This window comes from Cucumis melo, chromosome 11 (genome assembly GCF_025177605.1).
Source record: "Cucumis melo cultivar AY chromosome 11, USDA_Cmelo_AY_1.0, whole genome shotgun sequence".
NCBI classification, from domain to species: domain Eukaryota; kingdom Viridiplantae; phylum Streptophyta; class Magnoliopsida; order Cucurbitales; family Cucurbitaceae; genus Cucumis; species Cucumis melo.
In genome coordinates, this window is record NC_066867.1 from 20,795,204 (window position 1) to 20,866,087 (window position 70,884).

General features: G+C 31.8%; 8 protein-coding genes across 17 annotated transcripts in view; 4 read left to right on the forward strand and 4 right to left on the reverse strand.

Moving 5' to 3' along the window:
• Positions 1 to 834, reverse strand: part of LOC103502054 (ras-related protein Rab11C) — a 2,439-nt gene extending 1,605 nt beyond the window's left edge. Inside the window, exons 1-2 of the mRNA XM_008465858.3 lie at positions 607 to 834; positions 275 to 471 (exon numbers count right to left, since the gene is read on the reverse strand). Of these exons, the coding sequence (XP_008464080.1) occupies positions 275 to 439 (165 nt within the window). The 5' untranslated portion in view covers positions 440 to 471; positions 607 to 834. The remainder of the gene's footprint in view (positions 1 to 274; positions 472 to 606) is intronic.
• Positions 835 to 23,253: 22,419 nt separating this feature from the next.
• LOC103502051 (uncharacterized) lies at positions 23,254 to 26,307 on the forward strand. The gene is made up of 2 exons (XM_008465857.3): positions 23,254 to 25,626; positions 25,726 to 26,307. Exons 1-2 carry the CDS (start codon positions 23,254 to 23,256, stop codon positions 26,020 to 26,022), a joined length of 2,670 nt encoding a protein of 889 aa, XP_008464079.2. The 3' UTR covers positions 26,023 to 26,307.
• Positions 26,308 to 33,708: 7,401 nt separating this feature from the next.
• Positions 33,709 to 38,120, forward strand: LOC103502050 (serine/threonine-protein kinase BSK5). Its single transcript, XM_008465853.3, has 10 exons — positions 33,709 to 34,143; positions 34,257 to 34,462; positions 34,608 to 34,743; positions 35,123 to 35,256; positions 35,373 to 35,478; positions 35,815 to 35,900; positions 36,173 to 36,361; positions 36,562 to 36,723; positions 37,120 to 37,233; positions 37,604 to 38,120. Exons 1-10 carry the CDS (start codon positions 34,062 to 34,064, stop codon positions 37,844 to 37,846), a joined length of 1,458 nt encoding a protein of 485 aa, XP_008464075.2. The 5' UTR covers positions 33,709 to 34,061; the 3' UTR covers positions 37,847 to 38,120.
• A 1,481-nt stretch (positions 38,121 to 39,601) lies between these two features.
• On the reverse strand, positions 39,602 to 41,620 carry LOC103502049 (uncharacterized). The gene is made up of 3 exons (XM_008465852.3): positions 41,164 to 41,620; positions 40,850 to 40,892; positions 39,602 to 39,943 (listed from the first exon to the last, which is right to left on the reverse strand). The coding sequence occupies exons 1-3, from the start codon at positions 41,434 to 41,436 to the stop codon at positions 39,822 to 39,824; spliced, it is 438 nt and encodes a 145-aa protein (XP_008464074.1). The 5' UTR covers positions 41,437 to 41,620; the 3' UTR covers positions 39,602 to 39,821.
• Positions 41,621 to 44,098: 2,478 nt separating this feature from the next.
• On the forward strand, positions 44,099 to 50,880 carry LOC103502048 (neutral ceramidase 1). Of its 3 annotated transcripts, none has more exons than XM_008465850.3 (9): positions 44,099 to 44,728; positions 44,924 to 45,132; positions 45,409 to 45,753; positions 47,872 to 48,136; positions 48,212 to 48,479; positions 48,549 to 48,674; positions 48,847 to 48,910; positions 49,393 to 49,562; positions 50,135 to 50,880. In XM_008465850.3, the coding sequence occupies exons 1-9, from the start codon at positions 44,385 to 44,387 to the stop codon at positions 50,681 to 50,683; spliced, it is 2,340 nt and encodes a 779-aa protein (XP_008464072.1). In that variant the 5' UTR covers positions 44,099 to 44,384; the 3' UTR covers positions 50,684 to 50,880. The 3 variants fall into 3 exon arrangements, with proteins under 3 accessions (XP_008464072.1, XP_008464073.1, XP_008464071.1); XM_008465851.3 differs by having other exon boundaries at positions 50,183 to 50,880; XM_008465849.3 differs by having other exon boundaries at positions 48,212 to 48,674.
• Positions 50,881 to 52,276: 1,396 nt separating this feature from the next.
• LOC103502047 (proliferating cell nuclear antigen) lies at positions 52,277 to 54,193 on the reverse strand. Its single transcript, XM_008465847.3, has 4 exons — positions 53,779 to 54,193; positions 53,124 to 53,276; positions 52,931 to 53,028; positions 52,277 to 52,828 (listed from the first exon to the last, which is right to left on the reverse strand). The coding sequence occupies exons 1-4, from the start codon at positions 54,095 to 54,097 to the stop codon at positions 52,598 to 52,600; spliced, it is 801 nt and encodes a 266-aa protein (XP_008464069.1). The 5' UTR covers positions 54,098 to 54,193; the 3' UTR covers positions 52,277 to 52,597.
• Positions 54,194 to 64,851: 10,658 nt separating this feature from the next.
• LOC103502044 (mitochondrial uncoupling protein 2) lies at positions 64,852 to 70,789 on the forward strand. Of its 8 annotated transcripts, none has more exons than XM_051079494.1 (11): positions 64,927 to 65,162; positions 65,228 to 65,309; positions 65,469 to 65,542; positions 65,703 to 65,921; positions 66,012 to 66,090; positions 66,773 to 66,906; positions 66,978 to 67,076; positions 67,180 to 67,284; positions 68,842 to 68,916; positions 69,610 to 69,696; positions 70,508 to 70,789. In XM_051079494.1, the coding sequence occupies exons 2-11, from the start codon at positions 65,291 to 65,293 to the stop codon at positions 70,529 to 70,531; spliced, it is 915 nt and encodes a 304-aa protein (XP_050935451.1). In that variant the 5' UTR covers positions 64,927 to 65,162; positions 65,228 to 65,290; the 3' UTR covers positions 70,532 to 70,789. The 8 variants fall into 8 exon arrangements, 5 of the variants coding, with proteins under 5 accessions (XP_008464066.2, XP_050935451.1, XP_050935449.1 ...); XM_051079492.1 differs by having other exon boundaries at positions 65,245 to 65,309; XM_051079495.1 differs by having other exon boundaries at positions 64,928 to 65,162; positions 65,245 to 65,309; positions 65,447 to 65,542.
• The window catches only part of LOC103502046 (protein GRAVITROPIC IN THE LIGHT 1), a 10,141-nt gene continuing 5,358 nt past the window's right edge, over positions 66,102 to 70,884 (reverse strand). Inside the window, exon 5 of the mRNA XM_008465846.3 lies at positions 66,102 to 66,436. The gene's annotated coding sequence lies outside the window, so the exon portion shown is untranslated. The remainder of the gene's footprint in view (positions 66,437 to 70,884) is intronic.

Sequence of the window (70,884 nt, forward strand, 5' to 3'; positions counted from 1 at the left end):
ACTTCAAGCAATAACGCAACTACTTCAAGCCTTTACTCAAACCTACATGCAATAAATCCACTGTACTTTAACGATCGAAAGTAAAAAAAAGAAATAAAAAAAAAAAAAAAAAAAAAAAAAAAAACTAAAGACCAAGGCGGAACCCACAATTTCAAAACCATCGGAACCTAGATTCATGAAGTTCATCAATCACAGACGGCAAATAACACGATCAATCAATAGAATGAAAAATACTAATTTAATCGCGGAGAGTTCAAACGATTAAGCTATCTACCTGGAGAGTCTTGGTCGAGAACTCAACACCAATGGTGGATTTGGACTCCAAGCAGAACTCGTTTCTAGTAAATCTCGAAAGAATGTTGGACTTCCCAACGCCGGAATCCCCAATCAGAACAATCTTGAACAAATAGTCATACTCGTGGTCTACCTTATGAGCCATAGCAGTCTCCGCCCCAGATTTCTCGAACAAACCTGATCCAAAAACATCAAATTCAGCAATTCAGTAAACAAAAATGAAAGAATCGGAATCATCTACAGTAGCTGAACGGAAACGATTGAGGAGGAATGGAATCCCCAAATTGAAAAATGAGAAAGGAGAATTGAGACCTGTAGGCGAAGGAATGGAGGATGAGTTTGAGATTGGATTGGTGGGGAAAGAAAGTTGAGTACGGCGGCGGCGACGGCGGCGGAAGAATCGAAGGAATGAATTGAGCAGAGAGAATTAAAGAGGGAAGTTAGGGACAGAACAGAGAGAAGATTGGTGGAGTTGTCGTCTGAGGCGAGTTTGACGTTGCTTGTTTACACGGCTGAATGGAAAGTGCGAGCGAAAAAGGTGGTGGAGGAGAAAAAAATAAAAATTAATTGGAATTTTTAATAAATACGGAGATTCTTTTTTTCTTCTTTTCTTGTGAAATTACAGCTTAGTCCTTACGCTTTTTAGATCTTTTTCATTTTTCCTTTTAAGGAACCTTTCTAAATGATGTTTTAAATAAATTCTGGGGTAACTTACAAAAACTAGCCGCTGGTGGTTACAAACCCACACTCAAACTTTAATGGGTAAATTTTACCTTTTTCAAATATTGCAATATTTACAGAATCTATAAAATTAAGTCCATTTAAGAATTCAATTTTGAATTTTTTTAATTATTTTAAAATTAAGTCTTCAAATTTATACAATTTTTACGATTTCTATCATTAAATAAATACGAGACTCTAAGTTTTTTTTTTGTACATCTATAAATTTGAGTGTTCGACTTTTACAAATAAAATTTACTAGATTTGATTTTCATCTCATTTACTATAAAAAGAAAAAAAAGGATGAGGCTATGCACTCACAAAGGACTATAAATTTAAAACTTATGAATTTATTACACAAATGTTGGTTGCAATATGATTGTGGCACTTTTATACTTCTAAATGCATAAATAAATGTACTTTATATGTTTTCATTCAATATTTTAGAAAAGTTAACCATATGGGTATAAAATAAGTGATTCAATTTGTATCTTTAAATATGTAGTTAGAATTCTCATTCTCGTATTATAGAAAAAAAGAGTTTGACTGATTTTTAAAAATAACAATCTATTTTACTCATTCTTTAATAACTTTTAAGAATACGTTTGTATTTTATTTTTGCTATTTATTCAAATGTTCAAATATGTTACTAAGAAAAGATTGGAAACATTTTATACATTGTGTCATTAGATTAAAATGTTCACTCAATCATTACATATTTTTTAAAACTTCGTAAATTTAGATTAGTTTTTCGATAATTGAGATAACCTTCCATAGAATGTTGGAAGTCTAAAAAAATTTATAAATTGATTACATAATAATAAATTTAAAATTGCATAAAACACCCACACAATTTTTCTGTCAAAATTACATTCAATGGTTTAGAATCTACAACATTAGCCTTACCCTCGGTGGAAAATAAACTTTTTAGAATTTTAGATAAAACCATTGCAATTGAAAAACAAAATGTTAAATTTAAATTTCGTACCTCGAAACTGCAGTAAAAAAAGTTAATGATGGAAAATTTAACCATTTATTTAACCTACAAAAGCAAACTTATTTATTTATATCAGGTTGTGTCATTGTCATTGTTATTGTTATGAATATTGGAGATTAAATATTGGATGGGAAACGACGACGTGGTGAGGGGCTGGAGGAATCTTTTATGTTGTTGTGAGTGGAAGGGAGTTGAGATTTCGCGCTTGGAGAAGCCAACGCATTTGGGCTGCCTCCTCCGCTAATGCTTCTGTGAACCCTTGGCGTCGACATCCAACCGACGCCGTTTCGGATTTCATATTCATTTCCACCACCAATAATTCCATTCAACTTCAGACCACGAAATTATGTATATGTGTGTTAGAAGAGCATGACCTAAAATTTCACTCAAATCTCTTTATTTCAATATTTTAAAGGCTCCAAATTTTTAATTAGGAAAATTTTCGTTTTTTCTTTTTAATTTTGATTCTCTCTTTTAGAAATTTCCACACTTTGAGAAATTTCTATTGTATTAATAATTATTGTTACATGCTTATTGCTTTATTCTTAAACTATAGTTTAAGTTTAATAAATACGGGTAATTTTTGGATATACGTTCATTAAAAAATAATTATGACATAAGTATTTAATTAGAATTCCGAAGTTTAATTCCAGAATTCTTTTATGAACTTTCAAAACTAAATATCGGATATTTGAGCTTTTGATTTTTCCTTTTTAATTGCTGACATAAAAGACATATAATTAAAAAAATTTAATGTTATTAAAACACAAAATTTATATTTACATTTAATAAATATTTAGATTTTTTTTTTCAAATAAAATGTAAAGTGGAAATTTTTGTTGGTGTATGGATCTCGTCGGAGGACCCTCGTAAGCTTGACCTCCGATACTTCACTTTTAGTCTATTCTTGCCTTTTGAGTTGACTTGCACGAAAGATTCTTATATTGATGTAGTATGCTAAGTTTACTACACTATTGTTAATACATTTAGTGTATAGTTCGTCAAGCCTGTAAGAAAATAATGTCAAATCTGCTATTTGAAGATTACTCACTATTCCTTTTTAAATCGTTGAATGAGATTATCTGTGATGCAACTCCTTCTTGTGGTCGCTCGTAGTTAGTGTAACTCTAGCAATATTAGAATAATTTACGACGCTTGAGATTACATGATGTCATATTAGGCACAACTCGATTATTTTCCAGTTAGTATATATTTATCTACTTAGTCGATTAACCCATAATTCAAGACATATGACTCTTACCATTTGAGATGCACATTTTTCCATCTCACATTCCAAAAATTCATAGATTTGAATTAGGATTTGTCTGGGGTAACTCTCGCTAGGATCACCTCTCCAACGTTAAAGTTTATGTATAAATTTTGTTGATATTACATTTTGGCCAAAGAAAAAACACCTGAAGTTCAATATAAAAATTATAAAATAGAAAATCAAAAGATGTTAGATACCTCATATAAATTAACCATAAAGAAGTGTATTTTATAAGAAAGTTGGGCTAGAACTCTACTAGATTAGGATATGAATTTACTATAAAATTTAATATTATCTTATATTATTTTATCTTTATTTTTTTTGGCTTTATTATGTTGGGCAAAAATTAATTCATGAACAAATTTGATGTAAAATAAACTATAATTTTACTTTTAAAAAAGAAAAGAAAAGAAAAGAAAAGAAAAGAAATTGTTAGACATTTTAAGAAGTTGAAACCAAATAAACATTTAGGGTTTATAAATGAATGAAATAATAGAAGATGTAATATATGTATTACCACGGCGGTGGGGAATGAGAAGAGAAGGATGGGTAATATGGGGATTTTGCATGTTTGGTTTACTAATCTAATATATATATATATATATATATATATATATATAACATAAATGGGGATGCTGAGTTGAAATTGAAAGGAGAATATTATTAGAAAAGTAGGAGAAAACGACAGGTCGTTCGGGAGACCATTTCAACGAAGCATTTCTTGATTGCCAGCCGACGACGACACAGCTTCCAATCATGGATTGCCACTACCGTCAATCTTTCTTTTATTTTCTATTTGCTATTTTCTTTACGTACATAAATGGCCGTTCAACTGCAAAAGTCAGTAATTAAAAACAAACTGTAAAATTAGCCAATAGTTATTTGTAGTTATATCTTTAAACTTTTTAAAATTAAAATTAAGTCATCCAGCTTATCTGATTCGTTTGGATTCTTAATATATATATATATATATATATATATTTTTTAAGAAATTTATGTTTGTAGAAACGATTTAAGTCTACTTAAAAAACTATTTTAAATTACTTTATTTTTTTCTATTGACATAATCAGAGTATTTTTTAGAAATATTATTCTAAGAAAATATTATATTATTCTTGTATATTCTTTCTATTGTGTTTTAATATGGTTATATATAGGGTTGTAATCTTTGATTATAATGAATGAATCATCAATTAAATACCGATATTTCATACAATCTAACATGGTATGAGAGCTTTAAGTTTTAGTCGATCCCTACTTTCGTGTTCAATCTCTGCCTCCGTCTATCGTCAATGATTAGCCATAGACGGAGGTAGACCCAACCAAACCCAAGTGTAAATCTATAGCTTCCCACTATTTGTTTCCACTTAATTAGAAAAAAAAAACCACTTGGTTTTCAACTCAAACTACTACGCCCCAAACCCACGTCATCTGCAACACACCATGCCCCGAACTCCCTTCCTTTAGATCTGCCATTCCTTTGCAAACCACGTTTGCCGCCGGTTCCTTTGCAGCCTTCATCCGCCATTTCTGCCATCGATCGCCGCCCTTAGCCCACTGCGGCCATCACCGCGAGAAACCCTTCCTTCTACCGCTGTCATTTAAACATCATTCAATGACCCATTGTTTACTGATCGCCACAAGTCTCCCGTCATTCTAGCCCTATCCATCGCCGTAATACCCATGTTCACCGGCACTGCCTTCAGATCTACAACTCTGTCGCATCCGTCCGTCGTCAGCGAAACCCGTCCGCCGTCCCTGAAATCAATCTGCCGACTATCTGCATCAGCTCCGTCCATTCTCCGTTCATGTGAAAACAGTAAAACCCCCTTTCTCAGCCGCTCTCGGGTTTCCGTGAAATCCAGTCTCTTGTTCTACTCTCTGCCTCTCCGCTTGCTTTAAGACGAAGCTCTCTGTCCTCCGTTTTTTTTGTTCAGCCCTGTGATTCAGTTCGTAAATTACTTAAAAAAAAAGAAAAAAAATCTTTATTCTGTTTTCAAATCAGTAGTTATTGGATTCCGTTAAGATCTCTCCGACCCAGAAGTTCGATACGTTCTTCGTATGTTCTGTTTAGATCTTATACGAGGATCTATGTCTCCATCCCAGAAGTTCTTCCTTTTGTTCTTCGTGGGATCTGTCTCCATCCCATAAGTTTTTCGTTTTGTTCTTTGTGGGATATGTCTCCAGCCTAGAAGTTCTTTGTGTTTTGTTCTTTGTGGGATATGTCTCCAGCCTAGAAGTTCCTTGTGTTTTTGTTCTTCGTGGGTTCCTAATATCCTAGATTTATTGATCTGCTTAGTAAGTTTTTCTAACAAACTCAAGTTTGTGATAACCTTGAGTTTAAACTTGAGTTTGAGGGAGGGTATTGACATAATTAGAGTATTTTTTTTATTGACATAATTAGATTATTTTTTTTATTGACATAATTAGAGTATTTTTTATTGACATAATTAGAGTATTTTTGAGAAATATTAGTCTTAGGAAATATTATATTATTCTTGTATATTCTTTCTTTTATTGTGTTTTAATATGGTTATATATAGGGTTGTAATCGTTGATTATGATGAATGAATCATCAATAAAATACCGATATTCTATACAATCTAACATTTTCAAAAATAACTTATGTTTAAATTAAATAATTGATAATGTAATCCAAATAGATTATTGATCTATTTAATTCTATTAAAAAAAAAGTTTTTAAAACGGTTGTTTTTATTTATTTAAACTTTTTTTATAAAAATTGTTTGAAATAGGTTTAGAGAAGTGTTTTAAAATTGATTTTGTATATTTGTTAATCACTTCCGGTTCTTTTTTGAATTACTTATTTTTAAAACTAAGGGCTTCAAAAGTTTATCAAACAGACTTTTAAGTAATAGTTGAAATGATAGTAATTGTAAAAGTTAGATTTTTCAGTTTTTTATCAATTGAGTTTTAATTTATGCAACTATAATATTTTTAAGGCTTAAATTTGTATAATGATTGTAAATATAAAGGTCCATTTTCAACATTTGATTAATCTTTATGGATTAATTTTTGCAATGAAAAATTTGGGAATATAATGTAAGCATGATTACATAATAAAACTCTAACATTATATAAAACAATAAATGACAAAATCTTTAAACTATATAATTTTTACAAATTAAATTTAGTTAAAGAATAACATTGTATAAAACATACACTGATCATACACTGATCCATGAATCGTCTTATAAGGGATTGTGTTTCCCTCATCTAACCTAATTTCTATAGAACTAAATTAGGTTCTTGATGGAGAACAGTGTGTTAGATTTTTTTTTGACAAATATGAAATTAGTTTCTTTTTATTTAAAAATAAAAAATAAAAGATCTTCCTTACCTTTAGGAATATTTATTTTCCTTTTATTAAAAAAAAAAAAAAGACAAAAGATCTTCTTTTATCTTTAGGATATTTTCTAAATATCTTTTATCTTTTAAGAAGACTTCTTCTGTGCATCTTCGAGAAGAAAGTTTCAAATCTATTGATTATTTTTCTCCTCATTATAAAAGGATAAGGTATTTGCAATTCTATGTATTCTTTGCAAAGGTAAGTTATTACCTTTTCAGATATTATATGAAGATTGTCAACTCAAGATGTATGTGGGATAAGAGATTTAAAAAAGACTTTTTTACAGGGGAGACTGACCACCTTCATTAGATTTAAATACAATTTAGGAGGAGTCCGATTATTTTTAGTTTATGTTTATAACTAAAAATAGTACTAGATTTAGGAGGAGTGTCTTCTAGATTGTTAAAGTGTTATACTCATTCGAATCTTAATAAAATCTATTTATCTGAGCTAGAAAAACTCTCCAGACGTAAGTGGGTTCACCAAGCTGAGTTAACAAAGCTTCTTGTGTTCTCTACGTTATTTCACTTTTTCATTATGAACTACTTGAGGTAGTAAGAGGACCAATCTAGGATTCTTTATAGACACTACCTATCATGATGTTTAATTAGGGTATTATGTTTTTACCTAGTAGGTGTAATAAAATAAAGAACATGAAAAAGAGATAAAATAACGTTTAATATACTGGGTCATAATATTATATTTAAAATAAATCAAACATCTAATTGCAAGTTTACAATTGCCTTTGTTTTTCATGCAATTTTCTCTAAAAAGTATAATTTAATTATACTTTTGGTAGTTCATCAATTGGCATACATTAAAGAATACTTTCTTTAAAGATGAAAGTTACAAATTCTCCATTTCATTTGTTGTATTAAAGAAACAAATGGACTTTACAAATTATTCGATACTTGATACGTTGTCATGGTTCATATGTAATTTTTCCAAAAAAGAAAAAGATAGATTTATAATACGACATTATCAAATATAGCAAAATGAACAAAAAAAATTATAAAATATAAAAAAATAGGTTTATCATCGATAGATTTCCATCAATATATGTCCATCATTGATTAACAATATTTTCATCAATCTTGTCATTTACAAATAATTCTTTGTTTATAGTAAGCAATTGGACTAAATTGGTAGTTATGTTATTTGTTTGTTTGAACTAAATATATGGATTTTTTCTAAATTAAAAAAAAAAACAAAAGAATGTACACTTTTTCTTGGTTGTTTGGAATCCAATTTAGTTTCTATGGTTAATAATATTTTTACAATTTAATTACCTAATTTTAAAAATAAATTGATTGGTGAAAGAACTTAATTATAATTTGGTTGGATTTATCGGAGCAATATAATTGAGATAGAGTAAGGTGAATTGTTGATTTCTAGGATTCAAAATCTTAAAATTTGAAAAAAACAATATGATCACTAATTTGTTGTTACGATTAAATACCATGTTATGTCAACTTATTATCGGATGTAACTCAACTTTGTAATATCATTGAGATTGTCAACAAAATAAAAAAGTAATATATCTGCGCTACGAATATGAACACTATTGAGAGATTACTTTTTCACTTTCTCAATACTCATGCACTTGCCTTTCCTCACTCTTCCTCATTTTCTCTAACACCATTCTTAACGTCTTCTTTATTATCATACGTAAGGGAACATTATTGATCATATTTAATAGGCATGACGTCATTGAAGCTTAAACAAAATGATCTTTGTAGGTCGTTCTTGAATTTCAGAAGTACTGCCCTAAATGTTTTTATGGATAGTCATTATTTAAATGAATTCTAGATTTTTTGGAGCTTAAACAGAATCTATACATAGGTTGAGATTCTTGAAGCGATTAACGATTTAGAATGTTAGACCAAATCCTTCTTCAGAATTTGATTGTTTAGATGCGATAAACTTGTTAATTTCAAATAATATCATTGAGGTCTCCTTCTTTATTTACAAGGCAAAAGACTCAAGGTGGTTTATAGGGTTATCTTTTTCTCTTGTATATATAGCTTCATAGGAACATGCATTTTACTTTTTTACTACTCTCTACTTGGAGTGCTTTTTGTAGTTTTGTAGTTTGTTTGTTTTTGTTGTGTTTACTAGTCAATAAATTATTAAAGACTCATACCTACTTTGTTCAAATATATAATAAAAGGTGGCTAATTGTGATATTAAGACTTTCTTTTATTTTATTAAGTCTGTTTTATCTTTCGTTCTTTCTTTCTCTCTTTTTTTTTGTTAAAATATATTTTGAAATTATATGATGACTTTGGCATGGAGAGAATCTAATGGGCCAGTCCACAAACATCATGGATCCAATATTGCAACGGCCCAAAAACGTGCTTTTAGCCTCCCTTCACAATAATATCAAACACCCAAACCTAAGCATTTTCAATGAAATTTGATTTTTGTTTAACGTTGGTCCCGTTAAATTTTAATTATTATTCTTTTAATAAATCTTAAATTTGAGAACTATATTTGTATTAACTTCTAAATTTAATACCGAAGCTTATTAAATAATAATCATAATTTTTATGTAAGAAAAGACAACAACTTTAACATTTATTTAATATTAGATTGGCCGATTGAAATTATATTAGAGTAGCCTAAATGTTATTAACCTTTAATTTGGAAAAAGTGGCGCTGTGATATGTAATTATTTCTCTGTGAACATGTTTTTAATGTCTTTGTCCACTAACGACCAACTCCAACAACTACTACGGCTAGCTACTATCGTCATCTTACTTCTATGACAATCATCAATATCAACATATTTTGGCGACCAACTCTAACAAGAAGCTTAGGTGATCAACTTTAGCCTCCACCTTTTGCGACCAACTCCGATGATCAATGACAATGAGATCTCCAATGCTTAACCTTTTCTAAGTCATAAAACTCTTTACCAACAATTGAAAGTGGAAGTTAATGACTCTAAAGAAAATTATAGAGAGAATTTAGAAAGCAAAACACTTCAAACTCTTAAGATTAGACCACAAACCAACATTTTTGAACAACATGTAAAGTCTTTGGACAAATCAACCTCGAGACACTAGTTGTAAAGCCCTCGGGACAAATCACCATTGAGAACAAGTTGCAAAACCATAAAGACAAGTTTACTTTTCAAGGAAAAATATCAAACAACCAATTTATTACATATTACACCACTACAAGAAATTGGGTCTACTATGACAGTTCATACCATCCAAAATTAAAAGGAAATTAGAAAAAACTGTCATAAAAGGTCAAAATGCGCTTTTTTGGCGGGAAAAGGTGGAATTTTTCGGATTTGAAGAATTTATGACAGTTTTTAACTGTCATAAATCTATGACAAATTTTAACTGTCATTGAATATAAATAATAAAATAATTTTTTAATTATATATTTTCTTATCTTGTTTACTTTGAGTGTTGAAAAGAAGAAAGAAGGGTGAAAAGTGAATTCAATGGGAATTGAAGGGCATTTTGGTCATTTTATAATTATTATTATTAAGTTTATAAAAAAAAAAGATGGAGAATAATATTTTTTTTCCTTTCTTCTTCTTCTTCATTTCTTCTGGAGAACGACACACCCCCCTCTCTTTGATAATTTCTTCCGCCGACTCCTTCTCTCGTCATCGTCTTTCCTTACCTCTCCATCGCTCTCCTCCGCTCACCGTCTCCCTCTTCTGACGATCAGCAACCCACCGGTTATCCCTCGCGCTCACCGTCTCCCTATCTCCTCCAGCCGACGCCATCACCTGGCGACCAAACTCATCGGAGACAACCATCTCGTCCCTCTTCTGACAATCAGCAACCCACTGTGATTCGTAACCCCCTCCGTCTTCTTCTTCATCCGGCGAGTATTCGACATTAGGCGAGACTTCGACGTCCAGCCACTGTTCGACTTTTGCCCAGGTTCGAGTTCGGCGCACGTTCGACTTTCGCCCAGGTACGACTTTCGCTCTGATTCAACTTCCGCCTACGGTTCCGACGCATACATATGTAGTAATTATTGTATTTTGATGGGTTGCAGGTCTTAAACGGTACCTTTAATTTGCTTTTCCGGCTTTGATGGTAACTATCACATCGCTTCGTATGGTTAATCGGAATATGTTATATTAACATTGGGGGATTTGGGGTGTGGAGGCAATTTTACTTTGAAATTCCTATCTGATTTAATTCCTGGAATAAAAAAATACCTCAGATTACATTAGGGTACCATCAAATTCTTACTAAAATGAACTCTTGTGCTTCTACTTGAGATTTCCAAAATCAAGTTCATTGGGATGGAACAACAAATGTTAAGGAATCTCTTGGCCTTTTTAAGATGAAAATTAATGTCTGATGTTTTTACATGGTAAGGCTGTTGATATTTCAGCCATTCACTATCTTATGGTGGCGCTAATGGAGGTAAGGAGTTTCAACATTATGATTTTATAACTTGTTATTTGGAAACCTGTTCTTATCTTCGTGTGAATTTTATGGTAAAATGCTTGCTTCTTCTGCCATATTCGAACTGAATTACACTAACATGAGTGTTTCCTTCATCTCTTTATACTTTAGGTTCGAGTTGCACCTCTTCTTGCTAGATCTAATTTGCTCATTACCAGGGATATAGAGTGGGCAAATCTGGTTTTTGGGCTTGAGCAGGTAACTCTTTTTCATCACTTGTTTTCTCCTGGTTAGTTATTCATGTGCAGATTTTTATGTCATGCTGTTTAGTGTGTCAACTTATTTAGTATACCTTGAAAATTTTTGTGGAAGTGTTAAGAACTTAACTGCTTCTTGTGATGTTTGAAGAAAGAAACCTTCAATAAGTAGTACCTAACACTTCAATAGCACTGCGGTGAGTCCAAGTGGTGGTGTTCTTATGGAACCACCTTCTTCCTAATATTTCAACGTGTTTTGAAGCTTTCGTTGTTAGCTATGTTTTGTTTCTGTGATTTTCAGTCTCTCTCTTTTCCTGCTTTTATTTTCTTTTCATGGTCTACACTCTGTAGTCAATGGTTGGCTGTGTTTTGTTTCTCCTTTTATTTTCTTAATGAATTATGGATCCTTGTTCCAGAAACAAAGTGATTGAGCATGTGCTCTCTTTTGTGCTGAAAATGGTGGAATTCTCTTATTGACATGTAATTTTAAAATGTTAATTAGGTTAATTACTATGGTGTGGATTTCATCTTGTTTGTTGTATTTGGTTAAATAACCGAAATGAATTTCTCAAAGTTAGAGTGTTTATACTGTTTTGAATCTCTTATGAATTATGCTTATCTGGAAGTTGAGCATTTAGAACTAGTTTTTTTTAACCCCATTTTATTTTTCAATAATGAGGAACAAAGAGTTTATGTATCTAGAATGGGATTGGTCGGCATGGGCAGTAGAGAGGTTACTGAAGATTAGCCTGTGAACCGAACATTGGAAAAGGGATTGTTGCTGGAGTTTAAGAAGGATTCGGAGAGGGTATTACTGGCAATTGCTCAGAAACCTGATGGAAAAAAAAATTGATGGTGTTCGATCAGGTACTAGTAAAAACAACTACCGCACCATTTTGAATAGACTACTAGGTTGATTCATGGCTTATTATTATAATTTTTTAAAAGTTGAATCAAAGTATTCAATCCATAGCTCTAATTTTCTCTTGGTCTATCACTTTTCTTTAGCAGAATGGTGTTACATCGTCTATTAAGCCACAACAAATTACATACTGATTGGTGGTGATTTGAACCAATAATTATGAGTGCAGGACCCGACATTGCTGGAATTTGCATGGCTTGAACTTCTTGAACAAAATAAGGTAGTGACTACCGAAGAATTAGCTGAGGTTATGCGCTCTCTGGTGTTTTAGATAATTTTGCGATCTTGTTCTATCACTAACTATAGCTCTTTCTACATATGATTTTTGGGAGTACAGAACCTATGAAAAGCTATTGTACGCATCTGTTATTATCAAAAGATGAATTATACTTCACTGTTCTGCAGACAAAAGGTTGCGATCTTTTTATGGTCCATGACCTACTGACCAAGTATGCATTATATTTTAATTCAAAAACTTCCTTTTATTTAACGATTAGATCCCAGCTACTAGATTATTCTATGGTGGTGCTTTCTGGAATTTACGTACACTAAAAAGGATTGTAAACTGATAATTTCTGCTTTCAAAAGATGTGAATGTTCAGCTACAAGTTGTTGGGTAATAATTTGGTAAATGTATTTAAAGCTTTCTGGAGTTCATATAATTTTATGTGGTGGCAATTTATTAATCCTAAATAATTAAATATTATCAAATCAATTCCATGTCCATCTCCTCTAGCCATTAAAAAGATGTTTTTCTTCACCAAAACTCATAAATTGTTCTAATAAAACCACATATTGACTTTTTGGGGGTTCTATTTTCAAAAATGTAGTTGGATGTGATTCTTTTATATGAACTAATTTAAAGAATTCAAATCTTGTTGAAGATATATGTCTTTCATTTGTTTTAGTTGTTTTGTACTTTGTGCTAGTGCATTGTTCGATCAATTTTCTTACTTTTAGCCATTGATATGCTTGTAGGTGTTTTAGCTTTGAGTTTTGTTAAGTATGTAGGTTGAATTTGGTGTTTGCGATTATGTATTCTTCAAGTGTGTATGTAATTTAGGTAAGTTTGTAGGCTGAATTTGGTGTTTGCGCTTATGTGTTGTTGAAGTGTGTATGTAATTTAGTTAAGTATGTGCTCTATGTTGTTGAAGTGTGTTATTGATGTGTGTTGTTGATCATGAAATGTTGTTGAAGTGTGTTGTTGATAAAAAAATGTTGTTGAAGTGTGTTGTTGATCATGAAGTGTTGTTGAAGTGTGTCATTGATTATGAAGTGTTGTTGGAGTGTGTTGTTGATTATGAAGTGTTGTTAAAGTGTGTTGTTGATCATGAAGTGTTGTTGAAGTGTGTTGTTTATCATGAAGTGAATGTAATGTGTTTATGTGGGTGAATGTGTTGTCTTATTGAATCATTTTTTTCCTTTTCTTATCTTATTAGGTTTTGTCACAATCCATTGGAGCAATGAAGCCATATTTACGCCAATTCGTTGATGTATAGGTTTTTTTGTAGGTTTGGTAGGAAATTTTTTTGTTTAAATGTAGTTATTTAAATAGTTTGTTCGTACCAAAACACATTTGTACCAACAATTAAAGCAATATTACAAAATGTGTTGGGCCTATAAAAGCGTTCACTGTTTTTCCATATGTGATTGTATTAGTCTGTAATGGTATGTGTAATGGCAGGGCGACAAGAAATACAAGATTCAATAAGAAAGAGGGCTGTAAAATGATGACAGTAAAAAAGTGTCATAAATGGTAAATAATGACATTTAATATTAGTCATAGAATATTAACAATGACAGTTATCCTCTGTCATAAAAAGTAAACTATGACAGTTATAAGCTGTCATAAAATGTAAACAATGATAATTATTAACTGTCATCGAAAATAAATAATGACAGTTACACTCTGTCATAAAATGTAAATTGTGATAGTTATTAACCGTCATCGTAACTAAATAATGACAGTTATAATCTGTCATAAAATGTTTCATTCGTGACATTTATTCTATGTCATGAAAAACCACTTTTCGTGACAGTTTTTGCAACTGTCATGAAATACTTTCCATGACTGCCGCATCAATGACTCTAAAAAACTGTCACGAAAGCTTTTGATGACAGCATTTAACTGTCATCGTAGGCCATTTTTCTACTAGTGCACTCAGTACTATACTTAAAACAATATAAATACAATACTCATTTAACAAGTTAAAATTTTAAAAAATGTGGTCAAAATATATTAAGAAAAGTAGTGTATCTAATTAAGTCCATTACACTTCATAACTTCATGTTAAATAAATTAGCACCAACCATAAATATAAATTCTTCAACTCAGCTTCACATGCTAATATAATCTCACATACCAACATATTAGTATGGACTATTACAACTAATTCTTCACTCCAATGAGCCCTAGAAGAATTAAAGAAGACATACTTTTCCTAAAAAAGAGAACAACACATCTTCAAATTTAAAAGGAGGAGCGTTAAACAAGGAAGTGAGGGATGGGTTGTCTTGTCTGGTAGCTAAAAAGAACTTTTTCTTTCTTTTTGTTTGTTTGTTTTTTTTTTTTTTTTAGATTTCATTTTGAAAAGAAATATAAATAGATCCTTTTTATTTATTTATTTAATGATTATAGAATTTAATTTGCAACAAAGTGTAGAGATTTGTTAGTCAATTAGCCTATGATTCTGCACCACGTGGATCCCCATGTTTAATGCACAAATGCTACATCACTAAATCATTACATCTCTCCATCTACAACTATTGTTATGAAAAAGAAATGTATCCGTTTTCTAGGGACTAATTCAGATTCCTTCGAGAGAGTAATAGTAATGAAGTGATAGCTACATTCTAAAATTTACTTCTTTTATGTTTTAACATTACTTTCCAATCCGGATATTATCATAAATGATAAAATCATTGAAACTATTTATAAAGTATAGTGTAATTTCAAATTATATCGATGATTAATATTGTTAATCTATCGATATATATCATTGATGGAATTATAACATTTGATATATTATCTAAATTTTTTGGTTCATCATTTAAAAACGGCTTTAAAACTATTAGAGAACATTACAAAGTACGATCCTTTCCATAATCATCTCCTCCATTTTTGTCCTTTAATTTTACTTAAAATTGTATATTTGATTACATTGAAGAAGGATGAGATAAATCTATACATAAGTTAAATAAAAAGGAACAAATCCATACCAATTCTACAGCAAAGAGAGTAACACAAGTACTTTGCTTCAGTACTAGGCTTGAAAATAGTAGATTGTTTCTTGGAACCCCATGAAAAACCAAGTTATCTCTATGATAAACACAAAAGTCAGGAGTAGGTTTTCTATCGTTGGAATCAGACACTCAAATTTGCACCAGCAAAACCATATAAAGATAAATTGTTAGAACACTTCAACAATAATATATGAGATAAGACACCTTTGAGATATCTTAATATGTGCTTTACAAGCTGCCAATATATAAGCTTTGGAGAGTGCATATTAAGATTATGGATTATTGTTGAAGCGTTCTAACAATTTTTTTTCAATATCTATTATTGTGACCAAAATATTTTAGATTAAATCTACTGTAACAATTTAAGATTTAAAGATCGGCCAGATCAAAACAAACTCAAACTTGATATATAAAGATAAAATTAAATTTATATATATATATATATATATATATATATATATATATATATGTGTAACTTTTTAGGGTTGATAATGAGAAAATGTAATGAAGAAGGGGGGGGGGGGGTTATTGGAAATGATTTCATATTATATAATAATAATGAAATATATGAAAAAGAAAAGATATGGCAATTATGGGATTGCTTGATGCTATGGGATCTACAAGGTTATCATGCTGTTTTTCACCTTTATTATATTCCGACTCACTCCTATTTTTCTTTTTTCCTCTTCTCTATTATTTCTTTTTCATATTACTTTTTCGTTCATATTCAACTAATTAAACTTTATGGTAATGCTAATATCCATTAAATTTTATGAGTATTACTTAAAAAAGTGTTGTTAAGGAGGAAGGGATACCATTCAAAGTTTTGAAAATATAAGTTTGACGGTATATGATCAAAACTCAAGTCTTGTTTAGTATAATATAAATAATGAGTATGAAGATTTAAATATTCGATCTCAAGAAAAAACATACGTATGTCAATTAGTATTAAGAAACCGAAAAGAAAAAAACATAAAAAATGTATAAAGCGTAAAGAAATCAACACAAAAATTATTAACAATACAAGGTTGTATGTGGGAGATAACACTTTACTATCGGAGAGGAAAAAACATCATATTACATATTTGAAGGTCATAGAAAAGTTCAAATTGTAAAAAACATCAATAACATTTATATGAATACAAATTCAGTTTTGGGAGCATTGTTTCTGAACCTATCAAGATGTGTTCCCCAGCTTTAGTCGTTCGAAGATAACAAATTTAAGACATTTTAGAAATTATCATCAACTTATTTGCTTATAAATTAGAAAACAATACAAATATGAAGTATATAAATTAAATCCAAACGTTCGGACCATGAGAGAGAGAGAGTTACATACAACAATTGTTTCATTCTCATATTGGCCGACCTCAACTTTATAGCATTCACAATCTAGGGTTTAAATTTTAGGTATTCATAGTCTTTTGTAGAATGGAGAATATGAAGGACTTTAAGCAAATATGTAATGGAGTGTGTTTTTGTTCAAAGTTCTTTTGATTGCTGCGGTTGCCTTCCTTTCTCTTATTATTTATTTTCTTTCTTTTCTTTCTCCTTATTATTATTATTATTATTTCTTTTGGAGAAAAATGTGAATATTCAAATCAATAAGTAATTAAAATTTTTAATTCATTAATTTTTTGTTGGAGTGTAGTATTTTAGATGTAATACAATAAATTGAGTCAACATTTTTTTAAATCATACTAATTACAACCCTCTTATTAGATTAGGTAGGATGTATATGAACCTAAGCTATGCTAGTGTGGTCAATACAAAATGAAGGAGTAATTATTTTTAAATATAACAAATAGTAATTCTTTTTATTTATAAATTTCTTATATGTTCTAGTAAAACAAAAATGTCAAAACATTTGTTCATGATTCATTATTCTATAAATGTATTTATAGTTAAGTTATGTTTGTTGCCATAAATTTGTTACAAATACAAATCTTTACCTCTTTAATAAAAAAATTACTTTTACAACACTTTTTGCAAAAGTTTTTATTATTATTATTTTTAAATATAGTTCACAATGCCAAAGTGTAACAATTACAATATGAGCAAAATCATATAAAAATTTTGGTGTAAAATTATTAAATAATGTGAGTCCACCCATGACCCAACGATTCTTAAAGAATATATTAGGACCATATTGAGATACATTAGTGGTCAACATAAAGGAGTGGTTTTGCCTTGAATTCCTCAACCTATGCCTACTATAGGTTGCATTCACATTTCTAATCAATATTATTTAAAACGTAGTTTTCAATAATTATTATAAACTTAATAATGTTTAATGCTTCTAAATGGTACAATTCATTAGTTCGTATGGTAATAAATTAATATTATTTGTCATACTTGAAAATGAGACTTTAAAAAAAGTGTGGAAAAATTATTGATGAGTTTTAATAAAAGAGGTAAACAATTAATTGAAAGACTAATGCAAATATTCATTTCTGAATTGAATCAAGCTATTTGGGAAAGAAAAGTAAAAGTAAGAACTTTAATTTAGACCCCTACCTTTTAAATTTATTCAAGAGCTAAAAAAAGTTGGAAACTTTGATGTAAAAAGTGTATCTCAAAAAGGTGTATATTCCATCCTCTTTTTGTAAGGTTTTGCATAATTACAAAATTACAATATTATCATAAAATTAACAAAACCACTTTGTACATTTTTATTTTGATAAATGCATCATAATTGAAATTCGGGTAGTTTTTTTTTTTTTTTTATTTTTATTATTATTTTATTTTAAATGAACTCCATGAGCTTGTTTATTTTTCTTTTTGTTTCTTGATAGGTTATTTGATTTCATACAAAAATTGATTGGAAGGGTAAACCTTTGTTTTTTAAAACTCTCCCCTTTTTTTTAATGTATACAATGTTTTATTTATTTATTAAAGAGAGCGAATAATTTTGTGTTGTTTTGAAATATAACAAAATAAATTAGTTTATTTACGAATACATTAAATTTTGTATTTTGAATATGTGGCAAACAATGATAGACATATATCACTTTAGTAATAGATACTGATAAATATCTATTTGGTTTATGTAGTCTATCGGTGATAAACAAATACATGGTTGCTATACTTGTAAATTCTTTTCAACAAATTTGAAATTTTAAAACAAGTTTGTTATGATGTTTAAGATACCAGACAATTCAGAGGATGACTCATACCTATATGGCTTCTTTAATATTTATATAAAAATTATTTTTCCTATTTATGTCATCAAAATTATTTATAAATTATTGGCATGGCATATTACATAATACAAAAATAGTTATCCACCCAAGAACTAACAATCATAACAATTGCTAAAAAAGAAAAAAAAAAACAATAAAAATCATAACAATTCAAAACATAAAAGAACATTAATTATTTTAATTAAAATAGGAGTCATGTGCAAAGATAAATGAAAACAAAACTCCTTTTCAAAAACGGACAAAATAAAAGATGATAGCCCTTTTCTTCTTTCTTTGTTTTTTATTTTTTATTTTCCAAAATATAATTGAAAATTATTACAAAATATCATGTTTAATCAATTCTCAGCCAACGTTGTCCTATGATGTCTCCGTTTTTATTTTATTGTCATTTACTTTCTTTTTAAAATATCATAATTCTATCACATAATCTTTAAGATTTTATTTATAAAAAAAAAAAAAAATTATATCATTAATACTACAATGAAGCTTTGTTATCCCCTAACTTTTCGGACATTATAAGTGTCTAATTTAACTAGTACAATTAAACTAACATCTAAGCTATTTTTATTTATTTTTGTATATTATAACAAATTCATAAATATGAGTATACAATTAATAAAATTTGCAAATTCGAACATGATGTAATAATTTATTACCATACCAAAAGTTCTTCATTACAATATTTTTACCCCTTTAATGTGTATATTAGGGTGAGTTTGAATTTTTATTTTTTTCATCAAGATATGCAAAATAAATTATTTAACACTTTTTAGTACATGTATAGAACAATTGAGGTAGATGGATTCAAATTTCTAATATTACTTGTTCAAAATTACATATTTGAGAAAAAGGAAATAAAATTAAGAAAACTAGATTAACAAAAAGGGTGATTGTAACATTCCTTTATATTACAGTTTAATTTTTTCCTAAAACTATTATTTGTATCTCTCACGACAAATATAATAATCGTCTATTTTTCTACATTTTATAAAGAATTTGGTTATTTTTTATATTTAAAAATAGTCATAATAATAATAATAATAATAATAACAATGGTGGTAACAACAGTAATAATAGACGGTGGCATTATATATATTTGAAATAAATTGAAAGTGACATTGTTTTGGTTATATATTTTCGAAACGACATGTTCCAGAAAGAGGAAATTATGATAGGGTGTGTGACTCTGGACAGTAGTAATCGGTTAAAGAAGAGACACGTCAGCTCACAGATAGATGCCACGTCACTGATGAAGCTTACTTGTCACGAAGCTAGAGAATCACAACGATTAGGCTAAAAACGTAGACAGAAGCAAAGGAGCACCACATGACCTTGACCGTAGTTAGAAATTTCTCTTTCTGGTGGGTCCGACTCAATTAAAAAGAGAGATAATTGTAAAAAAGTTTGATGAATGATTACGGTCAGTCAATACATCCAATTCGATCGTCATTTATTAATGATTTTCTTTAGTTTGTGTGTGTGTGTGTGTGTGTGTGTGACACTGTCATTACATTCTTATGTTTTAATAAAATAATTATAAAAATAATAATGAGACATTGTTGTATTTTTCAATTTTGCAAAAAAAGTTAAAAGGAAAAGGAAAAGAATAAAGTTCTTTGCCAAAAAAATAAAAGAAAAAGAATTTATATATTACTTTGCTTTTTGCCAATCCAGGTCAGATAACGTACATGTGATTTTCAATCTCTTTCTTATTTTTTCATTTAAAAGTGAGATTTCCAGATTTTGACTTCCAATCTTTACAAAAATACATATATAGGTAGAAATTACATGTAAATCACTGGAGCAATTAATAAAAGATATAGTGATTGAAAAGAACAATAATGGAGGAAAACGAGAGATTAGCTCACAATGATTTTAGGTGGAAAACATCGAACAAATTACCGTAAAAATTAGGATCGAATAATAAACAAACTTTATTCCATACCAAGAAATAACAAACTGTCTTGTAAGAATATACTTTATTATATATATATATATATATATATATATATATATATTTTAGGTTTGAAACTTGGGATGGTTTGACAATCCATGACTTTCCACCTCTTTATAGTTCGAATTTTAATGGCCACAAATTGATCTTGAAAAATGTTGAAAAATCTAATGACTACTAATGAATCTTAGACAATGTATGAAGATCCAATGGCCCAAACCAATAAACTTCTTGAAAATAATAAAATTGTAATTTAATTCAATAACAAAATAGGTTTATAAGTTTACTTTAAAATACCAACTACTATATGTATTCCAATTTGCAATGGTGGAAACTACAAAACAGAAGAGAATTTATGGGAAACAGAGGAAGTGAAAGGAAAAAAAAAAAAGAAAGTGAAAAAAGTGGGACCCACAACCACAGCTCTTAAGTCTTAGGCTTAGAGAGAGAGAGAGAGAGAGATGTGACCCCAAAATGATCTCATTTTCTTTGCAACCGTCAGATTGAAAACGATGCAACCTCTTCTTTCATTTCGCTCTCACTCACAAACCACTCTATTATTATTACCTTATTACCCTTCCCTTCACCATTTTCCTCCCCCTCAAGAACAACTCCCCTTCTCTCCCTCCTGGATTCTTGCGCCTTCAGAATCTTTTCCCCCATTATTCTCTCTGCTTCTTTCCTCAACTCTTCTTCCTCATTACCAAAGCCATTGGGATCCTCGCGAGATAGATAGATTCTTTCTTCACCAACTTCCAAACTCTCACACCTACTGCCGCTACTTCTTGCTAAATGCTGGAGTCGATGACCACCGACACGCCTTTTCTTCCCTTTGGCATTTTCAGGTTTTTGGACTTCTACTTGGTGTCTACTCCTCCTGCATGAGCTGTTTCATTTTGAGCTTCTCGTGATTTTATTCAAGGTTTGGCTTATACCTTTTTGCATTTGCTATTTTTATTTTGACAGTGGTTTGGAGCTTGATTTGTAATGTTTTAGATTCTGTTTTGTTTTTGGAGCTTGAGGAAGATGAAGGAAGAGGATAGGGAGAAATTTGTTTGGATTTTGTTATTTACAGATTTTTTTCCCCTTCTTTTTCTTTCCAATCTATAATCATTCATGTGGAGAGGTATTGATAAACTGAGTATTTGCTCTGCCTATTTTGGTAGCTGGGGACCTTTGTCTCTTCTAAGCGACTGAGACTGCTCAGTTTATCATCTTATCTTTAGCGTCTCGAAATTGTGTTTGATTGGACCACAGAATTGTTCGCTTTAATTTTGGTTTTCTGGTCTGTCTTTGTCCATATGCTGTCAGTTGTTCTCTTGTGTTCGAATTTCGTTTTTGCGCTCTGGAAGGTTTGGAAGCTTCTTTAGGTTTTACTCTAGTTCAGACCTTACCTTGGTTTTAGGAAATTGGCTTATTGGATAAGACATTAAGCAAATTTCGAATTGGAATCTCAATGACATAACAAATAGAAGTGACCAAGAAACAAATTGACCACTATCCCTTGTATTACTTGAGGGTATTGTTTGCACAAGTCAATTTCACATCCTATCAATCCCCTCTGTAGCAACAGAAGAGAGAAAAAAGGTCTGTTTGTGAACTATGACTTGTTATTTTTCTTGTGATTTGGACGATTAGAGATTTGATGCTTTCCTTTGTCATTTTTCCCAAGTTCTTTTGCAGTTTATGTGGATTTATTATGTTTAAAAGCAGTCTCTATTGGTTCATATGCATAGTGATGCTATTGATAGAGTCATTGAGGAAGAGTATTGAGAAAAGATGTGCCAACAATCACATTGTTTTATTTCAAGGAGGTATTTTCCTTTGAAGTATATTCTATTTTATTAATTGATCGGGAGATCAAGATTAAGTGGGCAAATTGACGTGGTTAGATTTTCATATCAAGAATATTCTGTAGTCAATCCAAGCTAGGTGTTGGAAATATGCTATGCTGAACTGTGATCTGATCATTTTTATTTTTCCATAAGAGTCTGCAGTTGACTATATTGGACTTGAAGTTGGTTTGCAGTCATGAGTCATGCTACAGTGCATTTTGATCTCTTGCTCTGCACTTTTTTCCCCTTCCTAACAGCTCATGTAATATTTTGAAAAACACTAGCAACTGAAGTTGGTCAACCGTGTTGGAGAATATTATTCGCACACTTCTCACAATTTGATGATAGTTTTCTTGTAGTGTTGCACACTGTTGAAGTTCCTTTGTCCTGCATCTTTTTTAGTTAAAATACCTTAGATGTAAAATTATCAACTTCCTCATAATGTAAGCCACGATACAAATTAGGAGAGGAATTCTTTCCACGATCATCTTAGAGGTTATTGTCTGTTTAATGGTAGCTAACTCTATGTCATTCAAAAAGCGAAGGTAGATTGTGTCTCCTGCAACACATTGGGTATATCTTTGTAATTTTCACTGAAAAACTACTTTTAATGCTTTATTTGTTGATAAAACTTTGTATTGTAAATGATTATATGCACAATTTTTATCACAGACGGTCAGTCCTGTTGGTGATTTTTTTTTCATCTAATTTTGAAGTGAAGGCTTGACCTTGAAATGAGCTATATCCGAATAAAGTAGGAACACTGCAAATACAGCTGGACTTTACTGAACCTATATGGTTACATGGAACACTTTGAAATTGAAAGATATTCAGATGATCAACAATCCTTGGGTACCTCTGGGCGAGTTTCACTGTGCCATACTAATCAAAATTTAAAGCAGCACGATAAGTTCAAAAAAGAAAGGCATAGCTTTACATACGGTGACGTCCATGATTGCCCTTATAAAACTTCAAGAAATCATCAGAAGGATGAAATTTCAGGAAAGATAACCAAGAAGGATGAAATTGTGAGATACATGTCAAATTTACCCTGCTATCTAGAACGTGGTGAACACCTTCAGGAAAAAGTTCTTAGTGTGGGGGTTCTCAACTGGGGACGTCTTGAAAAATGGCAGTATGGTCACAAACAATTATCGAGCAGAAGTAGCTGGAATCCAACAGTCAGAAGTAATGGATCTTCATCCTCTTCATCTGATAGCTTGTCTCCCCACTTTGGCAAAGATCACATCACTCCTCGTCCACGATTACATCGGCCTTCACTCTATTCTCACCTGTTAGCTTCTCCTCATTCTCAATTTGTTAAATCCTGTGGAGAAAGTGATGAAAAAGGTCAAGATCTTAAATTTGTCCATAGTAACACCCTAAAAGGCCAAAGCAAGTCCATAAAAAGCAACCAGCATTCATGTAAATCTGATCGGCAAGTAAAGATAAAACTGAGAGACAGAGCAGGTCCAGAGACAGAAATTCTCCAAGAATGCAAAACTCTGCCAGATGTGCTAAACTATGAGGTTGCGTCTTCCCAATGTGGGGAGCTTACTGGAGCAGATAATTTTCGTGCACAAAAAGATTCTGCAGATGAGCATGATGTGTTGGAAAAGCCTGAAGCAATTGTCCTTTTGCCCAGCAGCTTAGTGAAAATGAATGATACACAAGTCCCAGCAAGTCAGCAAAGCTTCATGAGGAGGTCAACAGCGAGTTTCTCTCCAGAGCTCAACTGCAAGATCCCAAACTCAAGCAAAGCACCTTGTGAAGTTAATGGAAATCAGTTTCCGCTAAAGCACCATTGCTCCACAAATGCATCCAGTAATTCTCGCTCTGTATCCAGGTCAGCTAGAGCAGGATGTAGTCCATGCAAATCTAGAATATCCGAAGCAGAAACATCAGATGTTGCACCTTTAAGTTCAGTGGTCAAGGAGGCATCTATTGGATTGGATCTGGGAGCAAGCACAGTTTCTGTTGACAAAGCAAGAAGCCCTTCACCCTTTAGTCGATTAAGCATCAGCATGGGTAGGAGACGTAAAAGTTCCAATTCCGCGGCCAATTTATGTGCTAATGTTCAAGGTTCAGCTCACATATCTGTCCAATCTGTATCCGAGAATGCTATGTCTTCAGCTTGTTTGAGTGAGTTGAAAAATGATAAACCCATCAATACAAGCAGAGCTAGTTCCAGCCCTCTTAGAAGGTTGCTGGATCCTTTGCTAAAGCCAAAGGCTGCGGTATACCATCATGCCGTAGAGCCTACAGAGAAAGACTTACATGATGTGCCTGATAAAATATATAACAGACAGTCAAATTCGTCAACCTTACCATCAAGGAAGCTTAAGCTAGACATGAGCAGATGCAGGAAAATCAGTGTCAACGATACAGCTCTGGACAAGAAGCAGGGATCTTCTGTAGTTCATGCCCTTCTGCAAGTTGCATTTAAGAATGGTTTGCCTTTGTTCACTTTTGCAGTCGACAATGTTTCCGACATTCTTGCAGCCACGGTGAAGTTAACCAGTTCCAGAAAAGGGAATGTTAGCCATGTCTATACCTTCTTCATTGTTCAGGAGGTTAAAAGAAAGACTGGAAGTTGGATAAATCAAGGTAGCAAGGGGAAAGGTCGTGATTACGTGTCCAATGTCATTGCACAAATGAATGTTTCTGATTCAGAAATTTCCCGGGTGGCCAAACCATATGGGCCTTCTACCAGAGAGTTTGTGTTATTTTCTGTGGATTTGAAACAGGAAGATCACCAGACCTCAGATTTCCTACCAAACGAAGAGCTAGCTGCTATAATTGTCAAAATCCCCCCCAAAATCAAGCAAGGCACTGCCACTGATGAGGCTAAAATAAATGGTTACAAAAATTTGAACAAAGGTGGATCTAGAGAATGTTCTCCTCATTCCAAGGTTAGTGAGCCGGTTCAGCATCCTGCTGGTAGTGAGTCCTTTATCAGTACAACTGTTTTACTCCCCAGCGGTATCCATAGCCTCCCAAGTAAAGGCGGACCTTCATCACTAATTGAGCGTTGGACTTCTGGTGGATCGTGTGACTGTGGGGGCTGGGATTTAGGTTGTAAACTAAGGGTTTTTGCCAATCAGAACCAAATAATCGAGAAATCAAGTTCTTCTCAACCTGTTCCAATAACAGGTCAATTTAAGCTTTTCCCTCAGGTATGAATCTTTGATTTCTTTAAGGTAATATGAAAGCTAGTTGTTATGGTCATTGCATTTTGTTTAGTTGAATCCTTTTGATTCTTTGCTCACTCCCAGGAAGGAGTAACAGAAAACCATTGCGTCTTGAGCATGGCTGCTTTCAAAGATATGGTATACACAATTGAGTTCGATTCTTCTTTGCCACTTCTGCAAGCGTTCTCCATTTGTCTGGCAATGATAGACTGTAAGAACTCATCCGAACTTTCAGAATCCAGTATCTTATTTGAAGCAAAAACTACGGGAGAATCAAAGTTAATGCATAATGATAGATTGTGGACTACTAATCTTGCTGAAAGAGAGGATCCTGCAGAACACATATCTTGTCCGCCACTTTCTCCTTTTGGAAGGGTCTAGCTGAAAACCTGGACGTCGTTAGATGTGTAAATGATTTCAGGTACACATTTCCAGGCCCGGCAATCACATTTTACTCTTGTTGATCGGGACCTTTCACAGATAGATCCAAAACCTGAAGGACGTTTTGTTTCTAGAATGCTCTGTTCAATAGTGGTCGGTCTATACATAGAGTCTAAGGTCTTTGTAGCTTTCAATATTTTTTCTGGTTAACAATAGAGGAAAAATATAGTATGTACTTTTAAGGGAAGCAATCAATATCCATCTAAGTGTGCATATTCATGAGTAGATTGTGTAAATTTCTCTCGAATCCTATTTTTCTGGATTCATCTTCCATCAATAACTCTACCTCTACCGACTCATCTGTAGGTAGTTTCAGACAAGTTTCTTGTGAAGTGGGTACTTGAATGTCCGGTGTGGTTCGTTATAATCTATCTTTCAAACCATACAATGATTCCTTAGCCGTATTGGGTCATCTATCGAGAACAATAGTTGAGGTTCCGTATCTTTGGTTAACATGAAGAAACCAATATTATTGTTCTTCGCGATCGTGAAACTAATAGTGCCTTTTTTTGTTTTTAATTTTGGTTACCCATTTTCCATCGACTTGGTCCTCTACTTCTAAATTCTTTTGTAATTACTAAATTTATGCTCGATTGGGCTTCTATTTTGTAATTTGTTATGTGGGGATACCTTATCTCTCCCTCCTTTTGTATCATTCTCTTTTATGATGAAAGTTAAGTTTCTTATAAAAATGAATAATTTTAGAAGTAGAGGGCCAAGTCAAAGAAAAAAGAGTAACCAAAACCCAAAATATCACTGTTAGTTACATGATCACAATTTTTTTTTACTAGAAGTTTCCCTCTTTATCATATCAATGAATTGTTTCTTTTACCAAAAAAAAATGTAAATAAATAAACGAAGAAATCAAGATTATTATGCTCATTTCTTTTTCAAGTTCAATATGGTTTCTTTCAAAATATCTTACTATCATCACCCAATGTTCTTTTCATCATGTTCATTACCACACGCCACGTTCCATCCTTATCTCAAAACAAAATTATTTGTTTTGAGAGAACATTGGGTGATGATAGTAACATATTTTGAAAGGAAGCATGTTATGACTTGAAAAAGAGCATCATGGATATTTTATTTGTAGATACCCGTTGAAGACATTTTATTCGTAGCTAATATCAAGATACTCATCAGACTTGTTGCTAACTCTTTTAATACCTCTTGGTTCTCTCACATTTTTAGAAAGAACAAAGTTGTTCATGCTATTACAACTTTAACATCCGATTTTTTCATTATTCTGTAAAGATGTCTTTTCTACTTGTGTTCTCCATCTTTTCCACGATGAGGAGTTAAGGAATAGTTATTAGTTAGCTGTTCTTGATTTCTTTCTTTTCCAAAAAAAAAAAGTTGATATAAAAATGTGTGGAGAAGACTGAGAGTGTGATATGTATTATGTTATCAAATAGAGAACAACAGAAGTTTTGATATTTATCTTTTTCGTCCCTAATCTTTGAATGGAGTCGTCAATTTTTTTCCTTGTATTTTAAATAGCAAATGAAGGAGGCTGCATGTGTCATGTTGCCTCCTTTAGGCAGCTAGGTCTGGCATAGGCCCACGGTTCTCTGTTTAATGGCCTTTCTGGTCTGATATTGCCCCACTTCAGTTTTACCTTCTGATCATCCTGCCTTTTTGCTTCTTTTTTAGGCATATTCCCTTTTTCATTGAATTTTGTGAGTGAAATTTTGTATAACTCACCAGTTACATCATCTTACTATTCTTGGGTTTCCTTCTAGTACTACCTCCATATCTTTCTTCTGTCATGCCCTTAGGACATAGTTTGACTTACAATTTTCATATATCTGTATTCGTGTAATGTAGAATTGTAGATTCTGTATTTCTTTTTAGTTTGTATTGGAACTGTTTGTTTACATTAACATGTATTTAGTTTGTGAATTTGTTACAATTTGTTGGTTCATAGAGCCCATGAATACATTGTAGGTGGGTTTGTAGGTTCACTAGTTTTAAAAGCTTAGGTCAAACAAACTTAATGGCTGGAAAATAACTGTTCAATGAGGCCATAATGTAGTTGTCTTGTAGTAATAGTTGAATGTGGATTAAAAATTTTGCTTGCTGTCTATGAACCATTTGGTATAACTTTGAGGTCCTTCCCTTATAAGTCTTTAATATGTATTTAGTTTATGAGTTTGTATCATTTGTAGGTTCATATAGCCCCTGAATATATTTGTAGGTGAGTTTGTTGGTCCACCAGTTTAGTGTTAAAAGCTTAGGTCAAACAAAATTGATGGACGAAAAAACTACTCTCATAGTAATTGTTGGGATGTACATCCAAATTTTACTTCATTTATTAGTATAATTTTGAGGCCCTTCAACAATAAAAAAAACTAACAGTCTCATCGAATAATTGCTCTCTTGAACATAGTCAAATATCTCAAACCTACGTCATAATTTTTGTCTCCATCTAGTTGGTACATGCAGAAAGCCCAGAAGGTTAGTTTCTCTTATGAAATCGACAATTGAAGATAAACAAAAAAACATAAAAAGTAGAGTCTTAACTTAGGGGTTTAATTGGTTTAGTGACAGTTTGTTAGCTAAGTCTATGAGTAAAGTAAGAGATTAGTTTATAACTAAAGAATAAAATATCAAATTACAGATTTAGATGTACTAGTGGAGTTGGAGAGTTCATAAAACAGTAACACACTCCTCTAAACCCTAAAGTCAAAATCATAAATACAAATACTCCCATACTTAGTTGTTGGAAATGCTTCTAAAAAAGTTCATCATGAGACAGAAAAAGAGAGAGGAAAAAGAGTACCACAGGTGATTCATTCACAAGCTCTCAAATTTGTGAATTTGTTGTAGTTTCGATAGGCTGTTTCCTTTGTAGATGCCTTATTTTTTTTTTTGTGTGTGTGTGTGTGTGTGCAGCTTTGCTTTTGCAGAAAAAGGAGACAGAAAACGTGGTACATTGATGGTGAAAAACAAGTAAGTTAGCTAATCTTAGCTCTCAATGTTCCCCATTTTAGGAATTCCAAAAACCTTTTTGAGTTTCTGTATAATGTTGGTAAGTGGGCAAACACAGTATCCCCATTCCCCATTATTTTCTTTTGCTTGCCTGTGGCCTTTGCATATAGTAATGTTTTAATTTGATTTTAATTTAATGTTTTGCCTTGTAAAGTTATAGCTTTCCCTTTGCCTTCTTTTTTCCTATTTTCCCATGTGAGCTTTCATCATTTTCCCCCCCTTTCTGTTGTGTGTGTTGCACTCAATGATAGCAAAGAGAAAGAGGGCAAATGGTAAGTGTGCATGAGAATCTGAGATGAGAAGAGATGAGATGAGATGAGATGAGCTTTCAGTCAAATATTATGGGTCTTTTTTTCTTTGGGATAATGATTATTTTACAGATCTTCTTTCTTTTGTTGGGATTTATTGCCTTTTTTATTATATTTATTATTATTGTTCTTTTAATTTATTTTAATGCAGATGGAAAGGTTACTGTTGGGTTTGGACAGAACTGAATCTGGCTTGATTCTCTAAAGGAATTGATTTCTTTTTTCTTTCTTTTGAATGAGATGGAGATATGTTTGCCAATATCATGTCATGTCATTTGTTTGTTTAGAATACTAGGTGTTCGTTCGTTCATGATTTTGTTTTTAGTTTCATTTTTATTCAATTTGCTTTGGCATGGTTTTTACTTTTTCTTGAGCATGTGAAGCTTTTAAAAAGAAAAACCCGATTTTTAAAAATTACTTTTCTTGGATCTCTTTTGATAATAAACTGTTTCTTTTTCTTTTCTTTTCTTTTCTTTTTTATTTTAAATGAAGCACATAAATAATATGGATAAGGGTAGTGGTTTTTATGTTTTCCTTACATTTGAGGAGTGTTCTTTTTTGTTGTAATCAAAAGTCAAAGTTGGAAAACTACCAAAATAAATAAATAAATAAAAATATATATATATATATATTGGTTTTAAAAACTTGTTTTTGTTTTTAGGTTATATTTATCACTATCCAACCTTTTTATTTAACGTAGAATTAGAAAATGGTATTTAACCTTTGTTTTCTATAAAAATAAATTTTTTTTATAACGTAATAGACTTAAATAGGAAACATCAAAAGTAATAAAAATTAAAAAAAAAAAAAAAAAAAAAGGTTATCAAACACCATATTTGTTTTAAAAACTTAGCTTTAATTCAAATATTAGTTTTGTTTTCAATTTAATATATAAAGTTTATTGACGGAAACTTTAATTAAACCAAGAATAACAAGTATTTTATATTTTTTCTTTTAACCTTTTAAAAAAAATCTATATTAATGTATGAACTTTATAGAAAAGATACTTTAATCTTGGTAAATCTATGTATTAAATATTTAACATAACCTTAATATATATGTATAATTAATTTAAAAAAATATTTATAATTTATAACTATATAAAACAATTTTGAAAGAAAAAAAAAAGGAAAAAAGCTTCCAAAAAGCCTAAGCTCAATACATAAAATACCTCAGTCACACATTTTCGAAACACAATCCATCGTCAATATGTGTCTTTCCACATGATTTAATTAGGTGTTGATGATATCAAAAGATGAAAAGAGAATGTGATAGTCTTATATTAATGTCTATTTGATGAAAGTGTTATTCATATAAACTCTAATGGCAATCCATTTATCTTATCCATACATGTATTAAAATGAAAAGGAAATGATTACATCTTTTGATTCATTAGTTCAACTTTGCAAGTCCCTACTATTGTGACTTTTACGGTTACAATTAGAACATCTTGATGAACTTTTAGATTTACTTACAAATGGAATTCTTTGCTTTCTAGGTCTTCTAGCTTGATGTTTAAGAATAGGAGGTAATGTATTTCCATGGCATCATCTTTAACTCTCGAATTCAAATGAACTCCAATAGGTCAAACACAACCATTGTATGCTGCTGACGATGCTTCTCTATGATAAAACTTAGCTACATAAGAATAGGTATCTAAATTAAGCATCTGTAGGATAGCAAGCACATACGTTTATGGAATTTTCTCTAAAAACTACAAAATCCCAAGTCTAGTTTCACTATGAACTCTTCATTTTCATCCATTATCTTGTATTCAGTTTTGTTAATGGGATCAACCTAATGGGTAAATAAGAGAAAGGTAATCGGTATAAAGTAGTATTCAAGTCTATTTGAGATAGACATGCATAGATAAACTGTTATTTATGTCTATCTTTAATAGACATAAATAATAATCTATTTGTCAAAATCAAAGAGCTATCAATAAACAGTAAAAATAAGAAAAAAGGCAAATCTTTTACCAAGAATTTTCTTGACTTTTTAATGTTCTTTCATAACATGTTCTTAGACCAAGAAGTCAAATGAGTTTTCATTGCAAAAGAAACTTCATGTAGTTTGTAATAATAACCAAAGTAATACACAAACATATTAATATATATATACCCATTAGAGAATGAGTAGAATAAAAAAGAAACATAAAGATAATAATCGCAGAAGGATAACGAAGAAGAATAATAATGATTGTAGAACAACGATAATGATCATGAGTTTGAAAGAAAAATAAAAGAAGAAGAATGGAAAAAGAATTGCACAAAAAAGAGATGTAGAGAAGAAAACCTCCAATGCTATCAGTGAGGAAGAAGAAGACATCTAATCGCATATCTCTGTAATGGAGAGTATCTTTATAATTATAAAAGATTGAATCCTAGGCCTCGGTAGACTGTATTTTATAATACGAAATGTAAATAGGTTTGGATGTAAATTTCCAATAATTTAATGTATAAACTTATGGTTTAAAATGTCTAAAACTATGAATAATAATTCAAATATAAGAAAACACCAACCCCTTTGTTCAAAGTTAATTAAAAAAAAGCAAAACTTTTTGAAAGTCGAAAAAATAAAAAAAGAAAAAAAAAAGGACCCAAATGAAATAAAAAAGGCATCAAATTTCGTGACAAAATAATTTACCAAAATTCAACCTTTGGGTTTTGACTAAGATTTTTGCATTAAAAAAATTGGTGGGGAATGGTGAGTGATGGGGAGAGGATTCCTCCACATAAATCACCACATGGGGTCTCTCAATTAACTCACAACAAATTACAATCACAATTATTATTTATTTGTTTGTTTCTATCTTCTTCAGTACAACGCTTAGAAATGTTTGGTTGACAATATTACTTTTAAGTTTTGAGTGATGTAATTTTAAAGTACATTCCCTAAACCATTGAGAGAGAGTCTAAATAGTTCTTCATTGATATTCACACTCCTAGTCTTACATCGAGAGAGCTTGAGTTGTCGCCCGTGAAAGGGAGTCCTACATCTAGATTGGATGGTTGTTTTATTTAACCAAATTTGATTACCAAAATTCGGTGACTCTTTTATTTGCTTGTTTGTCATTGAAAATGTTGCGTAGAAAGTTATAACGTTGCTCTTAACAACTTATGATGTGAAATAAGAGTTTTGTTCTTTTTTCAACAACAACCAACCACAAAAAACTCAAAGTTAAGGAAGATTAGAACAAATAGCATAATACGCCATGGAGGATGGTTTCAAGTCAAACAAGAGAATGCCAAAACCATAAAACATGAAATGCTAAACACGTGAACAATAAAACTACACAACGTGTTTATTGAAAAAAGAATCAATGATAATCACTAAGATAAATATTGAAAGTCACTTCGTTCACACACCTCCATTGTTATATCACTAACATCCATCCAAATTGCATCTAAATTCATTTTGAAAGACCAAATGAGCCCAATCCACCCATAATGATACCAAAACCAAAATGTCCATACAAATTATTTAATTTAAGTTAAAATTATGCAAAGTATTTCCAAAAGTAGGAGCTAAGTTTAACTAATAATACATCTTTCTAATTTTGAAAAGTTGCATTTTGTGAACTTCAGAATTTGTTATAAAAGATATTATTGAAAAGTTTAATTGGTTAAGATAAGATAAAAATTAGGATAGAGGTCTGAAAATAGGAAGATATATATACAATTAATAATATGAATCCACTACACATTTTATATGAAAATTTGGTCAAATAAATAATTTTAACCGTTTCTTTTGTCATCTTTTATATACTTTTTTATACAATCATACACATCTCCTAATTTTTATATAATAATTCTCATTCTGATCTCCTACCATTAATTCTTTTTTTTTTTTTAAATCTTTATTTAATGATAAAGATAAAACAGTAGACAAAGATATGCTTCAAATTTCAAACGTCCATCTCTTAATTTTATAAAATATTAAAATTTATATGTTAGAGATTTTCTTTCTCCATTTTGCTTAAGCTCCACCAATTCAATAATATATGGTTCTTGAGATTTTTTTTCTTGGGTTTATACTCATTTCTCTTTAACTAGTGTTTTTCATTCTAAATCTCCTCTAAGGATTATGAAGGTGGTAGATGATAAACATGTTGGTTTGGATAATAAAATTAAGTGATCATTTATTATTTTTAAAAGTTAAAAGAAATATTGAAGTGTTTTGAGAAAAAGAAAAAGAAAAACTCATTAAAAGGAAAAAAAGAAAAAAAAATGTTAAGAAAAAAGACATAACCCCACGCGCGGACATGAAGATTGCGACGGTTTCTCCACTCTCCAATTTCGTATTATTATAATTTCGCGGTTTGAGAGGTGAATTTTACGCGACTCAACTCGTTGCTTCCACTCACTCAAAACACACTGAAGAACAAGAGAGAGAATTTTTATGCTTAAGATTGAGTGAGAGAGAGAAAAGAAAAAAAGAAAAAAATGATGAGGTTCTAAGAAAGTGATGAACCAAAGCCTTTGGATCGGACTATCAACATTCCTTCTTCTTCCTTCTTCTTCTTCTTCTTCTTTTCTTCAGAACTGCGTTTGATTGCCATAGGAAGTTCTGTTGTGGTTTTGGTGGTGGAAGATTCAGCTTCACCTTCAGCTTCTGCTTCAGCTTGTTTACTTATATCTGATTTTTCGTTTTATTTATTTATTTATTTATTTTGCAATGGGAGCTCGTTGCTCCAGATTTGGACTCTGTTTTTGGCCTTCTCAGATCGAATCCAATCTCAATGACTTGTCCTGTGCCGGTGAGTGTTAATTTGTTGTTTTGATTTCTTGATGGAGTTTGGTTTTTCTTTTTCTTCTTCTTCTTCTTTTTTTGGTTGGAATGTAAGCGTTGTTGTTTGTGTTGTGAATGCAGAGAATGAGGACGCATTGCCTGGATTCTGCGAGTACAGCTTTGATCAGTTAAGAGCTGCTACTTCGGGATTTTCTTCAGAGAATATTGTTTCTGAGCATGGAGAGAAAGCGCCTAATGTTGTTTATAGAGGAAAACTCGAAGATGATCGAGTGATTGCTGTCAAGCGCTTCAACAAGTCCGCCTGGCCTGATTCTCGCCAATTCCTTGTCCGTGATTTTCCTCTAATTTGAGTTTTGTGATATATCTTGTTATTCATAGTTTTAATGTTAATGAGATGTGTGAGCATATGCTTATTTAATGTCTAACCAGGAACGTTTAAGGTAGCTGTTAGTTATGTTTTGGCATTTTCAGGATGAAGCTAGAGCCGTAGGGCAGCTAAGGAATCAACGGTTGGCAAATTTAATTGGATGCTGCTGTGAGGGCAATGAGAGATTACTAGTGGCTGAGTTCATGCCCAATGAAACTCTTTCCAGGCACCTTTTTCATTGTAAATTTTCTACCTAAAATTATTGTTTATGATACTGAAATTTCTTTACATGGATTTCACCTTTTCTTTTTGGTTGGTCTCTTATACTTTATACATCTCTAAGTAGAATATTTAATTTATGGCATCTGTAATGGTGGTTGCAAAAAGCACTCTTTTAGTTAAGTTTCTATATTACCTTTTAGAAATTAATTTTCTCCCCAACCCCCTAAAACTAGGAGATGAAATGAAAATTTGATTACTTGTGTTTTTGTATATATGATAATCAATTCGGTTTGGGGGCCCTCATTTTTGGGAGTACATTTTAAGCTCTATTAGGACTAAGTTCACGTGCCTTTCTAGCCATCTAATTTGAATACTTATAGGGTTGTTTTTTGTGTAGGGGAAACGCAGCCTATGAAGTGGGCAATGAGGCTTCGAGTGGCATTATATTTAGCTCAAGCTTTGGAGTACTGCAGTAGTAAGGGACGAGCATTGTACCATGACCTTAATGCTTATAGAGTTCTCTTCGATCAGGTACAAATATGTTTCCATCATGCTTTTTCTAGTTCTATACATTTTTTTTTTTTTTCTTTCTTTTTTTATGTTTGCATATATTTTATATACGCCTAATAATTAGCTCAACTCAACAGGATGGTAATCCCAGGCTGTCCTGTTTTGGCCTTATGAAGAATAGCAGAGATGGAAAGAGCTATAGTACTAACCTGGCTTTCACCCCGCCAGAATATATGAGGACAGGTATGAACACAGAAACTCCTGCTCTAATACCATCTTTATTTACCGATTGACCAACAAATTTAAGTTGATGCGTCATGATAAATTTAGTTGTATCAACACTTAAACCATATGGCGTGTTTAAAATCCAAACGATTATTGATTTCTATGACAATACCTAATGACTGTAGATGTAGTAAAAAGGACTGAAAATGATTTTCATCAAAAAGGAAAAAAGGATCGAAAATGATATGCAATGGCTTCGTTAAAAAATTCTCCACCAATATATTAAATACATGACCAGCATTACCAGATTTGTAAATCATGCATTATACTAATTGTAGAATTTACGTTTGTCAGGGAGAATATCACCAGAAAGTGTCGTGTACAGCTTTGGCACTCTATTGCTCGATCTTCTCAGTGGCAAACATATTCCGCCAAGCCATGTAAACTGTTTTCTCCTTTAGAGGTTTCTCTACATGTGGAAGTTTGATTTAACTTTATCCTGAAATACAACCGAAGAATTTACTCCAGAAATTTATGGCACTGCAAATAATTGATTTCTAGAAATCTAGATTCAGTAACTTTGCTCTGGCCTGACTAATTATCAGCATTTTAAAGAACATTGCACTTGGATTTCCTTGGTTATCATTACAGCTTTTGCATTCTGAGATTTGGAAACTTCATGTTGACGTCTAACCAAGTTCGCTTCTCTCAGGCATTGGATCTGATACGTGGTAAAAATTTCCTGATGCTGATGGATTCATGTTTAGAAGGTCATTTCTCTAATGATGATGGAACTGAACTAGTGAGGTTGGCTTCAAGATGTCTACAATATGAACTTCGTGAGAGACCAAATGTTAAGTCTCTTGTAATTGCTCTCACTGCACTTCAGAAAGAAACTGAGGTACATTACAACCGATCTAATGTCCTGGCATTAACTATCCATACAGTCGGACTAGATAGTATGTCTGTAAAAGATGCTATGTTTTTTATTGTCGCCAGCTAAGGCTGGGCGAGTTATATCCTATAAAGGCCGGTTGGCAATAATGCAGAAAAAAGTGAATAGTCCAAACTTATGCAGTTCTACCTACTGGTCTATGTCAGGTTCCTTCTTACGTTCTTATGGGAATTTCGCATGGGAATGCTTCCTCCAAGCAAATGTCTTTATCACCTTTTGGGGAGGCTTGCTCAAGGACGGATCTTACTGCGATTCATGAAATTTTGGAGAAAGCTGGATACAAGGATGATGAGGGAGTGGCAAATGAGGTTGGAAAATTCATCTATAAATTAAATTTTCTAAGATTGGAGATTATGTAGGCTACGCTCTATTCTAGTTAGAAATTCTTTGTTCATACTAAGGGACGTGAATTGAGACTGAACCTCTTTCATTTTTCTTTTTTTCTTTTGTCCATGCCAGTAAAATGCAACTACCTATTCGTTCATGTCTTCCGTTCAACAAAATTTTTAACTCCCGTCATTTTACATTGTATCGATGAAGATTTCTATGTTATTTTGTTAACCGGGTGCACAATCTGCTTATTAACTAGATACATTACAGGTTAATCCCACCTAATTTTTACTGCCATAAGTCCAACTGAAAATAACTTTCGAAAGTTGGTCTGTTACATTGCTCATCAGTAGAGAATTTGCTTTGTCTTACAGCTTTCTTTCCAAATGTGGACAAGTCAAATACAGGAGACACTCAATTCTAAGAAGCGCGGGGACTCGGCATTTCGAGCTAAAGACTTTGTAACTGCCATCGATTGCTACACACAAGTAAGTGATTGACTTTTAAAAATGAAATACTTCAACGATATTTTATCCTCCAAATCCTCACATAAATGCCAGTAAAAACTTATATTACGACCTAAAATTCAATCATGGCATGGTGACCTCATAAGGACAATCAAAGGGCCAGTAAAACGCTGTGTATCAATATATACATTGCTAATGCTCGTTATTTTATATCAAATAGCAACCGGAGAATGCTTTCAAAATGCAATTTGGTTTACAATTGTTTGGAAATCTGATATTTACTGGTCCTTTCAGTCTGCAGTGGAGTAGATTGTTTCTAATATTGTAAAATAGATCTCTTATTTCGGCTAGTTAATTGAAACAATCTTCTAATATTTTTGGGGTGTTGCAGTTCATAGATGGAGGAACGATGGTATCGCCAACAGTATTTGCTAGACGTAGCTTGTGTTACTTGATGAGTGATATGCCTCAGGAAGCTCTAGGAGATGCTATGCAAGCCCAAGTAGTATCACCAGATTGGCCAACTGCTCTGTATCTTCAAGCTGCTGCTCTTTTCATCCTTGGAATGGAAAATGATGCACAAGAAACTCTGAGAGATGGAACATCCCTGGAATTCAAAAAAGAAAGAACTTGAATCTGTATAGGTACTTCTTCTCCTTTAATTTAACATTATTCTTATATATTTATTTGTCTGCCTCTTAGCCCTTTTCTGTTAAGTTTATGCAACAACGAAAGGGTTTTGATTACTGGACTTGTTGTGAGTTTGTGTTGGTGCAAATTTATATTTTTCCTTGCCCAACAAAGCTATCTGTTGATTCTGTCTGCTTCACATGTCAAATCTCTTATTGTATTCTTTGCTACATGAGTTTAATGATATAATTAGTCCTGAGATTTGCTGAAAAGAAAAACTGATCTTGCTACGATTCGAATTTTGTTGAAAAAGAGTAATACTTTAGTACAATTTTGATGCACTTTATTTATTTATTTATATATATATATATATATATATATATATATATTTGTATGTATATATATATTTGTATGTATGTATGTATATAATTGAATAAAATGAAAGTTTGTTAAGTTGTACAAAGATAAATGTTGCCCGAAATCCTTCCATATACTTTTCTTGTGAAAATTCGTAACGAGAGCTTTTAAGTGGCTGATGTAGTCATATCTTATCAAAAGTTCACACAATGAACGTTGGGCTGTTAATAGTAGCCTTGGCCATTTTGCGTGAAGGAAGAAAGAAAAACTCTAACTTTGTGTCTTAAAATTTTCCTCTCGTTTCCAAAAGTTTTGAGTTCTAACATAGTATTCAACGTACCAAAACAAGCTTAGCTCAACTAATATATGTGAGTCTTGATCACGAGGTTTGTGGTTCAAATCTTCCTATATCGTACTTTAAAAATTAAATTAATGTCATTTTTGCATCCATAATGCATGTGTGCAAAAATTATAAAACAATTGATTATTTGTTGTCGATATAGGCATATCTCAATTTAGTACGTGGATCAAGTATCATTCTAAAATTTTGATATGATTCGATGATGGTTAAACTAAAAAAATATATTTTGTTTTTTAGTTTGAGGATTAAAACCTCTTGCTTCATAGTGAAACGCAAGTACATGTGAGATAAGTTAGAAATATATATGAGATATGAGATAAAAGCTAGAAATATATATTAAACATTCATTTCAAAGGTTTTTAAACATAAAGTGGAGTCCAGTACATGTACATCTCACTTTTCCCACTTGTGTAGGAGATAAAACAATTTTGATACATCAAATTCACATCACCCCCCACTTTATTTCATCCAACAAACATCCATACATCATTTATCCAACAAACCTCGTTTCCTCACCTTAAATAGTTTCAAATAAATAAATGTGTGGTTTTTCATTGAAAAAATCAATTGATAGAGAACCTGAAAACAAAAATCAAAAAGTAAAATTTCATGTATTCGTATTATGTGTTTGGTGGCAAATTTGAAAACTTACTTTTAATTTAAATAATTGTTCTGAATGTGTTTTATAGCCATAAAACTAGCAGTGACACACTAAATATTAAATTCAATATAAACTGTTTTTAATTGATTTATGAACATATTTTTATATTAACAATTTCTCACTAGTTAAAGGCAAGTTTATACAATTGATCTACCACATATTTTCCTTTTAAAAAATAAATTGAATCTATAACCTGCCATACCCTATTTCTTGACGTTTTAATATTCAATTAATATAATTATAAATTTCATAATTTAAAATCTAAATATAATAAAAAACATAAAATATATGTATATATATACGTACACACATATATATGTTAAGATCACAGTCTGAAAAGCAATTTTCAAATACCAAATCTAGATTATATGTCAAACTCATAAAACGAAAAGATAAAATAAAATTGGGATTGCCAACTAAAACAATCTTACAAAATTACAGTTTGAAAAGCAATTCCAATTAACACAACCATATTAATCAAGCAATAGTCTTTTTATGAGTACTTTTATATAGCTCCCCGATAAAAGGAACACCTCAAAACTCTTTGAACCAGGAAATAAGGTTGGCCAAAAAGAATCAGCAACTGAGATTTCTCTGCAGTCATGAAGTCTGAACTTCAGCTGATGTTTTGCTTTCTCCCAAACGTGGCAAGCTAGCGATATACTTCCAGCAGCGCTTGTGAACTCCGCTGATTTTCTTTGGAGCTTCAACAATCGGCATGCCTGTAACATTCAACCTTATTCATTGATGAAAGTAGATTGCAAAAAGCAACAACGTATAGAAATTTAAGTCGATAGAAACTCAATTTGAAGCAATATACTGTAAAGGATGACTACGACAATTACCAAGACAAGAGTTGAGACTTCAAAAGAGAATTTTAACATTCATTTGAAGCAATTTAATAACGGTTGGCTATATCGATTACCAAGTCCAGAGTTGCCTCGGTAAATATTTCGAAAGGACCAACCTAAAGGGGGTTAAGTTATTTGACCTAACTCCAGATTAAGCTTTCAGAATCTCATGCCTCAAAAGTCCAAACTCGAATACTTGCAAACTATTTATAAGGGTAACTAACGCTCTTTTGATAACCACTTGGTTTTTGAAAATTAAGCTTATAAATTATACTTTTACCTATATGTTTCTTTGTTTTGTTACCCACTTTCTATCTGTTAATTCGAAAACGAAGCTAAGATTTGAAAACTAAAAAAAAAAACCTTTCGTAAGCTTATTTTTACTTTTCAGAATTTGGCTAAGAATTCAATATTTCTTAAGAAATGTGAATATTATCATGAATGGGAGGGAAAAAGGAAAGTTAAAATCAGAATCATTATCAAACATACTTATATTATCATGAAACATAATCCTAAACGCCAACGGTGAAGATCAGTAAACAGTGAATATTGAATAATATTGTATCTAAATCAGCTATAAAGCACTAGTTCTTGATGTCATGGTCCCAAATTATAGAATTTAACATAGGTAAAAATATCATATAAGAGATTCAATTGTTGTAAATTCTTCTAACAAATATCAGAACAAAATTTCAGCAACGTGGTGAAATAAAAACCAAAATGAAATTCCAATAACGATAGAGGAACTAATTTCGTGATACGGAATGGATCACTAACCATTTTTATGAGCAATGCCCCATGCCTTGCCGTGCGTGCCACTCTGTAAGAAAAAAAAAGCCAAAAGAAAACAAATTGTTACACTTCCCGTTTGATTATCAATTATCATAAGCAAATTGTCAGACTCGTAAATTCTACAAAACTTAGAAAACAAACTATGCAATCCCACTGATTAAAACCCTCAACCGTTCTATTTACTTGAATGCGTACAAAAAATGTAACCACAGGCAGAAAGAAACCGAAAACCATTTGATTCATATTTTGTGCAGATTACAGAGGGAGATATATCTAAAAAAAAGAGACGAGAGACAAACCTTGTAGAGATTGATTTTGGTGATCTGGTAGGAAATTTCATCCCAGTGAGATTTGGCGACATGGTATCCAACTCCCCAGTTGGGCAAAAACTGAATTACTTCGAAGAGGTTCTTCTTCTTCTTCCTCCGTTTGGTTTGAGATGAAGAAGGCGAGGCATTGGGGTTGGAAGAGGAGGTTGAGGGCGAAGAGGAGGTGAAGGTTCTGATAAAGGAAGAAGATAACCTAGAGAAATCTAGGGCTCGACTGATCGCAGTTCTGTTGGCGACAGCCATTGGCGTCTCTCTTAGTTTTGGTTGTGGCCTTCTCTCTGTGTCGCTACTTCGCAGATCTCTGCAGCAGGGTTTAGAGAAATGGGAAGTGAAAAATTATGTGGACCAGCCCAGCAAGCCCAAAAGCCCAACTATGTAGTTCTCTAGTATTACGGTTTGGCGATGAATGATAAAAGTTTACGATGGTATGTAATTTTGAAGATAGGTTGTTCTAAAATTAACCAAAATATTTAGCAAAATGTTGGTGGTCTCTATCGCAATCTATTAACTACACTATTGATTTTTTTTTTTTTTAAATATTTTCAATAATTTTGTTATTTAAAAATATTTTTTTAAAAAAACTAAATTATACATATAAAAAATATCCCCCGACTTTTTATTTTTTAACAAAAATACCCCTAAACTTTCAAAAGTTTGTAAAAGATTCTCAAACTTCAAAAAATGGTTTTACAAAAATACTCTTACCATTAGTTTTGTGTGCATTAAAGTTTTGTTTCAAAGATACTCTTACACCCTTCAAAAGTTTTAAGCAATAACTTTGAGTTTAAAAAGTTAAAAAATTATTCTCACAATTAGCATATGAACTGAAGCCATTAATATCTCAATGCAAAAATAACTCTAAATTATAAAAAATATTTTTATTGTTAGTATAGTAATTTATTTATTTGAAATTTTCTTAAGTTCAAAAAAATTTAATATAAAACAAATTATATTAGTTTCATTTGATAATAATGTGATTTTTGAGTTTTTTTTTTTTTTTTTTTTACCTATAGATACTACTTCTACGTCCAATTTTTCTCATTTGTTATCTACTTTTTCGTGAAGATAATCTTATGCTCCCCTAAAACAGACTCCCTCTCTAAAGAACTTCAACTCCCCTCAAGTTTGTGAGACTCCCTCTCACAGTGTTGGATCTTTTTGTTGAACAAAATCTCGTATGTTCAAATGACTTAGGCTTCCACTAAGCTTAGAGAATTCATTCTCAATTAATCACAATGCACAGTAGTAAGAAGATTGGAATATGTCTTCGATACATGTAATGTTCCTTTCTTCTAATGCAAGCCGAAATAGGTATAACAAGAAAATACAAATATTGCTCTAAAGAAAAACTAAATGGTCAACCATCAACAAAGGATTAAGTGTCCTTTAATTATGCACAACATAATCACAATGAACAACCTAACTTTCATAGTAACGGAGTTGAATAAAGAAAGATGTCAATAGGAAAAACAGTAAATGCGAAATTGATAAATAAAGTATAATCAACATTTTTGCAAGACCATTCATCTTTCAAAACAAGAGCAATGCAATGACATTTTTTGGTGTCTGAAGCCATGAAACAAATATCGTCAATCTCGTAAAAATTTACAACTTCAAATAAACTTATCACTATACTAATGATAAAAACATTTTTAATTTAGAATTATTTTCACAGTGAGATATTAATGGTTCCAGATCGCATGCAAATTGTGAGAATAATTTTTTTAAGCTCAATAGTAGTTTTGAAGCTTTTCAATAGCTTAGACTTTTATTTTTAAAAGAAACCTTTAAGGGATCGTTTGAGGGAAGGGTTAGGGTTATGATAAACCTGAGGTTATGATAAGATGTGTTTGGGGAAAAGGTTATGAAGGAATTGTATAATAAAAATGTTTGCGAGAAGAGTTATGGAGGAAGTGTTATGATCTGTGTTCGAGGGAAAGGTTATGTGGGTAGGATTATAATAATGTACGATAATATGTGTTTGGGGAAAGAGTTATGTAGGTAGTATTATGAAATTTATGTACACAAATTTCGTATATTTAATTTAGCAAATAGTCATAGTTTTCATAAAACAATTTGTCTTAATTTCTTTAAATATGCTCATTTTCAACATTTTTTAAGTAGTTAAGTGGGAATAACTTTTTTTTTAATTCATATTTTAAATCTAATATACAAATTTCGTATATTTAATTTACCAAATCGTCCCAATTTTCATAAAACAAGTTGCCTTAATTTATTTAATTATGACATTCATTTTCAACAATTCTTAAGTATACGTTACGTTTCAATAAATTGGTTTTTATGAATGTAACATGTAATCCGTAAACATGTAAATAAGTAGAAATAATAATTGGAAATACAAAATACCGAAAACAGAGAGGTTGAAATTGATATTAAAATTTCAATTTCACAAAATTATTGATACGAATTCAAACATAAAGTTAATTGAAGGTAATTAAATTAAAATTTTAATTATATAATTACAATAAATTACATAATTAAAATAAATAAAAAAATTAAAATTTTAATAATGTAATCGTGCCAAACTCATAACTTAAAAAATTATATTTTTAAAATAAAAAGATTAAAATTAACGAAACCGATAAGTATTAAAGTTATAAATGAAAAGAAATTGATTAAGGAAGGGTGGAATAAGAGTTGAGGAAGAGGTTAGGAGGTAAAACTAAATTAAGGTAACCTTCTCCCAAGCAATCTCCTTTGTAACCCTTCTCCCACACATGCGTAAAAACTAACCATAAATTGTATTTTTAACTTTTATTCTTTTAAGTTTGGGAATATCTTTGAAACGGTTGAAAGTTAAATATTTTTTTTTTTTTTATCTAAAAGTAAAGTTGAGAGACATTTCTTGTAACTTAGGAAAAAAAAATAGTTGGGATGGTTTTTGCATTTCCCCCTATATCAACTGCGGTCGAACCCGGTTCTCCCCAATTTTCCCTCTTCATTCTTCACCCAGTTCACTCCAAAGAAGAATTTTGGGCATGTTCTCGAGGAATTTGTATTCACTACGCATGCAGCAACGTATCTCTAGCTTCTTTGAATTCCTTTTCATGTAAATTTCATTTCATTTCGGTTTCAAAGTATGAAAATACCCATGAAGAACAACGAAGAAAAAGGATTGAAGAATTCCTTGATGTCTGTCTCTACCTAATAAATAAATTCACGCGACAGCTATGGAGTTTGTTTCTCTGTTTAATTTCAGTATTCGGAGACCTTGTGAAGCTCTGTTTTGGATTTTTGCCTTTCTATTGCTGCAGAATAGTGAAAGCTCCTCCTCTTCGGATTCCAATTATTTGATCGGACTTGGAAGCTATGATATCACTGGACCGGCGGCGGATGTTAATATGATGGGATATGCTAATATGGAACAGATTGCGTCTGGAGTTCACTTCAGATTGCGAGCTCGTACATTTATTGTCGCAGAGCCACAAGGAGAAAGGGTTGTATTTGTTAATCTCGATGCTTGCATGGCCTCGCAGCTGGTCACAATCAAGTTGCTTCAGAGATTGAAGGAAAGGTATTCGAATTTTGAAATGTTGCCTTTGAACCTATAATTAAGTTTATGTAAGTTAAAATGCTAGCTAGAAAACTGTTTGAATAATTGGAATATAAATGTGAAGATATATGTCGTTTTACTGATGAAATTTATGTAATAAGGGAAGGAATAGTTGTTTTGACTTTGGAGCCATCTTCTAATATTGTTCATTTTCAGGTATGGAGACCTTTACACGGAAAAGAATGTAGCCATTAGTGGAATTCATACACATGCTGGACCAGGTGGTTATCTTCAGTACATTATATACATAGTGACGTCTCTTGGATTTGTGCGGCAGTCATTTGATGTCCTTGTAAATGGTATTGAGAACAGCATTATACAGGCTCATGAGAATCTGCGTCCAGGATCTATTTTCATAAACAAGGGTAAGGATAGGATTCTTATTCATTTCACTTTGTCAGGTTGATGAGTTGCATTTTTTTCTCACTGTGTCTTCCCTGGTGATTTGATTTTATTGCAAAGAGATACATATGTTGTCACGAGGACATAAACAGATTCAGAATGTCGGGTAGAATGATTTTGTTTGTATTTTCGACATATGGGATTGATATGATGACTGCATGAAGCAATCTATTGCAGACTGGATCCTTTTGCGTGTGGGAATATGAATTTCCTACTGTTTTTGGTTTCTCAACTTGCAGGAAAGCTTTTAGATGCAGGTGTGAACCGCAGCCCTAGTGCATATCTCAATAACCCTGCAGAAGAGCGCGGAAAATACAAATACAATGTTGACAAGGAGATGACACTATTGAAATTTGTGGATCTAGAATGGGGCCCTATTGGAAGCTTTAGTTGGTTTGCAACTCATGGAACTTCTATGAGTCGTACAAACTCATTGATTAGTGGGGATAACAAAGGGGCCGCCGCAAGATTCATGGAGGATTGGTTTGAGAAAAAAAGTGGGATCAGCTCAGTTTTTAATATATCTGTAGATGACAGAATCCCTCGAAGAGTCTCAAGCATAATACCTGACCTTTTCATCAATCGTAAGTTTTCTTATAAGCTTTACATCAAAGCACTGTTCCGATAATTCACTCTCTAAACTGATAGGCTAGGGCAGGTAATGTGGATGCATGTTTAGTATGCCTGCAACTTAAGTTCTGTTTTTCCTACAGCTGCTTGTCCCTAAATCTGTATCAAATGGCCCTGAAAAATCTATCTACATTTCAATTAAGCTCAAAGTAGAATAAAAAATCAACTTCTACGCATCAACTCTTCAATAGTTTCTTTATCGATGTCAATGGGGCCAGAAAATCTGTACAGGTTTGAACAACCATGTTTTTGTTTAATTGCTTCTTCTGACTTTATTTTGTTAGGTAGACAGTAATATATACAAGTAGTAGATGCAAAACCTCTATGATTCTGGATGGATTTTAAACATATGTTGATAGAAAACCATTGGATTTGAAAATTAAGAACCCATTTGGTGAACTCCTAATATCAAATTCTAAAACCTCCAAATCAATTTGACAACAAGCGAAGGGAAGGGATTAGATTTGGAGTAAGGGAAGGGATTAGATTTGGAGTACTTTTTGGTTGAAGACCAAGAGATGAGAAGAACTAATTCAGCACTCCAAGTTTGAACACTCCACAAGCAAGTGATCGAACTTACTTGAATGTTCTTGGCATGCAACTCTAAATCAAGAATTGCAAAAAGGTGGTGATGAGGTTCTGTCATCTACCTGAGATTTTCTATTGATAGAAAAAATCCTAAAGTTTCAGTTCAACTTAATTTTCATTTTTTATTCCAATTGAAACTAGAATTTCAATTCAACCTCCAAACATTTTCTTTTTCTTTTTCAAACAAGAACAAAACAAAAAACCCCAATTAGAAACGGGACTCAATCAAGAAAGCAATTTAACATATACCTAATCTAGAGCTAGGCTTTGATACCAAATGATATGAAAACCCTAGGATTTGAAAATTAGAAATCCGTTTGGTGAACCCCTAACATCGAATTCTAAAACCTCAAAATGAATTTGACAACAACCCAAGGGAAGGTATTAAATTTGGACTACCTTTTGATCGAAAACCAAGAGATAAGGAGAACTAGTTCCTCACTCCAAGTTCGAGGCTCCACAAGCAAGGTGATCAAACTTACCTGAAAGTTTTTGGCATATTGAATTTGGAATGAGATTCCTCTATGTTGATGACGACCATCACCAACCTTTGCAATTCTTGATCTAGAGGGTTGTGTACTTAAGCATTCAGTTAAATTTGATCATATTGCTCGTGGAGTGTTCAAATCTTGAGTCTTATCTCTTTGTCTTCGATCAAAAGGTGATCCAATTCTACTCCTTCCCTCTAGATTGTTGTTAAATTGACTTGGGGCTTTTAGAATTTGATATTAGGGGTTCACCAATTGATTTCCTAATTTTCAAATCCTAGGGTTTTCATACATATGTTTTAGTCGGTAATCATTTTTCCTCTGATACTCTATATTTAGGAACCAGTTGGCTATCTCTCACGAATTCTATAACATCACACATGCAATTGGGTCTACTCTCCTGCCAGAATTTATATTGCTAGTAAAAATCACCTTAACCCACTTCCAATCCCTATACCATTATTCAAATATTTTACATCTCAATTATCAATCAGTGAATTAAAAAAATGTTCACTGAAATTATCACCACTTTAAATTCTAAAGCGCTTTAGAACAAAGTCCAAATAATTATTCTACAACTTTATGTAACAGACATTATTCGACTTTTGTCAATTTCTTCATCTCTTCTGGTCAAGCTGTTTGCCAAAACTGAAATATTGGTGTGTCTGAGCTTTTCGGTTGAGTACTCAATGATTTACACGATATGTTCATCTTCGCATAATATTTCATGCATTTATCCTGGTTCTCAATGATGTATTGACCTGTAGAAAATCGTTTGAACTGCAGAAGGCATAAATATATTTAAATAGTTATCAATTCAAATTTCAAACATGCATCTTGCATTAGCTTTGATGACAGAATACTTGGTCAAGCGCATGCATGGATCAGATAATTTGTAAAGTAAATAATGTTAATCGAAAAGCCGAATGCCCCTGTTGATAAACTGTGAAAGAGAAAACATATCATTCTCAACTTCCTGATATTTTTCTGGCACAGATCATGAGTTACTTGAGCTTGCTGCATCTTTCCAGTCTCCTTCTGGTAGATCAGCAACCAGAATTCTAAGTTCTTCAAGGCGTGTCAGGGGTGCCCTCAGGAATGCTGAAAAACCTCAATTTGTGTCAGCATTTTGTCAATCAAACTGCGGTGATGTTAGCCCGAATGTTCTTGGAGCCTTCTGTATAGATACTGGACTTCCATGTGATTTCAATCACAGTACCTGTAATGGGAAGAATGAACTATGCTATGGCCGAGGACCAGGGTAAGTGTCCTGCCTTTGAAGATACTTATATTATTTCAGAGAAGCTATAAGTAAATTGTGGCGTCAACATGCCAGTTATCCTGATGAGTTTGAAAGCACACGGATCATAGGAAAGAGACAATTCAGAAAAGCAGTTGCTCTATTTAGTAATGCATCAGAGCAGTTACAAGGAAAGGTTGACTACCGTCACTCATATGTTGACTTCTCTAAGCTTGAGGTCACTATTGAACGTGGAGGAACTACTGAAGTGGTGCAAACGTGTCCTGCTGCAATGGGGTATTCATTTGCTGCTGGAACCACTGATGGACCCGGTGCTTTTGATTTTGAGCAAGGAGATGACAAGGTAATAATTATGTTAATAAGAAATATCAATTCCATCTCATTGACTCTCGCCATCTATTTAATTTATCAGGGAAATCCTTTCTGGAAGCACATACGTAATTTTTTAAAGAAACCAAAGAAGGAACAAATTGATTGTCAACACCCGAAGCCCATCTTACTGGATACTGGTGAAATGACAAAACCGTATTATTGGGCTGTAAGTTCCAATTACGTGTGTGTAATAAACTTTTCTTGGTGATGATTAATCGTTTTGCCCCATATTATTACATCTATCTAATTTTCAAGTACTGTAACTTCCATGGTACGTCTACATACCAATTCTATGACAAGTTCATATAGTATGGAATTGATTTCCATTATTTCTACAGCCTTCAATACTTCCCATCCAAATCCTCCGAGTAGGGCAGCTAATCATTCTTGGAGTACCTGGAGGTAGTAACTTTCTTTTTGCTCTACCTTCTCTTCTAGCTTTTATACATTTTGCACATACATTGAGAAGTTCACCTTCATTTTGCACCCCCATTTTTAAGCTGTCTTAAAATCATATACGAGAAACTCTACATGTTACTTTCAAATCTTTTTATTTGCACATGCAAAAAATGCTTGTTCAAGTTAGATTTTTTCATTTAAACAAAATTGTAATCAATTATGTGTTAAACCTCAAGCGTGGCTGGAGTAAGTCGGTCGTACTATGCTATATTATTATGTCTTAAGTGCATTGTATTCTTATTACAAAGAAATTGACAAATTGTTTAGAACATTGGAAAGCAGTGGTTTTTGTAATGGAACGATGGTAAAGCGAATTATGATCCATTTTAAGAGTAATTCTGTTTGGTAATGGGAAACATTTAACAAGTTGATGTTCACGTTGTTGTATTCTCTCTAAACATCTTTTGGAATTCTTTGGCTACCAGAATTTTCAACAATGGCTGGGAGGCGACTTCGTGATGCTGTGAAAACCGTGCTAACTGATGGAGATAAAAGTGAATTCAGTGATGACATTCATATTGTTATTGCAGGATTGACAAATTCTTATTCACAGTATGTGACCACTTTTGAAGAGTACCAAGTGCAAAGATATGAGGTTAGTTCCATTTAGGGTTGCATGTGGAATTGAGTTCTAGGCGGTCTAGGAGATCTTTAAATAATGGAGAAATATTTAGTCACAGTAAAAAAAAAAAACTAATGACATGTTTGAGATTGATTTCAAACCTACATTAAATCATTCAAAATCAGATTTGATTGCATGTCAAGCAAGTTTAGATGTGTAAAATAAAATATGAAATTGTTTTTGAATGATTAAGAGCATGTTTGGCCTGGTTTCGTATGACAATCAAAATCACTTCAATTTGTTTAGTAGTGATTGTGGAAGGATTAAACTCACTTTTATTATGTAAATAACTCCCAAACATGTTTTACCTCTTCAGAATCAATTTTGATGGTATAAAAATCACGTTGAAAAGTGTAAACCAAACACCATATTGATTTTGAATTATTAAAGGCGTCTTTCAAGTGATTTTGAACATAAAAAAGTGATTTTCAAAATCATTCACAAAACACAAAAAGCAGTGCCCAGACAGAATGGTCTTCAATGATGCTATTGCGAGAATTTTGTATTTACCAACTTACCGTATGGTATAAAAATATCTGTTTCAGGGCGCTTCTACTTTATACGGTCCTCATACTCTAAGTGCCTACATTCAGGAGTTTAAGAAACTTGCCCGCTCCCTCGTTGATGGCCAAGCAGTTGCTGCCGGGCCTCAACCACCAGATTTACTGGACAAGCAGATAAGCTTTCTACCATCTGTCGTGATGGATACAACTCCACATTCAGTAAAATTTGGGGATGTAGAATCTGATGTTCCCAAGAATTCCACCTTCAAGAGAGGCGATACAGTAACAGTTACCTTCTGGTCAGCCTGTCCTCGGAACGATCTTATGACTGAAGGTACATATGCACTGGTGGAAATTCTCCATGACAAAAAGCTGTGGGTTCCAGCCTATGACGACGACGATTTCTGCCTACGTTTTAAGTGGTCGAGACCGTTCAAGCTTAGCAGTCAAAGCCATGCAACCATAGAATGGAGAATCCCTAAAAGTGCAACCCCAGGAGTGTACAGAATAACACACTTTGGGGCAGCAAAAAGGCTTTTTGGATCAATAAGCCATTTCACAGGGTCATCTAGTGCTTTTGGTGTAATGTAATGAAGGGAATGTATGTACCACTTAGTTAAATAAGTTGGTGTTGTTACTAAAGATTACCTTCAAATCCAAGTTGCTTTACAAGTTTACATCCAGGATTACCTTCTAGGAATTAGGAATATACAACATGGGAAATCCACGATTCTGTATACTTTATTTTCCAAATCTTGGACAAATTCACACTAAGATTTCAAGCGTTATCTTCTTGTGGATCAACCTAAATTCAATCATACTATGAGGTAGGTGAAGGACAGAGGAGCATTCCCAAAACACATACTTGAAAAATAACCTACACTTAACTTAGAATATGTAATAATTTAGACCTCTCATCCCAATGGTGCAATACACCACACTAATAACGATATATAAGAATTCTATGTGAAATTTTGTACATTATAAACTTTATTTTTTCTTCTAAGATGAGCCGAGAGGTTTGAACTACAAACGTTTTAATTGTGTGTTAGTCGAGTTATGTTCACTTCGACACATTACTAAGAATTGAAACTTAGTTTAATGTCATACCTAAATGTTTTGGACAATAATTTGAAATTTTAAAGACTTCATTTTTTGATCAAGTAGTTATTTGAGAAGGAAAATTTGTATGAATGACCTATTTTGAAACGCTCAAATGAAAGTCGACTTGAGTTTCAAAAATGCTCAAAAATCAATCTTTTGTTTACATGAATTGCTGTGCAAAAATCATTTTGTCCCTAGATCATGCATGAGGATCTAGCTCTCAAACAAATTCTTGTTTCTCCATCTCTCTCCTCACTCCTAACATTCCCTTCTTCCTCTCATTTCTTATTAACACGATTGTAATTTTTTCTTTAATTTTTTCCCTTTGTCAAATTCTTCTCCCTTCTTCCTCACTTGAAAAGAAACACAAAAAGCAAAATGAAAAAACCCAAAGGAAGAGAAATGAGCAAGAATCATGGGAATGTCAAGCCTTATAAGCAAGTCAATTTTAAACTCATTCAAATTTCATTTAGACCCTCTAAAAAGGAGTCATCCATGCAATATTTTTTAATATATGAATGCAATAAGCTGCACTAGTACAAGGGATCACCTACACACAAACTATCTTAAGATTATAATAAATACCATTTAAAAATTCTATGCTAACTAAAAACAATATTATTTCAAAACCTTCATTTGCTACAATTTCCATTATTTCACATACTACCATCATTTTTTATTATTCTTTACTACTACATTTGCTATTTCCTTCTTAAATTAAAATAATTTACATCTCAAACATACAGTTAGAACCAATAGTAACTTAGAACCTTTCATCTCCCACGAGGAAACAGCCCCTAAGTGGAGGAAGTCATGAAGGTTGAAGAGTCCACCTTAGTTTTTTGTCTGAAGTGTTCTCTAGTCAAAGAGAGAGACAAAGCAATCACCTTAACCTATTACTAAATAAGACTATTATTATATCAGTTGATACATATTAACATTAATTCAACCCTTCGCTCCTAATCTCATATTCATACAGCTTTACCATATTGAGTCAAAGTTACACCACAATTCCAAGGATATAACTTTTGGAGCTGAATCAAAACAAACCAATGTACGTCAATGACAATAAATGCAAAATAGTCCAAAAATTCTGTCGTTCCATAAATTATGAATATTTAAGAGCTGTTTTATACCAAAGACTCTTCACCGTTTGTGGTAATCATAATACTGCCCAAAATATTCAATTTCAGTTCCTCAAGTATCCTATTAAATCAAATGATGATAAGATAAGAGGGGGAAAGAATGAAAATTTTAAGCTTGGAAACAGAGTACATATTGGACTATAAAAACTCCTAAACTACAACTCACAACTGCTATACTACAGAATAAAAAGAAAAAGAAAAAATAAAGTTAGGAAATATTCTAAACGGATTTTATAGAACAAATGACTAAATATATTTAGGCTTGAGGCTTTGTCTCATCCTCATCTTCTTCTATTTTGGGAGCCAAGTAAAACCTTACATATCCCATCTCTGCTATTTTGTATTCGACAACAACAGGTAGGTCAGAGGACAAGCTGATGGTGACCGTGTTTGAAAGGGGCGTTGCCTTAGTGAAGGAATTCATATACCTTAAAGCAAACGTCAAAGAAACCGGCTCATTCATCTCTATAACTGTTGCTTCTTCAGGCTGCATTGCCCAGAATTAGAAAACCAAAAATCAATATTCAGGCTGAAAAAACAGATTAAGTAAAGCAAATTAGAACCCTGTAATGTTAACACGGATGCAGACCTTGTCTACTGTGGTATTCTGCCTGCAAACAATATTGGCAGATCCAATATCACCTCTTGTTGAGAATTTTACACCCTCCTTCGTCACAGAAATTACAACTGCAAGAACCAGTGAACATAATTAAACACTTATAATACAATAATTTATCATGTATAATAATCAGCAAAGCATCACAAGATAACAAAATTTATACCGGTATCACCAATGCTGCTGAGATCTTTGCATATTCTAGCGAACTCAACAGAAGGCATCCTAACAATAGCATGATACTCTGCATCTGGAATTCCAAGATGCTCACTGTCGATGTCCATCAATTTCATCTCAAAATCCGAAATCTTATCTTGAGCTGAATCATGCATAAAACAATCAAAGGGTAAGATGGAAAGCGGCAGTTAACTTCGTAAATACTCTATAATTTAGAGAAAACGCAGTCACTAGATCTAGAGAAAGCATATATAATCGGAATTAAAAGAAAGATGAGACAATTTGCAGCTCATTGAAATTTTAGTTGATCAACAAAAGGTTAGACAAAGGACAAAGATAATGAACTAAATAAAGTAGAGACGGAGATGTCATAATTCCCGATTTCCGTGTAAGCTCTTCACAGACAAAGTTTAACAATTTCTGATGTATTTAAAATCCACTTAAGACGGACCATATGATCATGCTATGTTTACGAGTCAAAAAAAAAGGGTTGACATGCACATATGATAGCTGATCAAAAAGATTCAAGTAGAAGAGAAATAGACTGATAACCCAAGAACTAAATAACTACAAGATCGAGCAACAATAGTCTAAAATGAGTCAATTAACTGGAAAAAAAAAAAAAGGCAAGAACAAGATCTTACTAGGGCTTTCAAACATGAAAGTGACAGTATCACTGCCGTCATCGGCCTTGATCGTAATGATATCATCGTTACCAGCACACTTGAGCATTTTCGACATGTTATTCAAGTTCATTCCCATGGAAATGTTTCTATCGCAGCGATAATGTTCGAAGCCCTCCGCTCGAAGGAGAAGAGCAACCAGGGCAACATGGCTCGAATCCATGGCTTGGAGCGAGAATCCAGTGGCCGAACAGTCAAAGTTGGCATCGTTAACCAAATCCTTGATCGATTCCAAGACTTTCTTGAGGAGAGAACCCTGCACAAGACGAAGCTCCAACATTTTTGAGAGAAATTGCAGAGCTAGGGATGGGGCTGACTAGGGTTTCGAGAGAGAGCGCGAGAAGAAGAAGTGGGAAAAGAAATTCGAGTTTAGGGTTTTATAGTGAAATAATTTGGGAAAACAATTTGAAATATGGAGAGTTCGCTTTGGCGGGTCGGGTAATTTTGCCATTCCCGCCACACTTTTTAAACGAGGCGGGATTCTCGGCCGTTTTTCAAATGTGGTCTTTCGGCTCGGACTCGGCCCATTTATTATGGGCCGTATTTCTTCCATGTGGGCCTTCGGTTAGGCTTGTGGATTTCTAAGGAGCCCACGATAAAATAGAAAGTTTACTTTGAATAAATGGGAAATTTTTATTTAAATCGATAAAATAGCAAAATTAGAAAATATGAAAAACTAATTATGTTGGAATAATGTCCTTAATGTTCCTACCTAACTGAAAGAATTGAATCCTAAATACAATTATTCAAGAAACTATAAATATCCTATAACTAAAATCAAACTCCCCAACACATGATTAACACATCAAAATCAAACTTTCATCTTCCAAAAACTATGAGAGTTTTCAGCTAATCTCTTCAAATTTTCCAAAGTCTTTGGATTTTCTTCTTGTTAGCTCCTCGCAAAAAACTTTGGGATTTTCGTCTTCCTCCTTCCCCCTGATTTCTTCCTCTCTAAACTCTTCTCAAATCACTCCCTCACCATCCTCCATTCCTTCAATCCCAACAACCCATCTCTTAATTTCCTCGAAGATCGTGTTGCCGTTGCCGTCAGCTAGTTTTTGGTTTGAAGAATATGCTTCAGCACATTTGGGACAGAACCCATAACTCGAGCTCGTTTACTCTTTCCGGTAAATGGAAGCTTTGAATAGGAAGCAAGTCGATGTTGACAAATAGTAGAAACAAAGGAGGAGAGTACGCATCTTTGGTGGACAGTACGCATCTTATACGAAGGAGATCGTCGAAAAAGCAGAGTCTAGGAATGTCGTTCCTGTCAATTCTTCGGATTACCGCCATCATGCCGGGGGAATTTGCAATTGAGAGTAGGTTGATTAGAGAGAACCTCTTCCAATTCGCATAGGATTTGAAAATTCGATTTCATATAGATCTCGTCCCACTTCGAACTTGAACTTTCCAGAGGTTGTCTTTCAAATCGGTGAAATTCATGGGAGGAGAGAAGTCGACGAGTCTCTTAAAAATAGGATTCAATTAATTACAAAAATGCCATTGAGGCATATTTAAGGCCATTTAATAAATTGTTTAAAATATAAAAAACCCCGTAATCTTGTAGATATATTTGCATCATTTTAGGGATAATGTATAAAATTTGAATTCAAAATAACAATTGCATATTATGTATTATTTATAAAATTATTTTTAAATCAATAAAATTTAGGAATGAAAATGGTGTAAATGAAGTTTGTTGTTTTTTTAGCATTATTGTAGGGATGATAATTTAACTCAAATTTGTGAATTAATTGATTTAAATCCTAATAATTAGGAGTGTTGAAACTAAAGTCATATCTTTAGGGATGTTGGTGAAATCTTCTGCAACAATAAAATATTTTTTGGTTTAATTAAGATTTACTAGAAGTAAATGTGTTTACAAATACACTATATTCGTAATTTATGATATTTTGTTTGTTTGTTTTTTTTACCTATACAAATACACTATATTTGTATGCAAGGAATTGCCTTTATTTGTAAAGGGTGTGCTCAGTCAAAAAAAAATTGGAAAGAAAATATATACAACACGCGGTTTTGCCATATTGTAACTAATGACATATCTTTAGTGGTTGTAAGAACAATATAATATTTTTTTATTTAGTTAAGAATTATCATAAATGAGTGTGTTTACAAATACACGAAGACAATTGTCATCTATAGAGAGGTAAATTCGGCAAAAAAGTGGAAAAATATTTATGGCAATTAGTTTTGTCGTAAATCAAAATAATAAAACAGTTTGTTATTTTTCATTTTTTTTTATCCTCATATTTGCTATTTCCACGTATTCCCCATTTAAGCTTATTGGTCATATTGCTACCGTGGGCTTGCTTGTTGCCCCATAGTTTACAATCGCCTAATGACCACAATGGGCTTTCTTGTTGACACATAGCACATAATTTGGGGTCTTTAACTCAAAGGGTCTAATTTGTCATATTATGCCTTCCTTCCTCATATATTCCATAAAAGTCCTAAATGGGCTAATTTATATCACAAAAGACTGGGCTATTTAATGCAATACTCATACTTATTTAATGTAAACAAAATTTTAAAAAAAATGAAAATGAAAGGTTTATAAACGTTAATAGTGTGAAAGGGGGGAAATCATTGCATGTAAGGAAAGCGCACTTCGTCCGGGCAAAACTACCATCATTTTCTCGTTGTTGTCTTTCGCAGACCTTCATCATCAACCATTATTCACATTAGGGTTTTGATTCTTCGCCTTCAGTAAGTTCGTCATTCGGGTGTAAGTGTTCTTCCATCACTGTGTTGAGAAGCAATATTCCATTACGATGAGTCTATTTTGATACTTATATGAAATAAAATGGAGTATATTTACCATCAGATCGTATTTCTTTACAGTCTTTAACAATCTTCTTCACGCTAGTTTATTTAGAAAATGAGATTGTTGAGGCATTTAGGGTTTAATAACATTCATGATTTGTATTGATTTATATTCTTCAAACCACCACTTTATATATTCAAGTGTTGATTTTCTGTTTAAGCCACCACTTTAAAGTATTGATTTTCTGTTTAAACCACAAATTAAGTAATGCATGTTATATATATATTTCCTGTTAAATCACCACTTTAAAGTGTTGATTCTCTGTTTAAACCATAAATTAAGTAATGTTATATTTCCTTCTTATGTTTGTATTCTTAAACATCAAATGAATCGGGAAACACAAAGTGTTTGGCTAGGATCAAGTTGTATTGTATCATAATCTGTAGTTTATATTGTATATCATAATCTATAGTGTTTGGGTAGAATCAACTTTCAAATGGTAGTTTATATCGTATCATAATATGTATATGCAGTTGAAAAAAATAGTTCATCGAAGCGAAAGATGTCTAGGATCAAAGTTGAAACATATTAAATCAAACAAGGACGAATCCAATTGTGATTGAGGATAATACAGAGGTATATTTCTTAGTTTCTGAATGTGTATTTTAAATGGTATAGATCGTTAAACAAAAATATAACACGTACATATATGGTAGGAGAAAGTAAGAGATGAAGAAGCAATTTACGAACTATAGCAAATTATATATCCATAAGATGATGAACGAGAGTTAAGATGACCTACAAGTACACATATTGTGGTGTACTCTATGATCAAAAGTTTGTGAAACTGGATGTTGTTTTCGAAACACCGAAAGCAAAAATATTAACATATGACAAAGGAAAATAGTCAAAACCAGTAAGTATATTATAAATTTACTAATGTATATATGTCATTTGTAGCCATCTAATTTCATCCTACATTTATTTTTATTCTTTAAAATATATAGTAATTGTAATTTTGGCTAAGATTTCATTATTTTTTTAAAAGAAAAAAGGGTAAAATCTTTTGTAATAATATAAAATTTTATATATTTTAAATATTTTATTAAAAGGAAAAATAAAACCATTAATGAGAATATCTATTTTTTTTAAAAAAATTCCTTATTGAATCCCTTTTTTTTTCTCTTTCTCTTATTTAAATGCAGAGGGAAAGAAAAATTTGTATAAGGAAATTTTCTTATATTTATATAGTTTTTTTTAAAACATTTTTTTTCTACTCTCTTAAAAAATAGAGAAAAATAAAAAGATATAAAGAAAAGGTGTTTGTATTATTATTATTATTATTATTATTTATTTTGTTTATTCAGTTTTATTTTACTTTTAATTTTTATTTATTTTGTTTATTCAGTTTTATTTTATTTTTAATTTTTTCTTTCTTTAAGGGTTGCGGCACCACTGTTTTTCTTTTCTTTCCTTTCTTTCTTTTTTTTTTTTTTTTCTGTTTATTTATTTATTTATAATTATTTTAACTTATTATTATTTTTATTACTATTATTATCATTTTTATAAACTTTTTTACTTCATCCTGTTCTTTTTTATTTTTTTTCTTTTCTGTTTATTCATTTACTTTTTTATTTATAATATTTCTAACGTATTATTACTTTTATTATTATTATTTTATTTTATAAACTTTTTTATTTCACCCTCTATTCTTTCTTTTATATATATATATATATATGTAACTTGTATTTATTTATTTAGTTTTTTCATACACTCATAATTTTTTTATCTTTATTATTTTTAAATTTACCGCCGTCCCTCCTGTTCCATTTTCTTTTCTTTTATTTACTTACTTATTTAATTTCTTTTTATTTATATATTTATTTGTATATTATTTCATTTTATTTTTTTTTATTTTTTTCTCCTATTTTATTTATTGTTATTATGTATCTTTCTTTTCTTCTTCTTTTAACCTATTTTCATTTACTATCGTTATATTTAGTATATGCATGCATTGGTATCCTAAATTATTTGCCTAATTTATTGTGTGGTATATTTGATTTGGTTTATGATGTGTTATTTCTATTTGATCTTCGTTATAAATTTCTTGAAAATTTTAAAATACTTTTGACCATAATTGCATGTAATTTTGAAATCTTTTTTAAATTTCTCTCTTTAAACCATTTATATATATATATATATATATATATATATATATATATATATATATATATATATATATAAAAGGTTTCCTATTCTACTTTTTTTTCATAATAACCCATGTCGATTTCACTAAAAAAAATCATATGATGGAATCTATAAATTTTTTGGAGTCTGTTATTTCTAGATTCTTGAGGTGGGGGATCAATATCTTTGGGAGTCCGAAATTTGATCCCAAGAAAAAATAAATTTAATCAATGTTTAAAAAAAATCTTTATTCGAAAACTAGCCTATGATAGAATTTAAGAAATTGTAATAATTTCCCATAACTTAAGGTGAGAAATTTTTCCTCATTATAGTCTAATTAATTGGTGTACCCCACTTATTTTATGGGATTATTGTTCCAAATATTAGAGTACTGAGCAATGAAATAAGACACAATTTTTTTCTAAAAAAAATAAATTTTACTCAAGACATAAAATTTGGCAACCGTTTTTCTAAACGAGTGTTACGGGGTGCTAACACCTTCCTTATACACAAATGACTCCCGAACTTAACTCTAATTTTTCGTAGACCAGTTTTTTTATTTTATTTAAAATGATTCACCTCATTTTGGTGTCTAATCACACCGTAAAAAAGATTGGTGGCGGCTCTTTTTTTTTTTTTAATTAAAACCTTTTTAAGAACGTCGGCTGCTCCGCGTCGTCTCGGGTGCGTGGTGACATCATCTGCTATTTGCTGATGCTTTTATTATATTTATTTGTAGATGAATGAAGAAGAAACATCATATGACGTACCACTTAACTTTTCATCGGAGTTTGATAAGGTTCATATGAATTGAAAATGGTTTATTCTACAAATAATATTTTGTTTTCTGTATGAATTGAAATTATACGTTAATGGTATTATGTTTTCTATAGAACAATTTACCCATTTCCAAAAGGAGATTGTTCGAATCTATGTTGAAGGAGAAAGAGAAGACCAATGAAAATGAAAATGTACTTGTGATGTAAACCTTAGTTGTATTTGTTTATAAGAAACTAACGTTACATTAATATAATCTTTTTATTCTTTATATGAAATGTAGGTATCTTTGAAGAGAAAGATAAATAAAGTTGTCAAAGGAAGGGGAAAGAATAAGGATAATAGTAAGAAGGTAAAAAAAAGTGATAAGAAACAACCGCTGAAAAAACAAGGAACAAAAAATGTGAAAAAAGGAGGAAGGAAATCAAATAAAAATGTTAATATTATATATGTATATGCATATAGTATAAACTCATATCTAAATGTCATTTTTGAACTAGTTCCAATACAATGTCATGTTTCATGAGGATGATTTTGCGAAACGAAGCACGTTCTATGAAACGCAAAGTAAAGAGGAAACTAATGAAAGATTTTAGAAAAGAGAATGCTCACGGAAAGTTGAGCAATTCAATGAGGAAGTTCCTGAATACTTTCTCAAATTTCAAGAACTAATGATGGCCAACAATCAAACTTTGAACATGAAATTAGATAAACTGATTCTAGAGATCGAAGGTCTAAAAAATATGTAGAAAGAGAATGAAAGAACAAGAGTGGAACCAAATGCAACCATCCAGAGAGATGAGAATGATGGAGGTGAAGGTGATAGAAATAATGGTGAAGAAAGGGGAATGAGGGATAAAGAAGAACATGATGGAAAATCTGGAAATGAAAGTGAATGGAAAAAATGACCAGCATGTAGATTCTATATTGATCTCTATATTATGATTTATAGATTAATTTATATATAACACATATATATCTGTATATTTTGCATACTAACTTTAATGATGATCAAGATGGAAAAAATGAAAAAGAAAATGAAGGACAATGAGTATATTACACACATATATAACAGTATATTTTAATTTATAACTATTTATATTACATACTAATTATGAAGATGATTAGGAAGGACAAAATGATTTGCTTGAAGATGTGTATATAACACTGCTCTACTTAATGAAGCATACAAAATTGAGAAGTAAGTAATAAAAATGAAGGTAAATAATTTAGTAAATATAGTTATTATTTTTGAATTTATATGTAGATTGAAACTATTATAAATTTATAAATTGTTAAATGTGCTTTATGTATAAGAAAAAAATGGAAAAAAGATCTGCTCAAAGACCTTTAGCTGTTGGGAGTACTACAATTACTGTATTTGAAATGTTGATCATATGTATGGCGAGAAACTTTAACTTTTTAATGAGATCTCCTTTCACAACGAAATTTAGATCGATCGAGCCAAAAAAGGAAAAAATAGAGTTGTATAGTGAAAGATTTAAAACACCAACTTTTAAATTGTTATCCCAATGCCTGTAGTACATTGTGTTTGCTAACAACTAGAAAAATGAAGGAACAACTTTTAAAATTATAATTTTGGATTATGTTTTTTGGATTTGAAGGAACAAGTTTTAAATTTATAATTTGTTTATTTGTATAAATTGTATATTGTGTTTGGTAACAGATACAAAAAGGTACTTTGTTTAAAGGATGTTATAAATTGAATGTTTTATTTATCTAAAGGAACATGATTGTAATGTATGAAATATATGTTTGAGATGTACCAACATTTATCAGGTTATAGAAGATGAAAGGAAATTAGTGGATAATTAAATAATAAATTTAAATATTTTGTATGAAATTTTTTCCTATATATGTAATAATATTGTATATATAACGTATATTAAATTTTTCAGATATATATTAAAATGGAAAGAAGATCGTGTGGTTCAAAAAATGGAAAATGTTCCAGTGTATATTTTCAATAATATGACGATAACTAAGTAAAATAATGTAAACATAATTCTAGATATATGGAAATTTGATTGAATTTGAGGACAACTTTATAATTGAATTTTAAATTTTAACAACATTACAATATAAAAAATCAAATTATAAGTATAAAACACAATAAATAACGATTAATCTAGTTCAATAAGGAAAACTTGCATATTTTCCGGTTATGAATATGATCAACACGTCCATAACGGTCACATTTAACGCGTCTCTTGAACTCCATTTTAAAAGGAATTTTAATATTATTCGATCAACAAACTGCACGTTTTACATTAGGTGGAAGGATGACAATAAACATAATATCATCAGGTATTTGTCATTGTTGATGATCGCCTAAGGGATTTATTACTGCTCTATATATTGAACTCAAAGTGATGTTCAAGTAAGAGGTGAGATATATGACTTAATTGACAAATGTTTCATGGTGAAAACAGCACATGCATGCGTACAATGTATTTTCAATATATCCCACATTCTACAATTACAAACCTTCGTAGGTAAGTAAACCACATATTAAGAGGTTCCATCTATGACCTGATATTTCATGTTATTAACTGAATTAACCTAAATTACAAATATATACAAGAATTATATAATGTATATATGAAAATATGGTGATGTATATGCAGAGTACGTAAGTATAATAAATTGAGCATACCTTTATTGATCGACTACGTTTAATATGTTCCCTTAATATACCTTCAATTGTTTTGGTAAAATCTATTACTTGATAATCAGCTTAATTTCTTCGTTCGAAAAACCATTTTTGCAACATCAACTTCAAGTTCCAACAAACGCATTTCGTGTTCAAAGTCTACAATATTAAAAGTCTTTCCACATGCATGAAATACGGTATCAATTATTCTCTTATACTTCAACTTCAAGTTCGTAAGTAAATGAACAAGGTACATGCAATGTAAAACGTTGGAAAATACCTCTATGGCTTTGCATATACGTTTATGTCTATCAAATACTATGACAATCTCATTCCGACCACTTATAATTCTCTTCAATTGGTTGCAAAATCAGGTCCATGAGGAATCATTCTCATAATCCACAACACAAAGTCTAGTGGAAATATCTGATCATTGGCATCAGGTGTTAAAGTAGATAAAAGAATAACACCGTACTTATTTTTCAGACTTGTTCTATCAATAGAAATGACTGGACGACAATGTTACCAACCAGAAATGGAAGCAGATAATGCCATGAAGAAGTAAATAAATCTACCATATGCATCAACTTTGTATTCAACAACATAACCTATAAACATAACAAATATGTAAATATATGATTGAAAAATAACTACATATATGAATATGCATATTGCCAATATACCTAAGTTGTTGAGTTCCAATATGTAAGCAAATTTAGGTACCATCTTGTAGGAGTCCTCCGGAGATCCTCGAATCTCATCCAACACAGCCTCAAGTGCACTTTATGCTTTTTGGTAAGATATGCTTAAACCATGTTCAACACGAATGTAATGAACAATGTCTTTGGGAGTTGACAATTCAGAGTGAGTTAAAGTTATTTTTTTCTTAATTGGGTCCTTGGTAAAAGTAAATGTGGTCTATCTATGATTTGTTAATGGAACATCTACTAAACATGTATTTTCAGGATCAAATCTAGGAAGAACCCATAATGTCCTATCCCCATGAATACAACAAGAAGCACACAATGATCATTTGCAATTTTCAATTATGCATTGCAAAATCATAACTTCTTTGTTTGATTTTATAGTAATATATTGAAAATTGTCTCTAAGAGCAATGACTTGTACGCACTATTTAAACAAATATTTGGTTGAAAACATGTTGTGGATTTCCAGTGCAAAGTTGAAACATATCTTAAACATATCTATGTTTTTTTTTTTTTAAAAAAGATCTCCATCATCATGGATTTGAGTTTTAAAAGAACTTGACGACAATGAACCCAAACAAATCGATAAAGGACCAAAAGAATGAACAATAAGGACAATATTTCGCTCAACATTCGATGATATTATATGGTAAACTCATTTAACATTGTTATCATTTGTTATAGCCAAATCCTTCTTAACACATTTTATAAGACCTAGGCAAAGGTATATATCAATGTTGTTCATGTCAATAATACTGCCTAACTTGGATCTAAGACTAATGTACAATACTTTATAGCACATATGTTCATTAACTCTAATTTTAGATATACTAAAACTAACGTAATTGTTCGATTCATTGAAAAGGTGATCGAAGTAGACTACAATTTTTTCCATCATGTCAAAACATATTAGAAATATATGTCATTAAAAATTTATGCTGTAATTAAGTAGGAGTATATATATACTAAATCACAGAAAAAACATATGATCTTATACGGTTAATGGATGTCCATATATATGTATTATGGTAAATAAGAAGAGGTATTTATCTAAAAGAAGAACATAACACATTGATCATATTCGTCAATTAATTTATGTTAATTTATGTATATTATTGTAAATATGAAGGGGTATATATTTAAACAATAACAGAACACAAATGACTAATGTATCTCAATTTATATGCATTACAGTATATACGAAGGGGTATATATAAACAAATTCACATAAGAGACAATTGATATTTCTTGGGGACTATATGCAAAAATATATGCATTGTTATATATATGAAGTGGTATACGTCTAAAACAAATATTCGAGAATATAACATTAAATGTTCTAGGAATTCTACGATTTAATGGAGTACAGAAAAATACAATGAATTGAGGAAGACAACTAATCGGATGTATGATACGAACGAAAGGACGAAAAAAAATGAGATTATGTGAATAACGTAATCGAAATTAGTGATGGACGATTTGTAAAGCGTTTAAGAATGAAGCTGGATGGAATTGGTGAAAAATTTCCGATGGATGATGTATTGGAATTTTTTTACTTTTGGATAAGTTGCAGACGACAGATGTAACGAAGAAGATAGAATGTTGAAATTGCAGGCGGCGGATGACGGAAATGAGTAATTAAGCGACTGATGAATAATTAACGAATAGAATTTTGAAAAATATTTCCATATCCAAAAATATATTATTTGATAATAATTTAAAATTAATTATACAAGGTAAGGTTTTTTTATAAAGGTTTGTTTCTGTGGGCCCATAAGCTCTACTGTGGGCTTGGTTGACGGCTCCTGATTGAAGGGCAAGTGACATAGGTGACATTTTTAGCGTTGATATATATAAAAGATTGTACTGATATCTAAATTTTGACATAAGTAGGTCTTTTACGTTGTGTTATATCTACATGCTTTATATCTGATATATTTGAAATTGTCGTTAATTATAAATAATTGAAAATAAAAAATTTGAACGCGGTGAAGTGATGATAATCCAAAAAGTACTTTCATAAATTGATTTGTTGTTCGTGCGTCCCCTTCGTACCAATTAGGAACCGTCATCCACTGTATTGCAAATTCTCAAGTACGAGGACCATGTGATGTAATTCACTTAGATCGAAACGTAGCTCAAACCTCCTCTCGCCGTCGGAGGAAGCTGCTGCTGGCGGCCCTTCCCTTTCCGGAGCTCATCGCCGGCGGTGGTAATGTCCATTTCGTCTTCATCTTTTTCATTGCCAATCTGACTTACTGGATTTAATACCTACAGAATACTTGATACTACAGCTACCGCTGAGGAAAGAGATAGGACTTGGATTTGAAAGACCCGTCAATGGTGGCCATCTCACCTGGTTTCATCCACGTTCCTTTGCTTCTCCATTACGTTTCGACTTCCATTATTTAATTTCAACCCTAATTTCACTGTTCTACTCCATCTGAGCATTGGTCTTCTCACCTTGCCTTTTGCGATTCCCATTCTCTTCCTCAGTTTCTCCCTCCTAAAATGGCAGATCCTCAGTCCCAGACAGATTTCTCATTCTTTCAAACATTTCTATGTAGTGCTTTCGCCGCTTGCATTGCCGAGGTAATTTACAATTTGCTTAACTGTATGAATCAACCTCTTTGGTTTGTTCTATATTGATTTACTCCAGAAGTTATTTGAATTACGCTGATCTGATTCTTGGGGCTGCTATTTGGTCGTTTTGTTGTTATTGTATTTGAGTTTGTTGTTTGTAATCGTGCAGCTATGTACTATACCTTTAGATGTTGCAAAAGTAAGGCTTCAGCTGCAGAAGAGAGCCGCTGCTGCAGATGGGGCAGGGCAATCGAAATATAGAGGGTTATTGGGAACTATTACCACTATTGCTAGGGAAGAAGGTTTACCAGCCCTTTGGAAGGGAGTTATTGCAGGATTACATCGTCAGTGTATTTATGGCGGCCTAAGGATTGGGCTATATGATCCTGTGAGTGCAGGATTTTTGCAAATTGATGGATATAATTGACTATTCTCTGCTCTTTATATGGTGTACTAACTATGATTATATACTAGACAGGTTAAACTATATTTGGTCGGCAATAATTTTGTTGGAGATATACCTCTTCATCAGAAGATACTTGCTGCTTTGTTTACTGGTAGGTAGATCTTTCATCATAAACCTGTTTCATTGTGAAAGAGTAGTTTGTAAGAGGATGTTTGCTGGCCACATTGGCATGAGTTTTTAATCTAATGTAATCCAAAACCCATTTTTGGATTTTGCGTTTTGAGCCCGATTTATAATACAAGGCTCATTCCGTGCTGAAAGTTTTAAATCCAAAACTCTTTCCCACCGTTTTCACTTTTCGTTTTCACGTTTCACGATCTCATCTTCATTTTGTCTTCAATTATTTTCGCTTTTGAAGACTCCTCTAATTCGTAGTGATTCTGATTACATTCCCGCTCTCCAAACAACCCTTGCCATTTTCATTGTTGTTTGTCCATCTGTTGGAATAAGAATGAATATTTGATGAGTAGAATTGTTGGATAATTAGTATATATTAGTTAATATTTGTGTAGTTGAGAATTTAGATTAATTAGTGTTCAGTTAGTTATTTTTATATTTCATCGTACAACTATAAATAGTCACTTTAGAATTGTGATTGGAAGCTTTTGAAATCTCGTTGGAATATAGAACAATTGGTTATTGGAGAGTTTTCTCTCTTCTAAGGGATGGAGTTCCCTTGTTCGATCATGGATTTGGCCTCTAATGTAGTCAACACTTGCATCAATTTTTCTGGTCAAATCTTCTGAGGATTATGTGATTCCTTATTTTGGCAGGTGCCTTAGCAATTTCTGTGGCAAATCCAACTGATCTCGTCAAGGTTCGCCTTCAAGCTGAAGGAAAGTTGCCAGCTGGGGTACCTAGACGTTATTCAGGCACTTTAGATGCATATTTTACCATTATAAGACAGGTTATTCATCTTTTTGTAATGTGTCTAATATTCTAAAGTTAGGTAGTTTACTGAAATATTATTAAATGCAGGAAGGATTGATAGCTTTGTGGACGGGCATTGGTCCAAACATAGCAAGGAATGCTATTATTAATGCCGCAGAACTAGCAAGTTATGACCAAGTGAAGCAGGTATGCATATATTCTCTTGAATTTGTGTTATGGTTTTATAAGTAATTGCAGTTACAGTTGGGTTATTTGAATCCTAGTAATATATTACTTTATACTCACGCAGATGATTTTGAAAATTCCAGGATTCCTGGACAATGTTCTTACTCACCTCCTAGCTGGTCTAGGTGCAGGTTTCTTTGCGGTTTGCATTGGTTCCCCAGTTGACGTGGTAGGCATTATGTCTTCATTTTGGTGCCTAATGTTAGTCCTACAGTTATCTATTTAAATGATTGCATGGTTCGCTGCAGAGTCTAGTCGATTTGAATCACAATTGTTTCTAATGATGCTACAGTCATAATGACCTCTCATCAAGCCGTATTGATTTTTTCTTTTCTTTTTTTTTTTTTTTTTTTTTTTTTTTTTTTTTTTTATTATTATAAAACAACTTTCATCGAGATTAAAAATGAAAGGTACAAGGGCAAAGAAGCCCCCATGAAAATGACCCTCAATTTATGAGAGGTGTTCAATTAAGCAAAATGTGACCAATTACGTGGTTACTGTAACCACTTCAAAATTGAAGCCTAAAGTGAAACATGAAATTTAACCAAGAACCAGTACTTTCACGCTCTCTTTCTCTAAAATTTATGTTGCTCCTCTAGCCCCAAATATCCCACAAAATCGAACACTCAGCTAACCACAAAAATGGCCTTTTTCTTTGAAAGGCAGATTGAGAAGATATTGATTCAGCTCTTGTATAATCTAAGAAGCATGGACACAAAATGGACAAGGAAAAGATGCGTTTATTTAAACATAAAATTTAAAAATTATATATCTATTTTTAAACAAAAACAAATTTTAATCACTGAGTTTATGCTTTATATGTAAAAAAATTAGTTTGATGCATTTTGCTATGTAATTTTATTCTTTTTGTCATATCTGTGTTTAGTATACGTAACAAGCATTTGACACATGTTTAAGTCTACCAAATGTTTGTTCTATTTTGACTTTTTACAACTAGTGTCTAACACATCTATTACACTAACAAGTTTCAGGGTGTGGAGTGCTTGACACATATCGGATACGGACACCCTATTTAAACTGAAGTGTCTATGCTTCTTATCGTATAACACTGCTACTGCTGCTTTTTTTAAATATATGTGTATATATATTTTAAAGCATCCTTTCTTTCTTTCGTTTTTTTACTGAATGTTATGATGGAATTGGAATCTTTTGTGGTACTACTATAAGCCAGCCACATACCATGGAGACATGAAAAAATTGAATGGCATAAAGTTCACTGCCTAAAGCTCAAATGTTTGCCTAGGCTTTGAAATGATCCTTCTTTCTAATGCCTAGCATCTTGTGAAGTAACCAAGCAAATGATGAGTCATAACCATTGTCTTTCTTAGTCAATATATGTTCCTTTTTTCCTGGATTCTGCTGCATTCATATCTTTCAACTTTTAGGATTAGTTATGTGATGAGTATATTAAGCTATTTAATTAGTTGGCAATTTAAACTATCTTTAATCACACTATTTCTACTAGCCTCTGTATTCTCTCTTTTCATCTTGCTATTTATGCATTCAGATGAAAGTGGTTGTTTCTATTAAAAAAAACTTGCTATTTGTGCAATTTAAGTTTTAGAATTACCCCCAGAATTTGTTGATGCAGGAACTTGTGAATGGATGCTAGTAGATGTTAATGAAGTTTATAGATTGTTATTGTAATTAACTATTTAAGTAGTCTGTCAACCTTGGCTTTGACGCTATGGTTTTTACTTTCCAGGTCAAATCAAGAATGATGGGAGATTCAACCTACAAAAATACCTTTGATTGTTTCGTTAAAACCTTAAAGAATGAGGTATGCCTATATCTTTGTGTGTCCATGGTGCTTGTTCTAGTTTCATACTATTTAGATTTCAAAATGACTATACAGGGCATTTGAGATAATGAGTGGGTTATTATATTCTCAGGTTATTAAGAGTTATAATAGTTTGTGTAACCATCATAAGTTGACATAGTGGTAAAAAGGAGACATAATCTCGATAACTAACTAAAAGGTTGTGAGTTCAATCCATGGTAAATCAATTTCCTATAAGTTAACACCCAAATATTGTAGGGTCGGGTCGTTGTCCCGTAAGATTATCCAAGGTGCACGTAAGCTGACCCGAACACCCACAGATATAGATTATTTTAGTTTGGGAAGGAAATAGTAAATAATGCAGTAGTAAATTGAGAGTTTTAAAATAGTGTTAACTGTAGCTAAACGAGGAGTTTTAAATAGTATTTACTGTACTTAGAGGAGGTTATTATAGTCTTGCACAATTATTGCCTGAATGGCCCTAAGTAACTTCCGGACTGTAAACAACACTAAGCTGAATCTTAAAATTCTGAGGAACCATGCCAGACTGCATATAATTAACTTTTGTTCCAGATAAAATTCAAATGGCTTTTGAAATCATATAGCACATAGGTGAAATAAATGACAAAGTAAGCCAACTATGAAGTCATGGCCACAATATTATCTTTTTAAATTTTGCTGGGAATTCTACAGGGGCCTTTTGCCTTCTATAAAGGATTTCTTCCAAATTTTGGTCGGCTTGGATCTTGGAATGTGGTCATGTTTCTGACTCTTGAGCAAGTAAGATTTTCAAATTATTAGTTGTTCTTATTACTGCTTACCAAAAAAAAAACTTCTTTGGAATGCAAAAAAAAAAAAAAAAAAAAAAAAAAAAAAAAAAAAAAAAACAAAAGAATCTATAGCTTTCTGTAGAATTTATGAAGGAAATCGGCGAAGCATTAAACATATCCTAGACCAAGCATCATACATTTAAATGATTCCATTGACTGGAATTTCCATTTTTTAGATGATAAGAGTATGCTTGCCTTTTTAGCTTCCCAATATGCTAAAAGCCCTTATTTTTGGACAAAAGCAGCTGGAGTTTGGTAGGACATTGGGTTTCAAACTTTTGACAAATTCTTAAAAACATGTGCTAGTCCTACAACACACACACACATATATATATATATATTTGGATTCTTGCACTTTTATATTTTAGTTTTGGTTATGGTCTTTATAATTACTTCTAAAATGTTCATTTCGGTCCATATATTCTTGAAAAGTGATGTTTTTCATTTGTTAGTATGGTCACTTTTTTAACTACAACGGTCAGAATGAACTTGCCAAAAGCACAAGAATCAAAATGAACTAAAATCAGAAGTAAAAGATAAAAAAGAATATTTTTAAAGTATTAAACATCAAAATGAACCAAATAGAAAAGGACTAAGACTAAAGTAGATTCAAACCTTTTTGCTTTCAATTTGTAAACAATTTTCCCTCAGCTTTTTTGTTGACTACTATACTCAATGTGGCACTCATGAGTCATGAATGACAGACAATCTGAGCTATAACATTGTCAGTTCTTTTTATGTATTTGTTTGATCAATGGCAGGCAAGGAAGCTTTTTGGCCTATGAAACCTTTTGCTGGAAAACTGCTTCTTTGGGGGCGCACCATGGACTTTTTTTCTCCTTCAATGATGGCCCCCACGTTTTTCTCCGATTCAATCCAATGTATAATAATAATAATAATAATAATATGCTTATTTTTCTAATCATTCAATAGAGTTTAAACCAAACTCCAGAATTCTTTATATTTAAATTTCTCTATGCTTTTAGGAATTATTTTTGTATCAAGGATGCTTTTAGCAATATACCATCAACTATCTTCTCTCACACTCCCAGTAGTATGCTATTTTGTAAGTTGATGGTTTGATCTTTCATCTTTCATTTTTGTAGGTGATGAGTTATTACAATTTTATTAGGGAAGA

What these genes read in the sequence shown, in the direction of transcription:
- LOC103502051 (XM_008465857.3), top strand. Translation starts at nt 23,254, where the DNA reads ATGGAACACTTTGAAATTGAAAGATATTCAGATGATCAACAATCCTTG. An exon ending in AATTTAAGCTTTTCCCTCAG is followed by an intron (nt 25,627 to 25,725) that starts GTATGAATCTTT and finishes GCTCACTCCCAG; the next exon opens with GAAGGAGTAACAGAAAACCA.
- LOC103502050 (XM_008465853.3), top strand. Translation starts at nt 34,062, where the DNA reads ATGGGAGCTCGTTGCTCCAGATTTGGACTCTGTTTTTGGCCTTCTCAG. An exon ending in ATGAGGGAGTGGCAAATGAG is followed by an intron (nt 36,724 to 37,119) that starts GTTGGAAAATTC and finishes TTTGTCTTACAG; the next exon opens with CTTTCTTTCCAAATGTGGAC. An exon ending in CCATCGATTGCTACACACAA is followed by an intron (nt 37,234 to 37,603) that starts GTAAGTGATTGA and finishes GGGGTGTTGCAG; the next exon opens with TTCATAGATGGAGGAACGAT.
- LOC103502049 (XM_008465852.3), bottom strand. Translation starts at nt 41,436, where the DNA reads ATGGCTGTCGCCAACAGAACTGCGATCAGTCGAGCCCTAGATTTCTCT. An exon ending in CCAAAATCAATCTCTACAAG is followed by an intron (nt 40,893 to 41,163) that starts GTTTGTCTCTCG and finishes TTTTTCTTACAG; the next exon opens with AGTGGCACGCACGGCAAGGC. An exon ending in GGGCATTGCTCATAAAAATG is followed by an intron (nt 39,944 to 40,849) that starts GTTAGTGATCCA and finishes TGAATGTTACAG; the next exon opens with GCATGCCGATTGTTGAAGCT.
- LOC103502048 (XM_008465849.3), top strand. Translation starts at nt 44,385, where the DNA reads ATGGAGTTTGTTTCTCTGTTTAATTTCAGTATTCGGAGACCTTGTGAA. An exon ending in TGCTATGGCCGAGGACCAGG is followed by an intron (nt 48,137 to 48,211) that starts GTAAGTGTCCTG and finishes TCAACATGCCAG; the next exon opens with TTATCCTGATGAGTTTGAAA. An exon ending in ACCAAGTGCAAAGATATGAG is followed by an intron (nt 49,563 to 50,134) that starts GTTAGTTCCATT and finishes TATCTGTTTCAG; the next exon opens with GGCGCTTCTACTTTATACGG.
- LOC103502047 (XM_008465847.3), bottom strand. Translation starts at nt 54,097, where the DNA reads ATGTTGGAGCTTCGTCTTGTGCAGGGTTCTCTCCTCAAGAAAGTCTTG. An exon ending in TTTCATGTTTGAAAGCCCTA is followed by an intron (nt 53,277 to 53,778) that starts GTAAGATCTTGT and finishes TGCATGATTCAG; the next exon opens with CTCAAGATAAGATTTCGGAT. An exon ending in CAGCAGCATTGGTGATACCG is followed by an intron (nt 53,029 to 53,123) that starts GTATAAATTTTG and finishes TGGTTCTTGCAG; the next exon opens with TTGTAATTTCTGTGACGAAG.
- LOC103502044 (XM_051079493.1), top strand. An exon ending in ATTTTACCATTATAAGACAG is followed by an intron (nt 66,907 to 66,977) that starts GTTATTCATCTT and finishes TATTAAATGCAG; the next exon opens with GAAGGATTGATAGCTTTGTG. An exon ending in TGTTTCTGACTCTTGAGCAA is followed by an intron (nt 69,697 to 70,507) that starts GTAAGATTTTCA and finishes GATCAATGGCAG; the next exon opens with GCAAGGAAGCTTTTTGGCCT.